General features: G+C 45.1%; 1 protein-coding gene across 1 annotated transcript; it reads left to right on the top strand.

Annotated features, from left to right (window-relative positions):
• Nucleotides 1–28,368: 28,368 nt before the first annotated feature.
• Nucleotides 28,369–71,300, top strand: AFG3L2 (AFG3 like matrix AAA peptidase subunit 2). The gene is made up of 17 exons (XM_040432305.1): nt 28,369–28,609; nt 30,393–30,483; nt 31,826–31,882; nt 35,164–35,279; nt 36,749–36,901; nt 38,375–38,449; nt 38,839–38,963; nt 42,914–43,184; nt 44,946–45,083; nt 50,470–50,623; nt 51,197–51,304; nt 51,384–51,509; nt 52,463–52,573; nt 59,562–59,677; nt 63,667–63,867; nt 69,700–69,894; nt 69,986–71,300. The coding sequence occupies exons 1-17, from the start codon at nt 28,502–28,504 to the stop codon at nt 70,226–70,228; spliced, it is 2,388 nt and encodes a 795-aa protein (XP_040288239.1). The 5' UTR covers nt 28,369–28,501; the 3' UTR covers nt 70,229–71,300.
• Nucleotides 71,301–72,089: the final 789 nt, after the last annotated feature.

Genomic DNA, 72,089 nt, shown 5'->3' with positions numbered 1-72,089 from the left:
TCTCTAAATTTATTGTTCTACATGTCTTTGATAAAAAAAAATGCAATAAGTGTATATTTATTGGTTTGGGTAAAAGTTATAGCGTTTACAAACTATGGTGCAAAAATGTGAATTTACGCACTTTGACTTTCTGAGCACCTGTCATGTTTCCTGAGGTTCTACAATGCCCAGAAAGTAGAAACACCCCACAAGTGACCCCATTTCGGAAAGTAGACACCCTAAGGCAGGGGTCTCAAACTCGTGGCCCGCGGGCCATTTGCGGCCCTCAGTACAATATTTTGTGGCCCGCACCAACCGGCCGGCCTGCGCAAAAATGAATAACGAGTGCCGTCATGGCAACACACGGTCACATGGGCTCAGGGCAGGCCACGGGGGTGTGACAGGGTGAGTGAGCAGCGCCGCGGCGGCGGGAAGCAGCCAGAGCAGAGGGACTGTCAGAGGCGAGCAGTCTGACACAGCCACAGCGGTCAGAAAAAGTTTGAATTGAAGAGTCGCAGGCAGCCGGCAGGAGAATCAGGACAGGTCAGGTTGTGTTATGTTAGGGTAGCGAGTGTGATGTGAGTGACAACACAACATGGATGGCATGGAGGGGGAGAAATATGATAACATGGATGGGGGGAGAAATGTGACAAGATGGAGGATGGAGGGAGCCAGAGGGGGAGAAATGTGACAACATGGATGGAGCCAGAGGGGGAGAAATGTGACAACATGGAGGGAGCCAGGGGGGGGAGAAATGTGACATTTAGGGGGTGAAATCTGACATGGGGGCATGATTGCTGACATGGGGGGCTGATGGCTGACATGGGGGGCTGATGGCTGACATGGGGGGTTGATGGCTGACATGGGGGCATGATGGCTGACATGGGGGCATGATGGCTGACATGGGGGCATGATGGCTGACATAGGGGGGCTGATGGCTGACATGGGGGGCTGATGGCTGACATGGGGGTTGATGGCTGACATGGGGGGTTGATGGCTGACATGGGGGGGCTGATGGCTGACATGGGGGCTGATCTGAGGCATTGGGGGTCTGATCTGAGGTCTGATTAACATTGGGGGTCTGATTGCTGGTCTGACCTGAGGTGTAATGGAAAATATTTTTTTCTTATTGTTCTCCTCTAAAACCTGCGTCTTATAGGGCGAAAAATACGGTTCTCAAGCCCCCAGACTCTGCCTCCTGCGGCCCCCAGGTAAATTGAGTTTGAGACCCCTGCCCTAAGGTATTCGCTTATGGGCATAGTGAGTTCATGGAAGTTTTTATTTTTTGTCACAAGTTAGCAGAAAATTATATATATTTTTTTTTTTCTTACAAAGTCTCATATTCCACTAATTTGGCAATTTTTTACATGAACTCACCATACCCCTCACGAAATACCTTGGGGTGTCTTCTTTCCAAAATGGGGTCACTTGTGGGGTATTTATACTGCCCTGGCATTTTAGGGGACCTAAAGCGTGAGAAGTAGTTTGGAATCCAAATGCTTAAAAAATGCCCTGTGAAATCGTAAAGATTCTCATTGAAATTTGGGCCCCTTTGCGCACCTAGGCTGCAAAAAAGTGTCACACATGTGGTATCGCCGTACTCAGGAGAAGTAGGGCAATGTGTTTTGGGGTGTATTTTTACATATACCCATGCTGGGTGAGAGAAATATCTCTGTAAATTGACAACTTTGTATAATTTTTTTTTAAAAGTTGTCATTTACAGAGATATTTCTCTCACCCAGCATGGGTATATGTAAAATGACACCCCAAAACACATTGCCCTACTTCTCCTGAGTACGGCGATACCACATGTGTGACACTTTTTTGCAGCCTAGGTGCGCACAGGGGCCCAAATTCCAATGAGTACTTTTAGGATTTCACAGGGCATTTTTTACGCATTTGGATTCCAAACTACTTCTCACGCTTTAGGGCCCCTAGAATGCCAGGGCAGTATAAATACCCCACAAGTGACCCCAGTTTGGAAAGAAGACACCCCAAGGTATTCCGTGAGGGGCATGGCGAGTTCCTAGAATATTTCTTTTTTGGCACAAGTTAGCGGAAAATGATTTTTAATTATTTTTTTTCTCTTACAAAGTCTCATATTCCACTAACTTGTGACAAAAAATAAAATTTTACATGAACTCGCCATGCCCCTCACGAAATACCTTGGGGTGTCTTCTTTCCAAAATGTGGTCACATGTGGGGTATTTATACTGCCCTGGCATATTAGGGGACCTAAAGCGTGAGAAGAAGTCTGGAATATAAATGTCTAAAAAATTTTACGCATTTGGATTCCGTGAGGGGTATGGTGAGTTCATGTGAGATTTTATTTTTTGACACAAGTTAGTGGAATATGAGACTTTGTAAGAAAAAACAAAAAAACAACCAAAAAAACAATTTCCGCTAACTTGTGCCCAAAAAAAAAATCTTATATGAACTCTCCATGCCCCTCAAAAGTGATCTTTATAGCGCCGCAGCGATTTTACGGTGTTTTTGCAGTGATCAGAAAAAAAAAAAATTCTGTCACTGCGGTGGGGCGGACTGAACGCAAGTGTGCGCACAAGATCAGGCCTGATCGGGCGAACACTGCGTTTTTTGTAGAGCCTATAGAACATGTTCTATTGTCCACAATTGCGGACAAGAAAAGGCATTTTCTATATAGTTCTGGCAATGTGCGGATCCGCAAAATGCGGAAAGCACATTGCCGGTGTCCGTGTTTTGCGGATCCGCGGTGTCTGTGTTTTGTGGATCCGCGGATCCGCAAATAACACATACGGACATCTGAATGGAGCCTTACAGGGGGGTGATCAATGACAGGAGGGTGATCAGGGGTTAATAAGGGGTTAATAAGTGACAGGGGGGGGGGTGTAGTGTAGTGTAGTGGTGTTTGGTGCTACTTGACAGAGCTACCTGTGTCCTCTGGTGGTCGATCCAAGCAAAAGGGACCACCAGAGGACCAGGTAGCAGGTATATCAGACGCTGTTAACAAAACAGCATCTGATATACCTTTCAGGGGTTAAAAAAATCGCATCTACAGCCTGCCAGCGAATGATCGCCGCTGGCAGGCTCTACAGCCTGCCAGCGGCGATCATTCGCTGGCAGGCTGTAGATGCGATTTTTTAGATCAGCTCGTTTACCTTCCGATCCTGTGAACGCGCGCTCTTGTGTGCGCGCGTTCACAGGAAATCTCGCGTCTCGTGAGATGACGCACCGATGCGTCCAAGAGGAACAAACAGACCGCCCGCAGGACGCATCCCTGCGTTAGGCGGTCGGGAGGAGGTTAAATATATATCTTTGGGAGAACAGAGAAAAAGAGGACAAGCTGTCCTAAACTCTGTTACTGTTAGATGTGTACTTGGTAGAGATGGGCCGGGGCTTTTTAATTACTGGTTACAGTTATGACACAGACCATGGATGTGTCCTTGTGGTGTTAAAGACCTGGAGATTCTTTTCATTTCATAGGAGACTTTTAAGGGGTATTCCTATCTCAGCTAGGATCGTTAGGAAATGCTATCAATGTCAGATAGGTGCAGGTTCCTCCTCTGTGACCCGCTCCTACCTCAAGAACAGCCCCCCCCCCCCTCCCAAGTCAAGGCGAATTCACCATACAAGCGCAGCCACCCTTCATTCACCACTATGGGAGATCCTAAAATAGCCAAGCGCTGGCTCTGCTATTTCTGGCAGTCCCATGGCAGTGAATGGAGAGGTGGCCGTGCATGGACCATGCTCGCTCAGCTATTTTTGTAACTCGCATAGAAATGAATTGTAAGCGTGCCATGCCTGCATAATGTGCTCTCCTACACTTCGGGTGCCCGTTCCGGACATACACTCACCTAAAGAATTATTAGGAACACCATTCTAATACGGTGTTGGACTCCCTTTTGTCTTCAGAACTGCCTTAATTCTACGTGGCATTGATTCAACAAGGTGCTGATAGCATTCTTTAGAAATGTTGGCCCATATTGATAGGATAGCATTTTGCAGTTGATGGAGATTTGAGGGATGCACATCCAGGGCACGAGCTCCCGTTCCACCACATCCCAAAGATGCTCTATTGGGTTGAGATCTGGTGACTGTGGGGGCCATTTTAGTACAGTGAACTCATTGTCATGTTCAAGAAACCAATTTGAAATGATTCGAGCTTTGTGACATGGTGCATTATCCTGCTGGAAGTAGCCATCAGAGGATGGATACATGTTCTCATTCTGTTTACGCCAAATTCGGACTCTACCATTTGAATGTCTCAACAGAAATCGAGACTCATCAGACCAGGCAACATTTTTCCAGTCTTCGGGTACTTTCACACTTGCGGCAGGACGGATCCGACATACTGTTTACCATGTCGGATCCGTCCTGCGGCTATTTCGCCATGCCCCCGGGCCGCCGCTCCGTCCCCATTGACTATAATGGGGACGTGGGCGGAGCTCCGGCGCAGCACGGCGGTGCACAGCGAAAGCCGCCGGACTAAAATTACTGCATGTCAGGTTTTTTAGTCCGGCGGCTTTCGCCGTGCACCGCCGTGCTGCGCCGGAGCTCCGCCCCCGTCCCCATTATAGTCAATGGGGACGGAGCGGCGGCCCGGGGGCACGGCGAAATAGCCGCAGGACGGATCCGACATGGTGAACAGCATGTCGGATCCGTCCTGCCGCAAGTGTGAAACTAGCCTTCAACAGTCCAATTTTGGTGAGCTCGTGCAAATTGTAGCCTCTTTTTCCTATTTGTAGTGGAGATGAGTGGTACCCGGTGGGGTCTTCTGCTGTTGTAGCCCATCCGCCTCAAGGTTGTGCGTGTTGTGGCTTCACAAATGCTTTGCTGCATACCTCGGTTGTAACGAGGGGTTATTTCAGTCAACGTTGCTCTTCTATCAGCTTGAATCAGTCGACCCATTCTCCTCTGACCTCTAGCATCCACAAGGCATTTTTGCCCACAGGACTGCCGCATACTGGATGTTTTTCCCTTTTCACACCATTCTTTGTAAACCCTAGAAATGGTTGTGCGTGAAAATCCCAGTAACTGAGCAGATTGTGAAATACTCAGACCGGCCCGTCTGGCACCAACAACCATGCCACGCTCAAAATTGCTTAAATCACCTTTCTTTCCCATTCTGACATTCAGTTTGGAGTTCAGGAGATTGTCTTGACCAGGACCACCCCCCTAAATGCATTGAAGCAACTGCCATGTGATTGGTTGACTAGATAATTGCATTAATGAGAAATAGAACCGGTGTTCCTAATAATTCTTTAGGTGAGTGTAAGTGCCACTCCTATCTGACATTGATTATATAGTTGAAACCAGAAGTTTACATACACTATATAAAAAGACACTTATGCATGTTTTTCTCAATATCTGACATGAAATCAGAATAAACCTTTCCTGTGTTTGGACAATTAGGATTACCATAATTATTATTATTTGCCAAATGCCAGAATAATGAGAGAGAGGATGTTTTAAGGCATTTTTAACTCTAAGACAGGCCAACCCAGCACTAAAAACAATGTAAGTCAATAGTGCTGGATCCGTAAGTCAATGGTGCCTGATCTGTCACCCAATGACTTACATTGTTTTTTTTTTAAACTCGTTTTATTGAAGTTTAACAACAGGCATGAATCATGACATCATGAAGTAGTTACAGCCCACGCAGGGGAGTTCCCGACTTCTTAACATATTGCATGGGTACATATTGTAGTAAACAGCTTCCGAAACAATATGACTTACATTGTTTTTAGTACCGGAGCCGGTTTGTTCAGTTTCGATTTAATACAACCGCATCGGAACGGATGCATCCTGATGTATTAAATCAAATGAAAGGGTTTGGCTGAATACAAAGCACAGATGGGAAAGCAGCCTAATACTAGTTTTGAGGTCCCTAGGGTGTCAATCTATAACAGTTAATCCAGAAGGACACAGGGGTAAGATTCTTTCTTGACTCTGGGAAAAGGCGATCAGTCCTAGAATCCTGGATCAATATCGCTGATGTCTATTACAATTTACCAACTGTAGAAGACAAGCCATGAAGTCCATCCACCTGTTATACATCATCTATTGCTGCAGAGCCAAAGTTATAATAAAGAGGTTCTTAGTATACATTTTCATCAAAATATGTAAGCCCACTTGCCACTTCATGGCGACCTCTTTCAAGTGGGTCCCTACACTAATATTACAATTACTATACTGTTATTAACTGTTAATAATACTATTATTATATTACTATTATCAGTATTATACCATTGCTACTATCAGTACATAGTTTTAATATTATATTATTTGTACTATTTCTAATATTCTAAATAGAGTTGAGCGAACACCTGGATGTTCGGGTTCGAGAAGTTCGGCCGAACTTCCCGGAAATGTTCGGGTTCGGGATCCGAACCCGACCCGAACTTCGTCCCGAACCCGAACCCCATTGAAGTCAATGGGGACCCGAACTTTTCGGCACTGAAAAGGCTGTAAAACAGCCCAGGAAAGGGCTAGAGGGCTGCAAAAGTCAGCAAAATGTAGTTAAATCCCCTGCAAACAAATGTGGATAGGGAAATGAATTAAAATAAAAATAAAATTAAAAAAAATTAACCAATATCAATTGGAGAGAGGTCCCATAACAGAGAATCTGGCTTCATGTCAGCAGAGAATCAGTCTTCATGTCATAGCAGAGAATCAGGCTTCACGTCACCCACCACTGGAACAGTCCATTGTCAGATATTTAGGCCCAGGCACCCAGGCAGAGGAGAGAGGTCCCATAGCAGAGAATCTGGCTTCATGTCAGCAGAGAATCAGTCTTCATGTCATAGCAGAGAATCAGGCTTCACGTCACCCACCACTGGAACAGTCCATTGTCAGATATTTAGGCCCAGGCAGAGGAAAGAGGTCCCATAGCAGAGAATCTGGCTTCATGTCAGCAGAGAATCAGTCTTCATGTCATAGCAGAGAATCAGGCTTCATGTCACCCACCACTGGAACAGGCCACTGTCAGATATTTTTAGGCCCCGGCACCCAGACAGAGGAGAGGTTCCTTCAACTTTGGGTTGCCCCGCAATATAATGGTAAAATGAAAATAAAAATAGGATTGAATGAGGAAGTGCCCTGGAGTACAATAATATATGGTTAAGGGGACGTAGTTAATGTCTAATCTGCACAAGGGATGGACAGGTCCTGTGGGATCCATGCCTGGTTCATTTTTATGAACGTCAGCTTGTCCACATTGGCTGTAGACAGGCGGCTGCATTTGTCTGTAATGACGCCCCCTGCCGTGCTGAATACACGTTCAGACAAAACGCTGGCCGCCGGGCAGGCCAGCACCTCCAAGGCATAAAAGGCTAGCTCTGGCCACGTGGACAATTTGGAGACCCAGAAGTTGAATGGGGCCGAACCATCAGTCAGTACATGGAGGGGTGTGCACACGTACTGTTCCACCATGTTAGTGAAATGTTGCCTCCTGCTAACACGTTCCGTATCAGGTGGTGGTGCAGTTAGCTGTGGCGTGGTGACAAAACTTTTCCACATCTCTGCCATGCTAACCCTGCCCTCAGAGGAGCTGGCCGTGACACAGCTGCGTTGGCGACCTCTTGCTCCTCCTCTGCCTTCGCCTTGGGCTTCCACTTGTTCCCCTGTGACATTTGGGAATGCTCTCAGTAGCGCTTCTACCAACGTGCGCTTCTACTCGCGCATCTTCCTATCACGCTCCAGTGTAGGAAGTAAGGTGGGCACATTGTCTTTGTACCGGGGATCCAGCAGGGTGGCAACCCAGTAGTCCGCACACGTTAAAATGTGGGCAACTCTTCTGTCGTTGCGCAGGCACTGCAGCATGTAGTCGCTCATGTCTGCCAGGCTGCCCAGAGGTAAGGACAAGCTGTCCTCTGTGGGAGGTGTATCGTCATCGTCCTGCGTTTCCCCCCAGCCACGCACCAGTGATGGGCCCGAGCTGCGTTGGGTGCCACCCCGCTGTGAACATGCTTCATCCTCCTCCTCCTCCACCTCCTCCTCATCATCGTCCTCCTCGTCCTCCAGTAGTGGGCCCTGTCTGGCCACATTTGTACCTGGCCTCTGCTGTTGCAAAAAAACTCCCTCTGAGTCACTTCGAAGAGACTGGCCTGAAAGTGCTAAAAATGACCCCTCTTCCTCCTCCTCCTCCTCCTCCTGGGCCACATCCTCTTCCATCATCGCCCTAAGTGTTTTCTCAAGGAGACATAGAAGTGATATTGTAGCGCTGATAACGGCGTCATCGCCACTGGCCATGTTGGTGGAGTACTCGAAACAGCGCAACAGGGCACACAGGTCTCGCATGGAGGCCCAGTCATTGGTGGTGAAGTGGTGCTGTTCCGCAGTGCGACTGACCCGTGCGTGCTGCAGCTGAAACTCCACTATGGCCTGCTGCTGCTCGCACAGTCTGTCCAGCATGTGCAAGGTGGAGTTCCACCTGGTGGGCACGTCGCATATGAGGCGGTGAGCGGGAAGGCCGAAGTTACGCTGTAGCGCAGACAGGCGAGCAGCGGCAGGATGTGAACGCCGGAAGCGCAAACTGACGGCCCGCACTTTATGCAGCAGCTCTGACATGTCGGGGTAGTTGTGAATGAACTTCTGCACCACCAAATTCAGCACATGCGCCAGGCAAGGGATGTGCGTCAAACCGGCTAGTCCCAGAGCTGCAACGAGATTTCGCCCATTATCGCACACCACCAGGCCGGGCTTGAGGCTCACCGGCAGCAACCACTCGTCGGTCTGTTGTTCTATACCCCCCCACAACTTCTGTGCGGTGTGGGGCCTGTCCCCCAAACATATGAGTTTCAGAATGGCCTGCTGACGTTTACCCCAGGCTGTGCTGAAGTTGGTGGTGAAGGTGTGTGGCTGACTGGATGAGCAGGTGGAAGAAGAGGAGGAGGAAGCTGAGTAGGAGGAGGAGGAGACAGGAGGCAAAGAATGTTGCCCTGCGATCCTTGGCGGCGGAAGGACGTGTGGCTGTGGCAGAACGGCCACGTCCTCTCCCAGCACCAGAGGGTCCACTAACACCACCACGACCATGTCCGCGTCCGCGTCCCTTACTAGATGTTTTCCTCATTGTTACCGTTCACCACAATAAGAAAAATATTATTTGGCCCAATGTATTGAATTCAAATTCAGGCCTTTTTTTACAGACACCTAACACTATCTGGCTATCTATTTAGGTACCGTATTACATTAATACAGGCACAGCAGTAATGACAGATTTAGCTGAATATAAATTTGAGGCCTATTATTTAGGCGCTGGGTGACAGGTATACGTTTACAGACAGAATTAGACTTGGATATGCACAGTAGCGTGTGTGTGAAGGTATTGAGAATGACCCTATCAGCACCTTGAATCTAATATACCCTTTTAGGGATAGATTTAAAGTAGGCCTGATACAGCAGAAAACACTAATTTAGGAAATTGCTAGGTTGGGAATTGTATTTCAAACCAGAACAAAAACTGTGCTTTGACAGACACAATATAACTTAACCAGCTACAGCAATAGCCAGAGATTTAGCTGAATATAAATTTAAAGCCTATTATTTAGGCGCTGGGTGACAGGTATACGTTTACGGACAGAATTAGACTTGGATCTGCACAGTAGCGTGTGTGTGTGAAGTTATTGAGAATGACCCTATCAGCACCTTGAATCTAATATACCCTTTTAGGGATAGATTTAAATAACCACACTATTGATGGTTAAATGGACTTGGTGGCAGCTTGCCCCTGATGTAGTATATGGCCAAAAAATAACCACACTATTGATGGTTAAATGGACTTGGTGGCAGCTTGCCCCTGATGTAGGATATAGCAAAAAATAACCACACTATTGATGGTTAAGTGGACTTGGTGGCAGCTTGTGCTGGCGCACCACAAGCCACAAAATGGCCGCCGATCACCCCAGAAAAAAGTGACTGAAAAACGCTCTGGGCAGCCTAAAAACAGTGAGCAATTGAATAGCAGCAGTTCAATGATCCACAGCTGTAGATCGATCACTGTCTTAAGTGTTTTGGAGGAGTTAATCACTGCCTAATCTCGCCCTAACATCGCAGCTGCAACCTCTCCCTACACTTGTAACAGCAGAGTGACGTGCAGCGCTACGTGACCCAAGCTTATATAGAGGCTGGGTCACATGCTGCACTGGCCAATCACAGCCATGCCAATAGTAGGCATGGCTGTGATGGCCTCTTGGGGCAAGTAGTATGACGCTTGTTGATTGGCTGCTTTGCAGCCTTTCAAAAAGCGCCAAGAAAGCGCCGAACACCGAACCCGAACCTGGACTTTTACGAAAATGTTCGGGTCCGTGTCACGGACACCCCAAAATTCGGTACGAACCCGAACTATACAGTTCGTGGTCGCTCATCCCTAATTCTAAATTCAGTTCCTGTTCATAAGGCTACATGCACATGACTGTGCTGTTTTTTGCGGGCCGCAAACCGCGGATCCGCAAAAAACGGAAGCCGCACGGAACGGAACGGGGCGGCCCATTGCAGAAATGCCTATTCTTGTCCACAAAACGGACAAGAATAGGACATGCTGTTTTTTTTTTGCGGGGCCACGGAACGGTGCAACGGATGCGGACAGCACACGGAACGCTGTCCGCATGTTTTGTGGCCCCATTGAAGTGAATGGGTCCGCACCCGAGCCGCAAAAAATGCTGCTCGGATGCGGACCACAAAAACGGCCTTAAACCTGTTGATCTAAAAGGGGGAAAAACCTCTGGACACATTCAGCCAATTTGTGCCACAGGGGAAAAATTCCTTCTTGACCCTGGGAAAAGGCGATCAGTCCTAGAACCTTGGATCAAACCTAATTATACAATTGACAGTTGTCTTATATTAGAGTACACATTTAGTTACTACTAATTCTCAATATTTTTTAGCATTCAGGTTTTTGTCCTTTTTATACTATTTTACTTTTATTTTTAACTATTGTACCTCTACAAGTATTATTCCTATCATACTACTTTGAATGGTATTGTTACTTTTATCTTTAACTGTTAATACTTTACTATGTGTACGCTGTTGATTATAGTTATTATGCTATTACGATACCATTGTTACTTTTGGCTCTAACGTTTAATATTGTACTATGCCTATGCTGTTGATTCAGAAGAAGGCGAAAAACTTTGGAGACATTCAGCCAATTTATGTCACAGGGGGAAAATTCCTTCTTAACACCAGGAAATGGCGATCAGTCCTAAAACCCTGGATTAAACTTAAAGAGGACCTTTCACTAGAATAAAAAATCTAAACTAACTATACAGACATGGAGAGCGGCGCCCAGGGATCCCCCTGCACTTACTGTTACACCTGGGCGCCGCTCCATTCTCCCGGTATAGGCTCCGGTATCTTCATAGTTAGGCTCCACCCAGGGGAACCTGACGGCGTCTCATTCTCCCATGCTGTAGCGCTGGCCAATCGCAGCGCTCAGCTCATAGCCTGAGAGGCTTTTTTTTCTCTCAGGCTATGAGCTGAGCTAAGAGGGAAACTTGCAACTACGTACATTGTGGAACTGATCAAACATCTCTTAGAGCGGTAAAATGGTAGACAAGAAGGTCACTGTACTTTTCTGTCTATTTAGGAGCTTAGAGGTACAATTTAGAGGGCTTCTGTCAGCAGATTTGTACCTATGACAATGGCTGACCTGTTACATGTGCGCTTGGCAGCTGAAGGTATCTGTGTTGGTCCCATGTTCATATGTGCCCACATTACTGAGAAAAATTATGTTTTAATCTATACAAATGAGCCTCTAGGAGCCACGAGGGCGTTACAGTTACACCCAGCGGCTCAGTTCTCTCTGCAACTTCCGCTCCCTCTCCATTTTCATTTACAGGCCTGGCAGTGTAAACGTAATTTCTTCTGATCCTGTCAATCATGCAGTTTTTTTTTGTATTATTGAGACATTTCCCCCCCTGGATATGTTTTACAATAAATATGTGATACTGATGGCAAGGGCAGAATTGTAAAGTTGCACCAGGAGTGTGAAAGAGTCCACACAGGACCCCCTTTTGTGAGCTGGCTATCCTGTCAGTAAGGTGATGGCCAAGTCCAGTTTCCAGCACTAGTGATGGCAGCTGTCCTTGCCCCATGTCACAGCATGTAATACACGGACAAGTCTTACAACGGTTACTCTTTGCAGTGGCTCTCCATTGTGGCTAATAGAAGGGGATACTGAGTGGACAATGGTTTTGCTGGGATTGATGATCTATCCCTAATATCTGATTTGTGGGGTCCAATTCCCATCACCTCTGCTGATTAGATGTAGAAAAGGACCACAGACATTGTGAACGGAATGAAGCTGCCAAACTAAGGCCTCTTTCACACGGGCGTTGCGGCAAAAGGTCCGGGTGCGTTGCGGTAACATGCACGATTTTTCCGCGCGAGTGCAAAACATTGTAATGCGTTTTGCAATCGCGTGATAAAAATCGTGCATGTTTGGTACCCAAACCCGAACTTCTTCCCAGAAGTTCGGGCTTGGGATCGGTGTTCTGTAGATTGTATTATTTTCCCTTATAACATGGTTATAAGGGAAAATAATAGCATTCTGAATACAGAATGCACAGTAAAATAGCGCTGGAGGGGTTAAAAAAAAATAAAAAAATAATTAAACTCACCTTAGTCCACTTGATCGCGCAGCCCGGCTTCTCTTCTGTCTTCTTCTTTGCTGATTGCAGGAAAAGGACCTGTGGTGACGTCACTCCGGTCATCACATGGTCCATCACATGATCCATCACCATGGTAAAAGATCATGTGATGGATCATGTGATGACCGGAGTGACGTCATCAAAGGTCCTTTTCCTGCACTCAGCTAAGATGAAGACAGAAGAGATGCCGGGCTGCGCAAGCAAGTGGATTAAGGTGAGTTAAATTATTTTTTTTTAACCCCTCCAGCACTACTTTACTATGCATTCTGTATTCAGAATGCTATTATTTTCCCTTATAACCATGTTATAAGGGAAAATAATAATGATAGGGTCCCCATCCCGATCGTCACCTAGCAACCATGTGTGAAAATCGCACCGCATCCGCACTTGCTTGCGGATGCTTGCGATTTTCACGCACCCCTATTCACTTCTATGGGGCCTGCGTTGAGTGAAAAACGCACAAAATAGAGCATGCTGCGATTTTCACGCAACGCACAAGTGATGCGTGAAAATCACCGCTCATGTGAGCAGCCCCATAGAAATGAATGGGTCATGATTCAGTGCGGGTGCAATGCGTTCAACTCACGCATCGCATCCGCGTGGAAAACTCGCCCATGTGAAAGGGGCCTAAGTACAACCACTATAAGGCGCTGTGCTTGGTATAGCATGAAGAAGCTGCAGCTCTGGTCCGAGCACCGCGCTTCCCTGCAATCTTCCTGGTCTATGTTCCACTTTAAAATAAAAGTTCTGAAAGGAGAGAAACCACCTAATCACGCTTGCATTTTTCTCGACCACTCCCCAATAGTGACAGCCACGCTTTCCCCACCTGCAAAGGCAGCTTTCACACAGCCAAGCCTAGTTCACAGTTCCGTGATTTGGTCAGTGTTGATCAGTGATTTCCATCAGTAATTGTGAGCCAAAACCAGGAGTGGAGCCTGCACACAGGTAAGGTATAATGGAGAGATTTTCAACAGTTTTGGGGTTTTGACCCACAGTTAGTTTTGGCTCACAATCACTGATGGAGATCACTGACCAAACACTGTGTCAGAATGCAGTTACAAGATATAGTTTCACAAGACTGTACATAGCTATATAACATTACAATATTCATTGCAATACAATAACTCAAACCAGTTATGAACAAGGTGGGGGGAATTACAGGAATGGGGGGAAAGTGAAAAAGGTCGTTCGGAGGCATGGGTGGTCAAAAGGCAAGTTTTGGTTGTAGGTAGAGTACTGCGACAGGTAAGGCACTACATGAGTCAATTCACATGGAAGAGAGGCATTGTATAAATGTCATTTAGTTAGTATAATGTGACTCGTATAATATTGTAATTGTAATCGAAGGGGAGATCTGCTTTACACAAATAGCAAGCAGAATACTGCAAACCGTCGTCACTTTATAATCCCTGCCATTTTAGGTGTTAGAGAAATTCCTGTATTGTCTCCAGGGTCCCCAAATTTCTTCAAACCTATGAGTGGTTCGGGAGTCCCAGTGTGCTATCTGTTCAAGGCGACATAACTGATAACACTTCTGTATCCAATGTGGCTTTGTGGGGGGTCAATAGACTTCCAATTTACCGCAATCAATAACCTAGCTGCCGCTAACAGAGTATTGCAGAGGGAATGAGTGTGTCTTGAGCACTGGATATCACTGTATATCCCCGAAAAGGCACAATTTCGGGGATACCGTAATTGAAACCTTACTGAGGTCTGAAATGGTTTTGCAGACAAGTTGCCAGTAGGGTTTTATTTTAGAGCAGGACCACCAAATGTGACCATGAGTGCCCACTTCATCCCGACACCTCCAGCACTCTGGGGCGCAATCTGGGAACATGCGGCTGAGATGATACGGTGTGTAATACCACTGCGATAGTATCTTGTAGCTGTTTTCCTGTAGTTTGGCACACCTGGAAACCCTGGATGGGTTTAATAATGCATTTTTTACTTCATTGGGGGTAAATGATATTTAGGTCTTTTTCCCATCGAGTAATGCAAGGTTGGGTGTCATAACCTATTAGAGATAATAGGAGATTATAAAGCTTTGATATTTTGCCTTTTGGTTCCTTGACTTGAAAAGCTAATTTTTCAAAAAGAGAATGTTCTGGGTAGTCGGATAGCCCTATTAGATGTTGTTTCATATATTGAGTAAAATGCATCAAATGAAAGGTAGACAAGCTAACCAATAAAGGATGTTCCCTCAGGGTCTCGAGTGACGGGACACCATTGTCTGGGCATAGGTCAAGAGCTGGGGATGAAATAATTTTCGCTCTCTCTGGAAGAGTTTCCTGAAAGTGAATAGAGTAATTGAGAAATACATCTCTTACTTGCAATAGTACTTGATAATTCGGAGCTAATTGTGTCAACCAATCAGACTCTTTCCACATATGTAGTGTGTATCCTGTGATGGGGCTGTGAGAGCGTATTGCTTTATTTATGTGGTGGCGGACTAGAAAGAGCAAGGAGCCGATCGGTAGAGGAGATATGCTTTTCTCAACTACTATGTCTAATCGTTTCTCGAATGGTCTCAACCAGTCCAGGCATCTAGAGCACACTATCGCCTTGTGCTACGTGTATAGATCTGGGACTCCCAGACCACCTGTTGCAGGACGCTGAATTATTTGTTTATACGGCAGTCTAGCTTTCTCCCCCCCCCCCCCCCCAAAAGACTCTCGAGATAACTTTTTGAAGTTTTGTAAAATATTCTTTAGGAATTGGTATAGGTAGAGCCAGGAGGTAATAAAGGATAGTGGGCATAAGAATGGACTTAATTAACACTCTTCGGCCAAACCATGAGATAAAGGGAATATCCAATGAGCCTATCATGTCCTCAAGTCGTTTGGGAAGTGCAAGGAAGTTTTCTTTAAACAGATGTGAGAATTCAGGTGTAAGTTTAACTCCTAAGAATGTTACTGAGTGTGAAGTCCACTGAAAGGAGGTGAGATTTTTTAACTCGTTTAAATCTGTTGCTGGGATGGACACATTTAAAACCGTAGATTTTGAAATATTCACCGAGAAATTGGAGAGTGCATGGAATGTCTGAAGGGTTGAGACAATGGCTGGAAACGCAGTCTTGGGATTTGTGATCAGTAGCAAAACATCATCTGCAAAAGCAGCAGTTTTATGGGTTGTGTCCCCCACCGACATACCCACAATGTCTATGTTTTGTCTAAATGACTGCAGGAGAGTTTCAATTACAAGTACAAGTAGCAATGGTGAAAGAGGACAACCTTGTCTCATGCCGTTTGTTATGGGGAACCTTGGGGAGAGGGTACCATTTACTAGGATGCGTGCTGTGGGTGCTTGGTACATAGCCATAACTCCTGCTATGAAGGTGTCCGGAATGCCGAATTTGACCATAGCCTGAGACATAAATATCCAGTCTACCCTATCGAAAGCCTTTTCAGCGTCCATACTGAGAATGGCCAACGGTATTCTTGTTTTATTTGCTAGATGCATGAGTTTTATAATTCTGATTATGTTGTTTTTTCCTTCTCTACCAGGTATGAATCCTACTTGCTCTGTTGATATAAGATCCGGTAAGTACACTTTTAACTTATTAGCCAGCAGTTTAGCGTATAATTTTAGGTCGTTGTTTAAAAGTGAGATTGGCCTATAATTTGAGCAGAGTGTACGGTCCTTATTAGGTTTAGGGATTACGGTAATCTGTGCTGATAGCATATCGCTGGAGAAGGCTGCGCCAACCCTTGCCTTATTGCAGACACGTAATAGTCTGGGAAGTAGTACTTCTTTGAAGGTGGAATAATAAATGATCGGCAGTCCATCGGGGCCTAGGCTTTTATTGAGAGGGGAGTTTTTTAAAGCTGTTTGCAGTTCTGACAACGTGAAAGTGGAGTTTAGCTTGGCTACTTGGGCTGCAGACAGGGAAGGCATATTAAACGTACTAAGCCATGATTGTATGTGTTGTTTCCTCACGTCTATCTGGTCGGGAGTTACATCACTTCGTAGATTATATAGCTGTTTATAGTAATTGCCAAAATTGTTCTGCTAAAAGATCTGTTTTGTGGACTAGCTGCGAGTCCTGAGATTTAATACAAGATATGTAGGATGCAACTTTTCTTTTTTTAAGTTGAGAAAACATTAGCTTTGAGGCTTTATTGCCATGGGCATAGTATTTATATTGGGTTGAGAGGAAGAGTTTGGCTGTATTAGCATTTATTATGTTTTTTAATTCGGATCTCAGGGTTTCCAGATGTGCCAAAGCAGCAGTATTCAGTGATCTTTTATGTTGCTTTTCCAGCCTGGAAATTTCTAAGGTAAGTTCTGTAATTTTTTTCTGTTTTTGTTTTTTTATATCAGCACCTAAAGCTATCAAGTGACCTCTAATGACTGTTTTAATGAGCGTCCCAAAGCGTCATTGGGGATATAGCTGTAGAATCGGAAGTATTCTTCTATCAGGCTGGCCAATTTTGCTATGTGAGGGTTACCTAAAAGAGTCTCATTGAGTCTCCATCTAAATTCTGCTTTAGACATATTTGGTATAATGAAGGAGATGATAACTGGAGCATGATCTGACAAGAGAACACTCCCGATTTTTGAGGAAACACAATTGCTAAAATATAGCGTGGGGAGGAATATATAATCCAATCTGTGGTATGACTGGTGGGCTGCTGAGTAAAAGGTATACCGTATTTTTCGCCTTATAAGACGCACCGGCCCATAAGACGCACTTAGGTTTTTGAGGAGGAAAATAAGAAAAAACAAATGGTGGTCTGTGCATAACACTACTATGGGGGTTCTGTGGATGGCACTGTTATGGGGGATCTGTGGGTGGCACTGTTATGGGGGGATCTGTGGATGGCACTGTTATGGGGGATCTGTGGATGGCACTGTTATGGGGGAATCTGTGGATGGCACTGTTATGGGGGGATCTGAGGGGGGCACTGTTATGGGGGGGGGGTGATCTGTGGATGGCACTGTTATGAGGGGGGTGATCTGTGGATGGCACTGTTATGGGGATGTGTGATCTGTGGATGGCACTGTTATGGGGGGGGGGGGGTAATCTGTGGATGGCACTGTTATGGGGGTGATCTGTGGATGGCACTGTTATGGGGGGGTGATCTGTGGATGGCACTGGTATGGAGGGGGATCTGTGGATGGCACTGTTATGGGGGGTGGATCTGTGGATGGCACTGCTATATATGTGTCACCCACAGATCCCCCGCCCCATAACAGTGCCATCCACATATCCCCCACCCCATAATAGTGGCATCCACAGATGCCCTAATATACCGGAGCTACGGTAAACCTGTGGGAGGGGCCCGTGTCATGCAAATGCGGCAGGGCCGGTGCAGTCACTGTACTCCGGCCCCACCGCTCACTCACTGCTTTATTGGCTAAACATTTTATAATAATAGCTTTTTTTGAAGTTCCGATCCCCAGCCCCATCTGTACTACTTACTAAATGTCCTGTAGAAGGCAGAGCAGGGCGGGCAGCCGGCCGGAACTCACTGACGTCACGTGCCTGCGCCGCCTACTTTATGAATGAAAGCTATTATTACAATGAAAGCTATTATTACAATGAAAGTTATTATTATAAAAGGTTTAGGCATTAAGGAAGTGAGTGAGCGGTGGGGCCGGAGTACAGTGACCGCAACGGCCCCGCCGCATTTGCATGACACCGGCCCCTCCTCCCTCCCCCGTCCAGCTGATACATCGCAGTCTGCGATGCTGCAGCAATGCAGACTGCGATGTAAAATGGCAGCATTCGCCCCATAAGATGCAGGGGCATTTCCCCCCCACTTTTGGGGGGAAAAAAGTGCGTCTTATGGGGCGAAAAATACGGTAATCCTTTTTAGTAGAGTGTATGGCCCTCCAGGTATCCACTAGCCCAAATTGGGACAAGGCGGTATTTATTCTATTCAAAGCTATTTTTGACAATGCCGATGCACCTGATGATGAGTCTAAATGGGGCACCAAAGTAACATTAAGGTCGCCACCAAGAAAGGCTAGGCCTTCTGCAAAGTCTCCAAATTTATTGATGGCATCCAAGAGCCATGTAGCTTGCCCAGTGTTGGGCGCATATACATTGCCAAAAGTAAACAGTTGTGGGCCTACTGTACCTTTCACAAAAAAGAATCTACCATTGTCGTCTCTTAGCGTATCATGATGTGAAAATAAGGTATTCTTATGAAAGGCAATACTAACCCCTTTAGAGGCAGTCGTGGGGGAAGGGTTGTGGAACCATTGATTATAAAGTAAATGAGACAACCTAGGAATGTGGTTTGCGTGAAAATGGGTCTCCTACAATAGAGCTACCTGAACTTTTAGCTTATGTAAATGCTGACAGATTTGACTTCTTTTGATAGGAGCATTCATCCCCTTAACATTAAACGTACAGACATGTAGATTAGCCATATTTGGTCAAATACTTGAGTAGTGCAGTTTTGGAATACCTGTTCTAGCAGTATATGGAGTAAATCAACATGAGATTGTGGGAGGGAAGGACCCTACAATAAAAAGTGGAGGGTATGGAAAACAATCGCAACAAATAGACATATTACAATTCTTAACAAAAAAGAATTAACCATTAGTGGGCATACGTGGATGGCGGAGGTGTCCATCTTGGATGACCACAAGCCCCCATGACATTGCTTTAAGGAACTCTGTATTAAGAAGAGTCTAAAGAACAGCTAAAGGACAGTTGAATCAGGGAGAGAAAGGTATAATCGAGAGAAGATATAGTCATAGGAGATTAAGGCCCCCTGCACACGGCCGGTTTTTTTTCCCGTTTACTGGCCGTTTTTTGCATTCCGTATACGGTCCGTATACAGAACCATTCATTTCAATGGTTCCGCAAAAAAAACGGAATGTACTCCGTATGCATTCTGTTTCCGTATTTCCGTTTTTCCGTTCCGTTCTAACATAGAACATGTCCTATTATTGCCCGCAAATCACGTTCCGTGGCTCCATTCAAGTCAATGGGTCCGCAAAAAAAACGGAACACATACGGAAATGCATCCGTATGTCTTCCGTTTCCGTTCCGTTTTTTGCGGAACCATCTATTGAAAATGTTATGCCCAGCCCAATTTCTTCTATGTAATTACTGTATACTGTATATGCCATACGGAAAAACGGAACGGAAAAACGGAACAGAAACAAAAAACGGAACAACGGATCCGTGAAAAACGGACCGCAAAACACTGAAAAAGCCATACGGTCGTGTGCAATAGGCCTAAGAGAGAGGAGCAGGCCGCCTTCTCTGTCACTGACACTAGATGGTGCTCTTTGACCACATAACTCTGTCTTAGCAATACATACATTTGAATATTACACACTACTATCCTGATCTTTAGTGGCCCAATACCTACAGCGGCAGAGAAGAAAAGTACAATAAGAAAATGACAAATGTTGGGAAAAGGTAATAAATAGATATTAGCGATGTAGAAACAGTGTAAACATAAAAATAAAGAAAAAGGTAAGAAAAAGGGATGAAACAGAGTACTAATTTGCATATGCTTGTCTCACATGGTTGACGGGGCCCCATAGTGAAGCGTCAAAAAGGCTCGGCAGCCTTGCATATCAGATGAGAATCAGCACCCATAAGTTCTCTTATCATGTGGCAGCATGGCGAGGGATCCTCCTAGATCTTCGTTGTTTAGTAGTAACGACCTGCCAGGTGTCCTTGTCAAGTAATGGTGTTAAGTTGGACACATTTTGCGCCGGGCACCAGTCCGGAATGTCCAGCTCTTGTATATCCAAGACTTCGCAAATTCTCACTAAGTCCGCGTGGCTTCTGACAACTTGTTTGCGAAGTGGCGTATTTATCAGAAGTCTGAACGGGTGCAGCCAGCGGTATGTTATCTTCTGATGTAGTACATCCAGGAGCGGTTTGAGGTGTCTTCTTTTCCTCAGGGTCATGGGTGATAAATCCTGAAACAGCGCTACTGTAGATCCCTCGATTTCTGCTGTCTTGTTCGCTCTTGCGGCGGTCATGATCCTCTCCTTCACCGCAAAGTTGGACTTGCGGCATATGACGCCCCTGGGGGGATCCTGCGGTCTTGGTAATGGTCGGAGGGCTCTGTGGATCCTGTCCATTTCAAAGAGGTCTGTTTGGCTATCCGGTATAAGGCGGATGAATAACTGAACGACCTCATGTTGCAAGGATTCCTGTGGCACCGACTCCGGTATACCTTTCAGCTGTATGTTGTAGCGGCGTCCCCTGTTGTCCTGGTCCTCTGCCAGGGAGTACAAATAGTTAATATGGGCTTGCGCATTGTCCAGGTTGTGGGACACTTGACCGCTGAATTCTGTGATGGTGTTCTGCGCGGCTTCTATATAGTCCACTCTGGAGTTTAATTGTCGCATGTCTTTCTTTATTTCAGAGAGGTCCTGCCGTATCGGAACCAGCGCATCATGTAGAAGATCTTTCATAAACGCCCTGGAGAGAGGTAAGTCATCAGCTGGATTAGGTTGTTCCTGCTCACTGTCTCCCTCACCCTCTGAGTCGGCGTCCTTGTCTTCTGCGGGGTTCGCGAGGCGCGCCGGCGCCATCTTGGATTCAGACCTCATGTCTGTCCTCTGGACAAATCTGTCCAAATCGCTCTGATTTGTGGCGGTTTTCAGCTTCCCCGGTGTTTCTTTAGGCCTTCCTTGCTGAGCTTTCCCATCTTGAAGCTATGATAATGGCTTAGAGCGCTCAGGAGGACTCGGTCAGCGACGGAGCTCTTCACACAGCCTGCATCCAGCTCGGCTGCTAGACTCCGCCCCCCACGTGTTATTTATAAAGTCTGATTGCTGGTCACATGACACAGCTGAGGATCAGGAGGGAGGTTATAACTCACAAATACAATCACTGGTAAGAAGATTACCTTCACCACCGTTTACTCATGTACCTTTCTCATATGTCAGAGAATAAACATTTTTATGGGAGTGTTACTTTAACTTTTAGCTGAGCAGTGTCTGTGGAATACAGATGACACACAGAGGGCAAAAAACGGCACACGGACCAAACACAGACATCTTCAAGGGTGAACCATGGATTGAATTTTTCACGGATGTCAAATGGACACAGAAATGTGAAAGAGGCCTGACTGTGTAACAGCGTCCTAACATGTAGAATTCTAGAATTCACCCTTTTCTCACTATGGAAACAACAAAAACTGTCATTGTAGCCCTGATCTATTCCCGCCTCGATTACTGTAACTCACTATCAATTGGCCCCCCCCCTCACTAAACGTTCCCCTCTCCAATCTATCCTTAATGCAGCAGCCAGACTCATCTATCTGTCCAGCCGCTACTCCGAAGCCTCCGCCCATACAGTACAGAATTCAATTTAAACTGCTTGTCCTCACCCACAAAGCTCTCCACAGTGCTGCACCCCTACATCTCTTCCCTAATCTCTGTCTACCACCCTTCCCGTGCTCTACACTCTGCAAACAATTTACGACTGACATCCGCCATAATCCGAACCTCTCACTCTCGTTTTCAAGACTTCTCCCGAGCTGCACCGGTTCTCTGGAATGCCCTACCACAAGAAATCAGGTTAAACCACAATATACACAGTTTTAGGCATTCCCTAAAAAAGTTTTTAGGGTGGCCTATCACCGGTGTTCCCTCTAAGCCTTGGCAGCTGCTGAGCGGGGTCGGCTCAGAGCTGGGCACAGCGCCATCAAAGGTGGGCGATAGGAAAACCTAAGATAATTGTGACATCAAAGAGCATACCGTGTAACCCCTGCACCATCCCGTACAATACAGTATAATCCCTGCACCATGCCGTACAATATATAGTATAGTTAATACACCATGCTGTACAGAATACATTATAATCCCTGCACCATGCTGTACAATATATAGTATAGTTAATACACCATGCTGTACAATATACAGTATAACCCCTACACCATGCTGTGTAATATACATTATAATCCATACACCATGCTGTACAATATACAGTATAACCCCTACACCATGCTGTGTAATATACAGTATAACCCCTACACCATGCTGTGTAATATACATTATAATCCATACACCATGCTGTACAATATACAGTATAACCCCTACACCATGCTGTGTAATATACATTATAATCCATACACCATGCTGTACAATATATAGTATAGTTAATACACCATGCTGTACAATATACACAATAACCCCTACACCATGCTGTGTAATATACATTATAATCCATACACCATGCTGTACAATATACAGTATAATCCCTGCACCATGCAGTACAGAATGCATTATAAAATCCCTGCCCCATGCCGTACAATATACAATATAGTTCATACACCAGTGGGCTTATGCCTTTTGATCAAAATGTACACTAATGCCTCTTGTACAGCATGCAGTATAGGGGGCTGTACACGTTAATATTGCGCTGAGTAGCCAGTTTAATTAGATCTAAGCATAGCATTGCGGATGTGCGATCCAGTTCTGTTTCTCCCTTGGTATATAGTTCATACACCATGCCGTACAATATACAGTATAATCCATAAACTATGCCGTACAATATACACAATAACCCCACAGTGTATGTGTTATACTGTATATTGTACAGCATGGTGTATGGATTCTAATGTATATTGTACAGCATGGTGCAGGGATTATACTGTATATTGTACAGCATGGTGTATGGATTATACTGTATATTGTACAGCATGGTGTATGGATTATACTGTATATTGAACAGCATGGTGTATGGATTATACTGTATATTGTACAGCATGGTGTATGGATTATACTGTATATTGTACAGCATGGTGCAGAGCTTATAATATATACTGTAGTCATCTATAGTGCCATTAGTTTTAGCACGGTAACGTATAGCGCCATCACACTGTTGTTCCTGGCAAGATTAAATTACACGGTAGATGGGGATGCTATAGGTGATGACACTGTGGATTAAGGTGCTATAGGTGATGGCACTGTAGATGGGGGTGCTATAGGTGATGGCACTGTAGATGAGGGTGCTATAGGTGATGACACTGTAGATGAGGGTGCTATAGGTGATGGCACTGTGGATGAAGGTGCTATAGGTGATGGCACTGTGGGTGAAGGTGCTATAGGTGATGGCACTGTAGGTGGGGGTGCTATAGGTGATGACACTGTAGATGAGGGTGCTATAGGTGATGGCGCTGTAGATGAGGGTGCTATAGGTGATGGCGCTGTAGATGAGGGTCCTATAGGTGATGGCACTGTAGATGAGGATCCTATAGGTGATGGCACTGTAGATGAGGGTGCTTTAGGTGATGGCACAGTATATGGGGGTGCTATAGGTGATGGCACAGTAGATGGGGTGCTATAGGTGATGGCACTGTAGATGAGGGTCCTATAGGTGATGGCACAGTAGATGGGGTGCTATAGGTGATGGCACTGTAGATGAGGGTGCCATAGGCGATGGAACTGTAGATGAGGGTGCTATAGGGGATGGCAGTGTAGATGCCCCTGGACCCCAAGCCTCAGATGGATACATTCTTGCGCAGTCTATTATGCCCTTGTGAAAACTCATGAGTTCAAATGATGTCTTTGCTGAGCTTTTACCACTCTAGCCTCAGGCTCTAAGATGACGCCGCCTCCACGTTACCTCGACTGGCTGCTGCGAGCTCAGTCCTCCTTTCCACTTCCGGTCAGAAAAAGAAAGAGGAGCCGCAGCAGTAGCGCGGCAATATGTGTAGGCGGCACCACGCTGAGCCGCACAGGTCGTATTGAAGACGTCATCTTGAGTGTGGGCATTTTGCCGGCGGCGTGGTGAGCGGGCGCTGAGCGGACATGAGCGGGGGCACAATAATTGCTGCGTGGCCACGCACACGCGCTGCTTAGAGGGAACACTGCCTATCACATCCCCTGATCTATCTCCTCTCCATATATAGACCATCTATCATTGCCTGAACCTGATCCTCCACCAAACTCTCCACCGCACCCAGAAGCACTTCATATATCAGCTGGTGACCGGCTCATGCACCTTTATACTCTGCCTGTCCCAAAAAAAAGTCGCCACCTGGATTTAACTAAGCAAATAGTTATGAGCCTCCTATTGGATAATTACTGCATGGGTGATTATCTTTCAGCTGGCAATAAGTTATTTAACCCCAACTGGTGCAATGAGTTGTTCTCATTTCTTAAACAACCATGTCGAAAGCCACATCTCGTGGTCGTGGAAAAAATGTTAGTCTGTTTGAGAAAGGTCAAATCATCGGCATGCATCATAGAAACATAGAATGTGTCAGCAGATAAGAACCATTGGGCCCATCTAGTCTGCCCAATATACTGAATACTATGCATAGCCCCTGGCCCTATCTTATATGAAGGATGGCCTTATGCCTATCCCATGCATGCTTAAACTCCTTCACTGTATTTGCAGCTACCACTTCTGCAGGAAGGCTATTCCATGCATCCACTACTCTCTCAGTAAAGTAATACTTCCTGATATTACTTTTAAACCTTTGCCCCTCAAATTTAAAACTATGTCCTCTTGTAGCAGTTTTTCTTCTTTTAAATATTCTCTCCTCTTTTACCTTGATGATTCCCTTTATGTATTTAAAAGTTTCTATCATATCCCCTCTGTCTCGTCTTTCTTCCAAGCTATACATATTAAGGTCCTTTAATCTTTCCTGGTAAGTTTTATCCTATCAAGCAGAGAAAACATCTAAGGAGATTGCAGAAACTACTAAAATTGGGTTAAGAACTTTCCAACGCATTATTAAAAACTAGAAGGATTACCGGGCTCAATATCATCTCAAAAGGGGTCCCTCCTTAGATTTTTTATTATGGCCGCTAGAACAGTGATTCCTAGATATTGGCGTTCGACACATGCCCCCACTATGAGGGAATGGTTCCAAGAAATGCAACAGATTGCTAGGATGGAAGAAATTTCGGCCGACGCAAATGATTTGTCTACTAAATACTGTAAGGTTTGGGCGTGTTGGATAAATGCTTTAGAATCTCCTGATTTTCTTGCTTTGATGGCTGTATAAAACTTTATTAAGTATACGGTGTACTTAACGGTATGGCTCTCTTCAAGTGCTAGAGACCCATAATGTACTCAACTCACCATCCTCCACCCTTTTTCCCCCTCCCCTTCCACTTTTGCCTTTCTCTCCTCCCTTTTCTTTCTTTTCTTTCCTTCTCCGCCTTTAGCTTTATAAACTATGGATCTAAGGCCAAGTGGGTTTATGGATTGTTTCTTGGATACATGAAAACTGACTTGTCATATGTTTTTTCTGTGAACCCATATTGTACCTTCATGTCTCAGAATTGTTATGATTCTATAAAGAGCGCCTAGTGTGTAGGCGTTTCTTTTGCTGTAACGTACTTCATATTTTTTTCAAAATAATAAAATATGATTAAACATAAAAACTGGAAGGATAGTGAGGACCCATCGTATTCCAGGAAGAAATGTGGCAGGAAAAAAATCCTGAATGATCGTGATCGGCGATCACTTAAACGTGTGATGAAATCAAATCGAAAAAAAAAACAACAGTAGAACTCAGGGCTATGTTTAATAGTGAAAGTAAGAGCATTTCCACACGCAGAATGCGAAAGGAACTCAAGGGATTGGGACTGAACAGCGGTGTAGCCGTAAGAAAACCACTAATCAGTGAGACAAACCAGAAAAAAAGGCTTCAATTTGCTAGGGAGCATAAAGATTGGACTCTGGAGCAATGGAAGAAGGTCATGTGGTCTGTGATGAGTCCAGATTTACCCTGTTCCAGAGTGATGGGGGCATCAGGGTAAGAAGAGAGGCAGATGAAGTGATGCACCCATCATGCCTACTGTACCAGCCTGTGGGGGCAGTGCTATGATCTGGGGTTGCTGCAGTTGGTCAGATCTAGGTTCAGGAACAGTATGTGCTCCAAGAATGAGGTCAGCTGACTACCTGAACATACTGAATGACCTGGTTATTCCATGAATGGATTTTTTCTTCCATGATGGCACAGGCATATTCCAAGATGACAATGCCAGGATTCATCAGGCTCAAATTGTGAAGGAGTGGTTCAGGGAGCATGAGACATCATTTTCACACGTGGATTGGCCACCATAGAGTCCAGACCTTAAGGCTCCTTGCAGACGAGCGTGTCCAGATAGGGTCCGGATGCGTTGCGGGTGCTTTGCGGCAAACCCGCGCGAGTAGATAACCAATTGCAGTCAGTTTTGACTGCGATTGCGTTCCGTTGTTCAGTTTTTATGGCGCGGGTGCAAAGCGTTTTGCACGCCCGTGATAAAAAACTGAATGTGGTACCCAGACCCGAACTTCTTCATTGAAGTTCAGGTTTGGGTTCAAGGTTGTGTAGATTGTATTATTTCCCCTTATAACATGGTTATAAGGGGAAATAATAGCATTCTGAATACAGAATGCATAGTACAATAGGGCTGGAGGGGTTAAAGAAAAATAAAAAAAAATTAACTCACCTTAATCCACTTGTTCGCGCAGCTGGCATCTCCTTCTGTCTTCTTCTTTGAGGAATATGACTTTTGATAACGTCACTATGCTCATCACATGGTCCATCACATGATCTTTTACCATGGTGATGCACAGCAAATATGAAGACAGAAGAGATGCCGGCTGCATGATCAAGTGGATTAAGGTGAGTTAAATTATTTTATTATTTTTTTTAACCCCTCCAACCCTATTGTACTATGCATTCTGTATTGGGAATGCTATTACATATTTTCCCTTATAACCATGTTATAAGGGAAAATAATAATGATCGGGTCCCCATCCCGATCGTCTCCTAGCAACCGTGCGTGAAAATCGCACCGCATCCGCACTTGCTTGCGGATGCTTGTGATTTTCACGCAGCCCCATTCACTTCTATGGGGCCTGCGTTGCGTGAAAAACACACAAAATAGAACATGCTGCGATTTTCACGCAACGCACAAGTGATGCGTGAAAATCACCGCTCATGTGCACAGCCCCATAGAAGTGAATGGGTCTGGATTCAGTGCGGGTGGAATGCGTTCACATCACGCATTGCACCCCCGCGGAAATCTCGCTTGTGTGAAAGGGGCCTAACCCCATTGAGAATCTTTGGGATGTGCTGGAGAAGGCTTTGCGTAGCCGTCAGACTCTACCATCATCAATGCAAGATCTTGGTGAAAAATGAATGCAACACTGGATGGAAATAAATCTTGTGACATTGCAGAAGCTTATCGAAACAATGCCACAGCGAATGCGTGCCGTAATCAAAGCTAGAGGCGTCCAATGAAATCTTCGAGTGTGTGACCTTTTTTGGCCAGGCAGTGTATCTGCTCCCCTATTTACCTTACATGGCCGGACCATCGTGCAAAACAAGCACTTCTACCTTTTATGTCACCCTATCCCCTCATAGATTGTAAGCTCTTGCGGGCAGAGCCCTCATTCCTCTTGTAATTGTTCACTTGTCTGTTGCTATGTTATTACTGTTTGTACATGAATTGTAAAGCGCTACGGAATATTTTGGCGCCATAGAAAGATGACCATTATTATTTAAGATGAGTTTGTATCTTCTACATTCATCCTTATGCAATCCCCCAGCTGAGGGGGCGGGGCTCAGAGACCTCGGTGTCACTCTGACACAGCACTGTGCGGTAGTGAGTGCTGCGCACAGTGTGCACGGTGGTCTATTCTACAGACCCCGCCAGAACGTTACTATAGGTGCCTGCTGAAGACCATGGCAGTAACTTATTCTCCCGCTAACTTCTACATCTGTTTACAGCAATCGTGACGTCACGCTCCATCACCTGGAGGGAGCTGTCACTGAAGGACACGCCCACGTTGCCAACGTCATCAAGCAGCGCCTTGTAGAGCAGGTTTCTCATTGGACGGCCGTAGTGACGTCAGTGGTTAGCTCCAGTAGATGCCTGTGGAGGTCGTGGTGGAAGTTCTGATGGGAGGTGTGATGCTGGTGACATAACTCTGCCCGGAGTCTACAGACAGGTCGTGCCTCATGGCTCACCGCTGCCTGCTGGTGCACGGGCTCTGCCGACCCCTCACTGGGGCGCTCCTTCCCGTACTGCCGCATAGCCGGCGCCTAGGGGCCTGCTGCCTGAGGAGGGTGAGCACCGCTACTACGCTCTCTCTTCTGCCATGACGTTTGTGGAGTCATTCCCATATCCCCACCATTCTCAACCACAGGCAGGCACATAGGAGGGAGGGTTGTGTCTTTACCTTTCTTAAAGGGGTTGGTCGGTTTCATCCTGGAACCACACAGCCCCTTTAAGTGTCGCCATAAGTGACCATCTGAGCCATCTACAAGCCAAAGGCAGTCTGGGATATCCCCCAATGTTTTAGAATGTCTTGTACAGGTTAGATTGCAGGTTTGTTTGTCACTTATCGGTCACAGAGTATCTGTAGGCTGTGGACTCGTTCGGCAGCTTTTTATGATTGTGTTTTGGGCTTAGAATTTTTTTTTTCTTCAATTGGTCTTTATTAAAAATGTTTAGCTGTTGCAAGCTGTCAATTTGGGGGAAGTTCATAAAAACTGATGTAAATGAAAATGGGTGTCGTTCCCCATAGCAACCATCAGATTCTACCTATGAATTTTCAGAGCTCCTTATGAAAATGAAAGATGGAATCTGATTGGTTGGGCAACTAAGCCAGTTTCTGACTGCAGCATCTGGGGAGTTAAAGGGCATCTGTCAGCAGATTTGTACCTATGAAACTGGCTGTTACATGTGCATTTGGCAGTTGAAGGCATCTGTGTTGGTCCCATGTTCTTATGTGCCCACGTTCCTGAGAAAAATGATGTTTTATTATAGGCAAATGAGCCTCTAGGAGCAATAGGCTCTGCTCTCTCTGCAATGACAACTCCCCCATTGCTCCTAGAGGCTCATTTGCCTATAATAAAACACAATTTTTCTCAGCAATGCGGGCACATATGAACACGGGACCAACACAGATGCCTTCAGCTGCCAAGCGCCCATGTAACAGGTCAGCCAGTTTCATAGGTACAAAACTGCTGACAGATTCCCTTTAAGCGGCTGGCAATGGAGTTTACTCCAGTGCCGACCGGTACAGCAGGAGCCCGGCTTCAGTACCACGAGAGTGCTGTGTCAGTGCAGCCTGTGAGGCCTGTTCAGTTCCTGCCCCCCGTACCAGAATTAAGGGTAGGTTCACATGGAGTTTGTTGGAGGAGGTTTTGAGACCGATGTTCCTGCAGGTTTTTCAGCCAAAGCCAGAAGTGGATTTGTAAGGAATTGGAAAATAAAGGGAAGGACTTGTCCTTCTCCTTCCTGCTGTATCCACTTCTGGCTTTGGCTGAAAAACCTACAGGAAAATCTACCTCAAAACCTCCTCTGAAAGAACTGTGTAAGCCTACCGTAATGGTGCTGGTGACAGGTATAGAACACACTACATGGGCTGTGCTGATACAATACTCCAAACCAAAGAGTCTCATGTATATAGATAGGTATGAGACTTTTCATAAAGAGTAAAATAGCCTGTGAAGGGGTCTATGGCGCTTGCACAGACATTACTGCGAACCCTGCATCCTGGGCAGATATGTTAAATTGGTTTTCTGAACCTGTAAGAAATTGAGATAAAGACATGAAATGTTCTCAATGAAGCCTTACTCACCTGTGTGGGTCCCCTGCGGTTCTAGCCCGGCCAGTCTTCATGTCTGTTGCAGCAAGGACCTCTGTGATCACACCACGTGGTCGCTGCAACCAGTCTCTGACCTCAGCAGTCACGTGAGGTTGTTGCTGCAGCATGGAGCACCAGAGCTGTGTGGTCGTACCCTTACAATGCAGACCTGATGAACGCCATGGATGGTTCTTACCTAGATCCTTCTGTCAGCTCTTTGAGGGTTAACATGAACTGTTTTTTTTTTTTCCTTTAAGATTCAGACACAAGCCGGTGATGTAGGCAAGAAGACCTTTCTGGCCAATGTAATTGCTGCATACCGCCGACTGTGCTCTCAACCCCCTAAAGGTAGGTATTAGGAGCACTGCAGTTATTACACTCTCCATAACTACATTCTCTGTTTGTGCAGTGTCAGGAAGTGGCTATGTACACAGCAAATTTAGGGGTTCTCCGGGCTTTTAATATTGATTCCCTATCCTCAGGATAGGTCATCAATATCAGATCTGCGGGGGTCTGACACTCGGCACCCCTGCCAATCAGCTGTATGAGGAGGCGGTGCGCAGTGTGCCCTTCTCTCTTCTTGCTGCTGTCTGCGGCAGAGCAGGACGGCAGATGGAACACTACACGCGCTGTCTCCTCATACAGCTGATCGGCGGGGGTGCTGAGTGTCAGACCCCCGCCGATCTGATATTGATGACCTATCCTGAGGATAGGGAATCAATATTAAAAGCCTGGAGAACCCCTAAATTTGCTGTGTACATAGCCACTTCCTGACACTGCACAAACAGAGAATGTAGTTATGGAGGGTGTAATAACTGTAAAAAATCAGATATTTATGACCTATCCCGAGGATAGGGCATCAATATTAAAAGCCCGGAGAACCCCTTTAATGTTTTTTTAGAAGCATCAACCCAATGGCATTAAAAACTGGAATTCAGCATGTTAAAGGGGATTTCTGGTTCCTTTAAAACTGATAGCTTGTCCCTTGGAGGTGGTCTACTTCTCAGCGCCCCTGCTATTCAGCTCTTTACTGATTACTGCATCTCCTAAACTGTTCACACCACTTTGTACTTTTACCAGCAACCGATATTACCATACACTACTGCTTCACCGCATTCAAGTCAATGGGACTAAGCTGTAATGCCAAAAACAGCCACTACAAAGCATAGCTATAGCCCCTTCAAACAGCTGATACAGGGGGTGTAAAGAATTGCCAATCCTACCAATCTAATATTGATGGTCTTCAGTTATAAAGAACCAGAGAACCCGTCACCCATCGTGACTACTTGCGTTCCTTGTGTAATAACAAATCTAAAGTATATATTATGACTCTGTGTTGTGCAGTTCCTCTATTATTCCTACCAGACGTTCATTATTGAATTGCCAAAGTCTGCAATAACATTCCAGATGGGAGTTACCAGTTTGAGCTGTGTCCACGATCTGACACTATCCAATCAATGCTGTTAGTGTCAGACAGTGCGGGAACCCCCCCAACTGGTAACATCTAGGTGGACAGTTATTGAAGACTGCTGGCAATTCATAAACTTCTAGTAGGAATAGTAGGAGGAGGCACAACACAGAAAAGATGCTACAGAATTGCTAGAACATGAGGAATGCAAGTATTTACTAAGTACTCTTTAGCTACATTATCTTGTAAATGCTTGACTCTGCTTTTACTTGTCTTTTTCAGGTTTTGAGAAATTTTTTCCAAATGGCAAAAATGGTAAAAAAGCAAATGATGCAAAAGGTAAGTGCTCCTGTATTATGGACTGTTCTGTAATCAGAAGGTAGATGATCAAGTGGACGATAAACCTCTGTCCCATCTCTATGTAAACGGAACTGCACCTAAGGCAGAATGCACACGGCCGTGTTCCGCGGCCATAAGCGCTCCGTGGTATGCCGGCCTGGATTCCTGCTGACAGCAGAGGACTCCAGATGGCGACCAAAATGGTCGCAAATGCGACCTAGAATTGCTAAATGGCGACAAGACTTTGTAGTCTTGTCGCCATTTGCGCCTAGACCCGCCGCTGCTCTGCCACTTTCACATTACTGAGATGGCACGCGCTGCTGTCAGCGCGGCCATGTTCTCAACAACACAGGGGAGAAGGAGGCAGTCCCTCCCCCCTGTACTGCTGCTGCCACCAATGGGCTGATAGCAGGGAGGAGGAGGGGAGGGGCTATGGCCACTGCGCCACCAATGAATATCGTTTAAGCTTAATACAAACGCAGGCTGCAGGTGCGGCACCTGGGGGGTTAATAGCGGCGGATTGCAGCGCGCAGTCATAGAGGCTCGGTGCCGGGTATGGGATATGGTCGGCACCCGCAGCCTGTGTTTGTATTAAGCATAAATGATATTCATTGGTGATGCACTGCACCCCCCAACCCCAGTATTATAAATCAGAATCATTGGTGGTGCAGTGAGCCCCCAACCCCCGAGTATTGTAATTATTGGTGGCAGTTCCGATCGGAGCCCCAGCAGTGTAATCCTGGGGCTCCGATCGGTTACCATGGCAGCCAGGATGCTACTCAAGCCCTGGCTGCCATGGTCGGCTGGCTCCCTGCTGCCGTGTGTACTATGTACAGGGCAGCAGGGACAGTGTGAGGTCCTATTCACCCTAATAGAGCTCTATCAGGGTGAATAGGACAAGGGATGAAAGATCCCAGGCTCTAGCCCCTAAGGCGGTAAATGGGTATTAAATAAAAAGTAAAAAAAAAAAAAACACCAAAATATTAAGTTTAAATCACTCCCTTGCCCAATTTTACATATAAAATATATAAACAATAAAAAAAAATACATATCGCCACGCCCGAAAAAGTGCGAACTATTAAAATATTTAAAAATATCTCCTATGCAGTGAACGCCGTAACAAAATAAAAAAAAAGTGCAATTTGCCATTTTTTTTTGTCACCTTGTCCTGACAAAAATTAGGATCGGACTGTTCTATTATGGTCCAGGCGTTCCATAAAATGTGGAATGCACGCAGCTTTTTTGGTGTTTTATTTTTTTCACGTGGTATCGAGTATCGCAATACTTTTTTATGGTATCGAAATCAATTCAAAATTTTGCTATCGTGTCAACCCTAGGTAAGACATGTGTTTTTTTATTTTTTATTATACTGTAATATTTATTTTAATTTGGCGACTAAAAATTTACATTTGGCTCCTAAATTTTTCAGTTTAGGAGCCAATTTTTTTTAGTCTGGAGCCCTGCAGCAAGAGCGCACGGCGTCATTGGTTGCTATGACACCGTGCGCTTCATGCCGCTGCTGCACTACAATAATACACTCGTATGATCTATTACTGTAGTGCAGCGGCGGCATGAAGCGCACGGCATCATAGCAACCAATGACGCCGTGCGCTCCTGCTGTCACCTGGAACAACGCCCTTTCACACGGGCGTTGCGGGAACACCCGCGATTTTTCCGCACGAGTGCAAAACATTGTAATGCGTTTTGCACTCGCGTGAGAAAAATCGCACATGTTTGGTACCCGAACTTCTGTTACCCGAACTTCTTCACAGAAGTTCGGGCTTGGGATCGGTGTTCTGTAGATTGTATTATTTTCCCTTATAACATGGTTATAAGGGAAAATAATAGCATTCTGAATACAGAATGCATAGTAAAACAGCGCTGGAGGGGTTAAAAAAATAAATAAATAATCATTTAACTCACCTTAATCCACTTGATCGCGGCCCGGCATCTCCTTCTGTCCCCTTTACTGAATAGGACCTGCGGTGAGCATTAATTATAGGTCAAGGACCTTTGATGACGTCACTCCGGTCATCACATGGTACGTCACATTATCTTTTACCATGGTGATTCACCATGGTAAAAGATCATGTGACGTACCATGTGATGAACGGAGTGACGTCATCAAAGGTCCTTGACCTATAATTAATGCTCACCACAGGTCCTATTCAGTAAAGGGGACAGAAGGAGATGCCGGCATCGCGATCAAGTGGATTAAGGTGAGTTAAATGATTTTTTATTTTTAACCCCCTCCAGCACTGTTTTACTATGCATTCTGTATTCAGAATGCTATTTTCCCTTTATAACCATGTTATAAGGGAAAATAATAATGATCGGGTCTCCATCCCGATCGTCTCCTAGCAACCATGCGTGAAAATCGCACCGCATCCGCACTTGCTTGCGGATGCTTGCGATTTTCACGCAACCCCATTCATTTCTATGGGGCTTGCGTTACGTGAAAAACGCACAAAGAGGAGCATGCTGCGATTTTCACGCAACGCACAAGTGATGCGTTAAAATCACCGCTCATGTGAACAGCCCCATAGAAATGAACGGGTCAGGATTCCGTGCGGATGCAATGCGTTCACCTCCCGCAACGCATCCGTGCGGAAAACTCGCTCGTGTGAAAGGGGCCTAAGGGCTGTTTCACACGAGCGGATGTCGTGCGTGACATCTGCTCCGTGAATGACAGCCAAGACCCGATGCAGACTGCACAGGCACGGAGCATTAACATGATTGATAATGCTCAGTGCCTCTGCAGTCTGCATCGGGTCTTGGCTGTCATTCACGGAGCGGATGTCACGCACGGCATCCGCTCGTGTGAAACAGCCCTAACAGTTACTTTGTCAGTGTTCCACTGACAGGTCATCATGATTGTTGTGGCACCAAGTGTATATATTTTTCTCTTTATGGTGACCTATTAAAAAAATAAAATTAAAATAGATATAGATAGATCTATATCTCTCCCTCTCCATATATCCCTCTGGCACCAAGCTGCCATGGTAACCCATTGACATCCCCACAATTGTGGGGTCGCCGAGCAACCCCCCTCCCACTGTTGAACATCCAGTCAGTACGGACACAGCCTTGCCTGATGCTGATTTTGTGGGTGCACTGACAACCTACATGAGATCACTACTATGAAAAATGTACATCATAAATCAGGAATAAGCACCTGACTGGGACGTGCATTTTCTTTACTGGACATTAAGGGATTAATTGATGCAGCAATAATTGATTTGTTCCGTTTTTCTAACAATTTTTTAAAAAATCTGCTATAGGTGCAAAACAAAATGAGAAGACTTCCTCCGGGGGAGGGGGTGCATCAGGCGGAGGTGGCAATAAAGGTGGAAAGAAAGGTGGGAAGTCGGACGAGTGGTGGTCAAGAGTGCAAAAGGTAAGGCAGTTACAAATGTAACAAAGCATTTTAAAGGGGTTGTCCAGTTTCAGTAAGAACGCAGCCTCTCTGGTTCTCCCAACTAGGCAGCGGTGATGTTGTCATTGTGACTTCAATACTGCAGCCAGGTAAATCGCACCCGACCGAGAGAACCCGCGCTAGATAAGTACCGCTCAAGTCTTTCTTTCAGGTTTATCTCCAGTGTTGTCTTCTTTCTTTCTGAAACGGTCAATATTTCAACCTTTAAAACAATAATAGTAAGACAGTCAGTGTGAAGATAAAGATGCCTTTGCTTTCTAATGTACTTTGCTAGCTTTCTTATATAGGGAACTGCTCCAAATGTCATCGGGGTACAGTTATTAAAACTAGTGCAAAGTAAAAATGGCACAGTTGCCCGTATTAACCATTCAATTTGCTGTCATAATTTTACAAAGCATCCCTGAAAAGCGCAAAAGACTGCAGTCCGCAAAATACAGATAATGTCAGTGTGACATCTGTGTTGCATCCGTGTGTTTTTTATTTTTATTTTTTTTTGTTTGTTTTTGTGGACTGTTTGACCTCAATGTGTCCATGATGCGTATTTCTGGCCAAGAATAGGACATGTTCGATCTTTTGCGGAACAGACATACAGGTACAGAAAGCACATGGATGATCCTACATGAACATGTCCTATACTTGACCTCAAAATGCAGTCCATGAACCCATTGAAGTCAACAGGTCTGCAGAAAAAGCTGATGCCACACGGAGGTGATCTGTATTTTGCACCCCACAAAATATATACGGTTGTGTGAATATACCCTTGTTGCTTGCTGTGGATGACCCCAGTTTGGATGCATTTCCTCCTGTAAAGCTTACACCACAACATACCACAACTTATTGTGAGTTTAGCCAAACGACATGATGTTCATAGATAAGACACTGTTCAAATCATCGAGTCTGTCACTACTGCATGCTGCTGTCACAAACCGCAGCATGAAAGGATGACGGGTTCGCTTAGCTGACTCTAAGGGCCTATTCATACTCCAAAAATCTCATCTGAGTTTTTGCTGACTTTGAGTTGCTCCAGTAACTGAACGAGCCCTTTGCTTTGTCTCCAATGCATCCATATCCAACAGCAAGCCTCGCTACGCTGCCCATATTGTTTATGGCTGTGGATGAGAATACAAAGTACCCCAAATTGGTGCGTAAAAGAAAGACCTCTCATGTTGCATAGAACAAGGCCTGTTAATGTAAAAATTAAAAAGATAGTTGATAGAATGTGGAAAGCCAAAAAAGCATGAATAGTGGTCAGCCCAATCTCCGATATTTTTTGACCACTAGTGAATTTACTTAAAAATGGGGCATCTTCAGAAGTAATATGACGCACTTTTCTTTCCTTTTTGATATTTTTACATATAAAGCTTTTATTAGATCTTTTGATTAGTAGTATAATGTTATCTTTGTGTGACCTCTTAATCTCTGATTTACAGGGAGAGTTCCCTTGGGATGATAACCAGTTCAGATACTACTTCCTAGCATGTACAGCATTTTGGGCGGCTGCAACTTACTACATTTTCTTCAGGAAGGTTCCTGTAGAAATCACGTGGAAAGACTTTGTGAACAACTACTTATCACAAGGCATGGTGAGTGGGAAGCGCTCCAGCGGTGCGTGCGTGTGTACCTACTGACTGTTTTATATTCCATGAGCCTGGAAAACATGGCCCCAAATCCGAAAGGACTGTATGTTTGCCAGAAATTGTATCATGAGAATATATACTTTTATTTACTGTGAAGTAAAATGATCTTTCATACAGATAATGCATCAGACAGGGTTCTGTAACCCCAGAACCAAAAAACTGAAATCAGTAGTCCTAATATTTTGGCACTCAGCGCTACACGTTATATTTTGAATCATTGGATGAAGAATCTACCTTAATATAGGTGTGTAAAAGCAAATATTCCGTTAAAAACAATCCTATACAAGAACACGTACAGTGATGCAATTAATTAGCAAATTTTTTTGCATTATTTTTATTGTGAGGACATTAGGACACCATATTTCCAACGCAGGGCCCATGAGTTGTATATCTTGACCACACTATCTGTGATCCGCAGCTTGATCTACTGTAAATTAGCACACATAATGTATTGGCGTCCATCACATCAGTCACTTAGTTTGCTGTAACTGTGGGAGAATTAATGCCACCAAGTTCTTCAACGACTATCTGAACTTACTAATTGCTAGAGGTTGTAAAAGTAACATGTAGTAATAGAATAATGAGCGAGCACTCATACACTTGGCAACCAGATTGACATATGCAGAAAATATTTATTAAATCCCCATAAAATACAAGTAATAAAATTTATAAGAACAATGTAGCAATAATATACAACATTACAGTCACATATATTGTGGTAGATATGATCGACACTATATTCATATGACTCAATAGTGTCGATAAATTCAATAATATATATCACACCAAAAAACTTCAAGTATATGCTGTTATTTGGGAAAGAGGGGGTATTATCTTCTAGCGCTCTATCCCAATTTGGGAAACTGAATGTCACTGAAAATGTTGTAGGTGTATTCACTGGGAGCGCAATATGTTCATAAAGTGTCCACAGGAATCCTGATAATATGAAAAGTCTCTTATAGCATATCCTGTCTTTCAACATTATTTTATACTTCTAATGTATCCGCATACTCCTGAACGTTATGCTCTGTGTCTATGGCACAGGCTGAGGTTAGGACAACCCTAGTGTGCCTTCACAGCAAGATTTGTGACCTTATAGTGCTGCCGTCTGTTACAGAACCTCAGGGCTGACTGCTTACCCAGTCTACGATCAGATCACTGGGACCCAATCCAAGAGGAAAATCCTCTTTGATCGTGCTGTGGTCACAGACTGTGGCAGTCAAAGGGTTAACAGTTAGAACTGCAGCTGCCCCGATCCTGGCTGTAGAGCAAAAAGCTGCGCTAAAACGGGAGCTTCCTTGAAAACAGGGACGACAGTGAGTGGTTAAGATTCCTGCTTCTTGGTGGTTAAAGATGGTGGAACCAATTCTATATCGTCTGTCATTTCTCTTACCAAATCAAACTTCCTGTCTCTCTTAGGTGGACCGGCTGCAGGTTGTAAATAAGCGTTTTGTAAAAGTTGTCCTTATTCCTGGAAAATCAAGTATGGAAGGGGTAAGGGTTTTTATTTTTTTTTCTAGATTTTGTATTATTGGGCACAGTTTCTTTATACTGTTCCCTGTTAACCTACTACTTCTTTCCTGATCATAGTGTATCTTAACTGGGGAGGGTATGACTTAAAGGGGTTGTCTGGTTTCATGATATTAGTTACCTATTCTCAGGATAGGTAATCAACATCAGATTGGAGGGGGTCTGACTCCAGGCACCCCACAGATCAGCTGTTTGTAGGGCCCATGAGCCCTCTTTATTGTTTACCTGCACACCGTCTACACTGTAGCGGCAGTGCAGGGTACTGACAGCTGTTCATCCCAGTCAAGTGAAATGTCATACAATTTCCTGAGCAGTTTGTGATCTGTTGTATTTTTTTCTGTTTTTACGTGTAGAAATATGTCTGGTTTAATATTGGCAGTGTGGACACTTTTGAGAGGAATTTGGAAACGGCACAGCAGGAGTATGGTATAGAGCCAGAGAATAGAGTGCCTGTGGTGTATACGGTTGAGGGTGATGGGTAAGTTTTTAATTCACTTGCCTGGTTTTGGAATTGTCATGCTAAGGCTACGTTCACATCAGCATTTTTCTTTCCGGTTTCGAGATCTGGCATAGGATCATTCATTGTCAATGGGGACAAAACTGAACAAAACGAAATGGACTGCACCAGAATGCTTTCTGTTCCGTTTTGTTGCGTTCCCGTGCCGGACACACAACCACTGCAAGCAGGATTTTGGCGTGCAGCATGGGAAACTGAACATACCGGATTCGGCATAAAAAAAAAAAACATGTAAGTCAATGGTGCCGTTCATTTTCGATATAATACAACCGGATCCTTTCTGGACGGATGCAGTCGGTTGTATTATTCAAACGGATGCATTTTCTTGCTGTTTTGAGATTCTCTGCCGGATCTCAAAATCGTAAGGGAAAACGCAGATGTGAAAGTAGCCTTAACGGGGTTTGCGAAGATAGGTCATCAGTATCCCACTGGTAGGGGTCCGCCACATGGGATTCCTGCCGATCAGCTGTTTGGGAAGGCACCAGTGCTCCTGTGAGCGCAATGGCCTTCGCCTAAGCGCAGCTCTGCCCCGTTCAAGTCAATGGGGCTGAGCTGTGACACAAAGCACAACCACTGCAATATACAGCACTGTGCTTAGTAAGCTGTGAGAAGGCTGGCAATGGTGCATTCTCAAACAGCTTATCGGCAGAATCCCAGGTATTGGATCCCCACCGATCAGATACTGATGGCCTACAGGATAGGCCATCAGTTAAAAAGTTTTGGAAAACCCTTTAAACTCTTTAATTGGCCTATTTTAGGAACAATATCACTATTGACCTAACTTTTAGCTGTACACATGGATCCGTTAAGATTCCTATTTTATTTATTTTTACCTGCGCAGGCCCAGTGTAGGGGGTCTCTGACAGATTTACTATAGTTTATGCCACAAACTGGTGTAAGTTATAGTTACGATCTGCACTAGGTCATAGCTGGCATATATTTGTTTTCTGGCACACAGACTGTCTGAAATTGTAGCAAATTAAGAAGTCTGTCCCTCTCTGGCACATCTTGCCCTGATGGACTTTTCTCTAGGACTGACATGTAAAACTCCAATCTTAGTTAAAGAGGAGCTTTCATCAGTCTTGACATTACAATATACAGTCAGGTCCATAAATATTGGGACATCGACACCACAATGGATTTGAAATGAAACGAACAAGATGTGCTTTAACTGCAGACAGTCAGCTTTAATTTAAGGGTATTTACATCCAAATCAGGTGAACGGTGTAGGAATTACAACAGTTTGCATATGTGCCTTCCACTTGTTAAGGGACCAAAAGTAATGGGACAATTGGCTTCTCGGCTGTTCCATGGCCAGGTGTGTGTTGTTCCCTCATTATCCCAATTACAATGAGAAGATAAAAGGTCCAGAGTTCATTCCCAGTGTGCTATTTGCATTTGGAATCTGTTGCTGTCTACTCTCAAGATGAGATCCAAAGAGCTGTTACGATCAGTGAAGGAAGCCATCATTAGGCTGAAAAAACACAACAAACCCATCAGAGAGATGGCAAAAACATTAGGCCTAGCCAAAACAACCGTTTGGAACAGTCTTAAAAAGAAGGAACGCGCCGGTGAGCTCAGCAACACCGGAAAACTGTGGTGGATGACCGAAGAATTCTTTCCCTGGTGAAGAAAACACCCTTTACAACAGTTGACCAGATCAAGAACACTCTCCAGGAGGTAGGTGTATGTGTGTCAAAGTCAACAATCAAGAGAAGACTTCACCAGAGTTAATACAGAGGGTTCACCACAAGATGTAAACCATTGGTGAGCCTCAAAAACAGGAAGGCCAGATTACAGTTTGCCAAACGACATCTAAAAAAGCCTTCACAGTTCTGGAACAACATCCTATGGACAGATGAGACCAAGATCAACTTGTACCAGAGTGATGGGAAGAGAAGAGTATGGAGAAGGAAAGGAACTGCTCATGATCCTAAGCATACCACCTCATCAGTGAAGCATGGTGGTGGTAGTGTCATGGCGTGGGCATGTATGGCTGCCAATGGAACTGGTTCTCTTGTATTTATTGATGATGTGACTGCTGACAAAAGCAGCAGGATGAATTCTGAAGTGTTTCGGGCAATATTATGTGCTCATATTCAGCCAAATGCTTCAGAACTCATTGGACGGCGCTTCACAGTGCAGATGGACAATGGCCCAAAGCATACTGCAAAAGCGACCAAAGAGTTTTTTTAAGGGAAAGTAGTGGAATGCTATGCAATGGCCCAGTCAATCACCTGACCTGAATCCGATTGAGAATGCATTTCACTTGCTGAAGACAAAACTGAAGGGAAAATGCACCAAGAACAAGCAGGAACTGAAGACAGTTGCAGTAGAGGCCTGGCAGAGCATCACCAGGGATGAAACCCAGCGTCTGGTGATGTCTATGCGTTCCAGACTTCAGGCTGTAATTGACTGCAAAGGATTTGCAACCAAGTATTAAAAAGTGAAGGTTTGATTTATGCTTATTATTCTGACCCATTACTTTTGGTACCTTAACAAGTGGGAGGCACATATACAAACTGTTGTAATTCCTACACCGTTCACCTGATTTGGATGTAAATACCCTCAAATTAAAGCTGACAGTCTGCAGTTAAAGCACATCTTCGTTTCATTTCAAATCCATTGTGGTGGTGTATAGAGCCAAAAATGTTAGAATTGTGTCCATGTCCCAATATTTATGGACCTGACTAAGTACTTGGCACTGTAGGGCATGTTGAGGAGATGTCCTCTCGCTTATTTTTATTTATTTTTTTCCCGATGGGCTGCTCTGTTCCTCCGCTGTACCCCCCGTTCTGGTTTCCTGCCCTGTATGCTAATCCATATCGGTACAGGGAGGAGGAGACTGCCATGTTTCTCAGGGGATATTTCCTTATCCCTGGCTGTGAGCTGTCCAGTCGCAGTGGTCCACGTCACAGCAGCAGAGCCACAGAAGGTGACTTCTTTGTTTCTCCCTGGCTCTGACGCGGTCCGCTGCGACTGGACAGCACTACAGCCAGGGGAGAAGGAGACGCCCCCTGAGAAACACAGCGTCTCCTCCTTCCTGTACCAACGGTAAAAATTGGCATACAGGGCGGGAAACCAGAATGGGGGAACAGAGCAGCCCATTGGGGAAAAAATAAGCATGAGGACATCTCCTCAAAATGTCAGCACCGGTGAAAGGTCCTCTTTAATCTGCTCAATGCAAATGCAAACTCTTTCACTTCTATTGCTAATCGGTACCTTAGCATGAGGCTCCCTGGAATACCGTATTGTTGGTCAGTTATGGCAGCTTAAGTATCTGAGGGAAACAAAATGCAATTGACCTTGATAACATTGCAAAGTATCCAATCACATTAGCTTTTTTGGGATGGTTACAAGGTTGCTAGTGGCTTTCTTTTTTCCCATAGGAAAACATTAAAGGGGTTGTCTCGCTTAATCAAAGGGCATTTACCATGTAGAGAAAGTTAATACAAGGCACTTACTAATGTATTGTGCTTGTCCATATTGCTTCCTTTGCAGGCTTGGTTAATTTTTCAGTCAAATGCGCTGGCAGCTTCAACAGCGGCTGTAACCCCTGGAAACAATCAGTGTATAATGTGATTTTATGATGAGGGTTTCCATTCTTTGCATTGTGTAGGTCGAAATCCGCGACGAGTGAAATCTGCATTTAAACTGCAGGTAGCTCAAGCAGATGTTGCCTCCTTCTGCATGGATTTTGCCTCTTCATGTAGACGTGACCTAAAGGTGACTGTGAAGCCAGTGTTTCTCCTGCTTAGAAGATATTTTTCTACTGAACTTTTAATGTATGCAAATATTTTACATTTGGACACATTTATCCATTATTCCCACAATATGATGTGATAAGTTCCTTAAAAAAAGGATTGTAGATTGTATTCATTCTAACCCGGATGTATTCCTCCTGCTTGTAGCTCCTTTTTTCTGAACATCCTTCCAACATTCCTAATTCTTGCCTTCCTCGTCTACACACTGAGGAGGGGTCCTGCTGGAGGACGAACAGGCCGTGGTATGGGAGGTCTCTTCAGCGTCGGAGAGACGACTGCGAAAGTACTCAAGGATGAAATTGATGTCAAGTTCAAGGATGTTGCAGGATGTGAGGAGGCTAAACTTGAGATTATGGAGTTTGTAAATTTCTTAAAGAATCCAAAGCAATACCAAGATTTAGGAGCAAAAATTCCAAAGGTGAGGTTGTTGTATGTGTGCTGCAATTTGGGGTTTATGAGATACAGCTAAATATGTACACTGCCCAAAAATAAATAAAGGGAACACAAAAATGAGTTAATTAAATATTCTTCTGAAATACTTTGTTCTTTACATAGTTGAATGTGCTGACAACAAAATCACACAAAAATAAAAAAATGGAAATCAAATTTTTCAACCCATGAGTCACACTCAAAATTAAAGTGGAAAAACACACTACAGGCTGATCCACCTTTGATGTAATGTCCATAAAACAAGTCAAAATGAGGCTCAGTAGTGTGTGTGGCCTCCACGTGCCTGTATGACCTCTCTACAAAGCCTGTGCATGCTCCTGATGAGGTGGCGGACGGTCTCCTGAGGGATCTCCTCCCAGACCTGGACTAAAGCATCTGCCAACTCCTGGACAGTCTGTGGTGCAACTTGACGTTGGTGGATAGAGCGAGACATGATGTCCCAATTGTGCTCAATTGGATTCAGGTCTGGGGAACGGGCGGGCCAGTCCATAGCATCAATGCCTTCGTCTTGCAGGAACTGCTGACACACTCCAGCCACATGAGGTCTAGCATTGTCTTGCCATAGGAGGAACCCAGGGTCAACCGCACCAGCATATGGTCTCACAAGGGGTCTGAGGATCTCATCTCGGTACCTAATGGCAGTCAGGCTACCTTTGGCGAGCACATGGAGGGCTGTGCGGCCCTCCAAAGAAATGCCACCCCACACCATTACAGACCCAATGCCAAACCTGTCATGCTGGAGGATGTTGCAGGCAGCAGAACGTTCTCCACGGCGTCTCCAGACTCTGTCACATGTGCTCAGTGTGAACCTGCTTTCATCTGTGAAGAGCACAGGGCGCCAGTGGCGAATTTGCCAAACTTAGTGTTCTCTGGCAAATGCCAAACGTCCTGCACTGTGTTGGGCTGTAAGCACAACCCCCACCTGTGGACGTCGGGCCCTCATATCACCCTCATGGAGTCTGTTTCTGACCGTTTGAGCAGACACATGCACATTTGTGGCCTGTTGGAGGTCATTTTGCGGGGCTCTGGCAGTGTTCCTCCTTGCACAAAGGCGGAGGTAGTGGTCCTGCTGCTGGGTTGTTGCCCTCCTACGGCCTCCTCCACGTCTCCTGATGTACTGGCCTGTCTCCTGGTAGCGCCTCCATGCTCTGGACACTACGCTGACAGACACAGCAAACCTTCTTGCCACAGCTCGCATTGATGTGCCATCCTGGATAAGCTGCACTACCTGAGCCACTTGTGTGGGTTGTAGACTCCGTCTCATGCTACCACTAGAGTGAAAGCACCGCCAGCATTCAAAAGTGACCAAAACATCAGCCAGGAAGCATAGGAACTGAGAAGTGGTCTGTGGTCACCACCTGCAGAACCACTCCTTTATCGGGGGTGTCTTGCTAATTGCCTATAATTTCCACCTGTTGTCTATCCCATTTGCACAACAGCATGTGAAATTGATTGTCACTCAGTGTTGCTTCCTAAGTGGACAGTTTGATTTCACAGAAGTGTGATTGACTTGGAGTTACATTGTGTTGTTTAAGTGTTCCCTTTATTTTTTTGAGCAGTGTATATATGAGCAAGAGCGGTATACCAGTATTTGGGCTTATAAATGTGTGTACAGCAGTCATATCAATGACCTTTTTCTGAATGGCCTTTTGCTCTTGGTATGATCCTAGTCCCCCTCCCCAATTACATGTTGTTTTGATTGTGGATTGACAGATGCATCTTTTTTCAGGGAGCTATTCTCACTGGTCCCCCTGGTACAGGAAAAACTTTGCTAGCAAAAGCCACCGCTGGAGAAGCCAGTGTACCTTTTATCACAGTCAATGGTTCGGAGTTCCTCGAGATGTTTGTTGGTGTCGGACCTGCCAGAGTAAGTTTTTTTTTTCCCATCACATTGAAGACCTTTTTAAAAAGAGGCCTGGACAGCCCCTTTAACCAGCTCAGGACCGAGTGGAAGCGCCAGCCGGCCAAAGTTAAGACAAGTTCGTCATCAGCCTGCCAGCCAATGATCGTCGCTGGCAGACTGATGATTTTCAAAAAAACGAATCAGAAGCCAGTTAACACATTATATTTATAAATATAATGTGTTAAATGGCTTCTGTGCTCCTCTGCTGGTCCTTTTCGTCGGTTGGTCCCAGCAGAGGAGCACACATCAGTGAGTACACCCAACACTACACTTAGCCCCCAGATCACCCTCCATCACCCCAATTAACCCCTTGATCGCCCCCTGTCAATCACCTAGTGAAAGGGAAAAAGGTGATCAGTGTAAACTGTCACTTTTTTTTTTTTTTTACTGGTATTGACTGTTAGGTTTTAGGATAGTTTAGGCCCCTTGGTTAGGTAGTTAGCGATCGTTTAGCATAACTACCCACCGCACCGCAGTCACTGATTCGCATATTACCGTATCGCTAATCAGCATTGGTACTTTTATAGTATCTGTAAGTGATCAGAACTGATCAGTCGGATCTATAATAGTATTAGTGTCACCTTAGCTCGCCCTCCACCCAAAACGCAGTGTTTGCCCGATCAGGCCTGATCGGTCGCCCACATGTGCGTTCACCCACGCCCGCCCCGCCGCAGTGACAAAATATTTTTTTTTTTGATCACTGCACAATCACTTTACAAGCGCTGCGGCGATAAAAAAAAATCTGTTTTGATATTTTTTATCAATCGCAGCGGCCTCCGGTACTTCGCTAGCCTCCCATTTGTAAGACAGGCTTGTTTTTTTTTCTTGGGTAGTCTCAGGGAATGCCCCCTAAATTTAGTTGACCAAATGTCAAACAAAGGGTATTCTTCTGAAGAGGCCTACAGGCTTCTGACCCAGTCGGATGAGGAATGGGAACCCTCATCTGACGAATCCAGCGGGTCAGAATATGAACCTGTAGAGAGCAGTGGCAGTCTGACCCAAAGTTCGGACGAGGAGGTTGAGGTCCCTGATACCACCAGGCGTACCCGGCCCCGTGTTGCTACACCACAGGTTGCGCAGGATCCGCTTCAAGGGCAGCAGAGTGGGGCTGGCGCTGTCTGATTACGTGGTGAGGTATACACCAGCAGCGCAGCCCATCCTGGACCTATTACCAGCACTGCCATACAACATGGTGAAGTGGCGAGCACCAGAAGAGCAGTTGAAGCTGGTACGGTGGCACATGCATTAGTTCCTTCGTCGCAGCCACCGCGCAGACAGGCCCGTAGAGCCCCTGGAGTCCCTGAGGTGCTGGCAAACCCTGATTGGCAGCCCCCAACTTTAGCCGCACCTGTAGTTCCCCCTTTCACCGCCCAGTCTGGAGTTCGGGTTGAGACAGCTCAGATTGGTTCGGCACTGGGGTTTTTTGAGCTGTTCTTGACTGCGGAGCTCTTGGACTTAGTTGTGGCAGAAACAAACCGATATGCCACTCAATTTATAGCCGCCAACCCGGGAAGCTATTATGCCCAGTCTTTCCGGTGGAAATCCGTCCAAGTTTCCGAATTTAAAAATCTTCTGGGCCTTCTCCTCAACATGGGCTTAACCAAAAAGCATGAATTGCGGTCATATTGGTCCACGAACCCAATTCATCACATGCCCATGTTCTCTGCTGCCATGTCCAGGACACGATTTGAGACCATCCTGCGTTTCCTGCACTTTAGCGACAACAGCACCTCTCATCCCAGAGGCCACCCAGCTTTTGACCGGCTCCACAAAATTTGGCCCCTCATAGACCACTTCAACACCAAATTTGCAGATTTGTATACCCCTGAGCAAAACATCTGCGTAGACGAGTCCCTTATACATTTTACCGGGCGCCTTGGCTTCAAACGATACATCCCAAGCAAGCGCGCCCGGTATAGGGTCAAATTGTATAAGCTCTGTGAAAGGGCCACAGGCTATACCCACAAATTTCGGATCTATGAGGGTAAAGATCAGACTGTTACCCTGACTACCTGGGGAGCAGTGGGAAGACAGTCTGGGACTTGGTGTCACCCTTATTTGGCAAGGGGTACCATCTTTATGTGGACAATTTCTACACAAGTGTGCCCCTCTTCAGGCATTTGTTCCTAGAACAGATTGGCTGCTGTGGCACCGCGCGAACTAGTCGCCGGGGCTTCCCCCAACGGCTCGTTACCACCCGTCTTGCAAGGGGGGTAGAGGGCTGCCTTATGTAACTAAGAACTGCTCGCGGTGAAATGGAGAGACAAGTGTGACGTTTACATGCTCTCCTCCATTCACGCAGACACGACAATCCAAATTGAACGAGCAACCAGTGTCATTGAAAAGCCCCTCTGTGTCCACGACTATAATTCGCTCATGGGAGGGGTGGACTTCAATGACCAAATGTTGGCTCCTTATTTACTTTCCCGCAGGACCAGACGCTGGTATAAGAAGGTGTCTGTATATTTAATTCAATTGGCTGTATATAATAGTTTTGTTCTCTACAGTAAGGCTGGGAGAACAAGATCCTTCCTCAAATTTCAGGAAGAGATCATCGAGAACCTCCTTTATCCAGGAGGTTCCGTGGCCCCATCCACCAGTGTAGTGAGCCGTCTACAGGAGCGACATTTCCCCAGTGTCGTTACTGATACCTCAAACCAACCGCCACCCTGAAAAAAATGTTGTGTCTGTAGCAGGAGTGGAATAAGGCGTGACGCCCGCTATTTCTGTCCTGACTGCCCTGACCACCCTGCTCTATGCTTAGGGGAGTGTTTCCGGAAGTACCACACACAGGTACACTTGGCATAGGGATTGCATTACACAGGACAGGCACACAGGGCTATTAGGGCCCTTTCACTCACAGCTGCTGCAAACCTCTCCTTTCACCTGGGACAAAGTGCATAATGTACTTCGCCACATCTTTGGGCGATTTGCGCTTTGCACATTGTCCCATGGGGAAGGAGAGGTTTGTCCTATAAAGGTAAAAAAAAATAAAAAATCACCGGTAAGCAAAAAAGTTAACGTTCTGTTCAAAAAGTTAAATAAAGTTTTTATATGTTCCGTTCAAATGTTATAAAGTTATATGTTCCGTTCAAATGTTATAAAGTTTTTTTTTTGTTTTTTTTTTGGGCAGAGATTTTTTTAATCCACATTGATCAATGCGAATGAAGAAATCTGTGCCGTTCATTTTTTTTCTTTCAGCCCAGAGGCTGAACGAAAAAAAAAAATCTCATTACCCGTATGCTCAATATAAGGAGAATAGCAGAAACTCCTAATGCTGGCCATACATGTAATGATTGCGGAGACCCTCAAATGCCAGGGCAGTACAAACACCCCACAAATGACCCCATTTTTGGAAAGAAGACACCCCAAGGTATTCGCTGAGGGGCATATTGAGTCCATGAAAGATTGAAATTTTTGTCCCAAGTTAGCGGAAAGGGAGACTTTGTGAGAAAAAAAATAAAATATCAATTTCCGCTAACTTGTGCAAAAAAAAAAAATCTTCTATGGACTCGCCATGCCCCTCATTGAATATCTTGGGGTGTCTTCTTTCCAAAATGGGGTCACATGTGGGGTATTTATACTGCCCTGGCATTTTAGGGGCCCTAAAGCGTGAGAAGAAGTCTGGGATCCAAATGTCTAAAAATGCCCTCCTAAAAGGAATTTGGGCCCCTTTGTGCATCTAGGCTGCAAAAAAGTGTCACATGTGGTATCGCCGTACCCAGTAGAAGTTGGGCAATGTGTTTTGGGGTGTCTTTTTTTTACATATACCCATGCTGGGTGAGAGAAATATCTTGGTCAAATGCCAACTTTGTATAAAAAAAATCGGAAAAGTTGTCTTTTGCCGAGATATTTCTCTCACCCAGCATGGGTATATGTAAAAAGACACCCCAAAACACATTGCTCAACTTCTCCTGAGTACGGCGATACCACATGTGTGACACTTTTTTGCAGCCTAGGTGGGCAAAGGGGCCCACATTCCAAAGAGCACCTTTAGGATTTCACAGGGCATTTTTTTACACATTTTGATTTCAAACTACTTCTCACGCATTAGGGCCCCTAAAATGCCAGGGCAGTATAACTACCCCACAAGTGACCCCATTTTGGAAAGAAGACACCCCAAGGTATTTCGTAATGGGCATAGTGAGTTCTTGGAAGTTTTTTTTTTTTTTTTTTTTTGTCACAAGTTAGTGGAATATGAGACTTTGTAAGGAAAAAATAAAATAAAAAAAATAATTTCCTGCTAACTTGTGACAAAAAATAAAAAGTTCTATGAACTCACTATGCCCATCAGCGAATACCTTAGGGTGTCTACTTTCCGAAATGGGGTCATTTGTGGGGGTTTTCTACTGTCTGGGCATTGTAGAACCTCAGGAAACATGACAGGTGCTCAGAAAGTCAGAGCTGCTTCAAAAAGCGGAAATTCACATTTTTGTACCATAGTTTGTAAACGCTAACTTTTACCCAAACATTTTTATTTATTTTTTCTCGAAGACATGTAGAACAATAAATTTAGAGAAAAATTTAAATAGAAATGTAGTTTTATTTGAAAAATTTTACAACTGAAAGTGAAAAATTGTCTTTTTTTTTTTTCGTTAAATTTCGATTAATAACAAAAAAAGTAAAAATGTCAGCAGCAATGAAATACCACCAAATGAAAGCTCTATTAGTGAGAAGAAAAGGAGGTAAAATTTAATTTGGGTGGTAAGTTGCATGACCGAGCAATAAACGGTGAAAGTAGTGTAGTGCAGAATTGTAAAAAGTGGTCTGGTCATTAAGGGTGTTTAAGCTAAGGGGGCTGAGGTGGTTAAACAATAAGAAATAGGCTCTAGTGACCACCAATTTTACAGGGGCTCTGGAGGCTATGCTGTCAGGGCATAGGCCCACCATACGATCCTTAAGTACTGTGGTGGGTCTGTCTTACATTGACATGTTTTCTGTTGTTCATATGTGAATTATGTCTTACTCTGCTGACATTAGATCATCTCTGCTCCTTTTTTTTTTTAAACTCGTTTTATTGAAGTTTAACAAGAAAGGCATGTTACATCATTTAGAATAGACAAGGATTAATACATCCAGGGAATATCTCACGCAGGAGATATAGTGTTGGCACTACTTTGCATGACATTTTACAGTAAAATCCGATACAGCATAAAATTTTTACATAGCCAAGTGGTTCCAGAAGGGTATACGATGAAGGAGGTATAGTTTCAATATACACACTGACATAGCATTATATATCGGTTGCAGAGTACATACAAGCATTATGCACAGTCAGGGGGGATGCACACCATTCGCCCCACACTTTATCAAACTTTTGCGGACACTATCTCTGCTCCTTTTATTCTAGGTACGAGACCTATTTAGTATGGCCAGGAAGCATGCTCCTTGCATTCTCTTCATCGATGAGATTGATGCTGTTGGACGGAAAAGGGGACGTGGCAACTTTGGAGGTCAAAATGAGCAAGAAAACACACTGAATCAACTCCTAGTAGAAATGGATGGTAATGGATTCATCATACATATTTGTATCTGTGCCTCTTGATTTCTCATTGGGAATGTTGGGACTAGGGATGAGCGAATAGACTTCAGATGAAACATCCGAAGTCTATTTGCATAATACTTCATTTGAATACTGTATGCTCCGTACAGTATTAGAATGTATTGGCTTCTATGAGCTGAAGTTATTACTTTGCAAAGTCTCTTTCTACTGTAAAAAAAAAAAATCATTTCCCAAACTCTGGTTTGGTTCAGTTCGGGAAATGTTTTTTTTATTTTTTTTTTACAGTATAAATCAATTTCTGAAGTTATTACGCAGAGTCTCGCGAGACTTTGCGAAGTAATAACTTAGGCTCATAGAAGGCAATACATTCTAATACTGTACGGAGCGTACAGTATTCAAATGAAGGATTATGCGAATCGACTTCGGATGTTTCATCCGAAGTCTATTCGCTCATCCCTAGTTGGGACAGACCAGCTTCCTGGGAGTGTGCCCTGACTATAGCCTATAGCAGTGTATCCCTAGCACCTACACATTGGCAGGTTAGACGGCTTCATATTGGTTTATGTCTTTACAGGCTTTAATACTACAACAAATGTGGTTGTATTGGCTGGGACAAACAGACCTGATATCTTGGATCCTGCTCTCTTGAGACCTGGTCGATTTGATCGGCAGATTTATATAGGTAAGACATTACCAAGCTCATGGCTGAAAACACCCACACATATATATATGTACTCTAATAATTACGATGTTCATTACAGGTCCTCCAGACATAAAAGGCAGAGCATCTATATTTAAAGTTCATCTTAGGCCGTTGAAATTAGATAGTACACTGGATAAAGATGCCCTGAGTAGAAAAATGGCAGCTTTAACTCCTGGATTTTCAGGTGAGGAGAGGTGTAAAAAAAAAAAAAATCTCTAGCAATAAAGTAATCCGTAAAAAATTGATTGTTTTTTTGCTTCACTTCATCTGATGTTTCTAATAGCTATGAAACTGCTCTTACACACTAGGTAAATGATCACGGCCGTCATTTTTACTTCTTTAGGGGAGAAGGGTGAGCAGCTACTGGACGCCTACAGTGCTTTTATACCATTCTAACATAAAGGGGGTTTGGCCAAAAAGAACTAACACTGCCCGACTGACAATGGAAAATAACAGTTTCTAGTGCCCATACGCATCATATTGGAAGAAGACTATCTGCATCGCTGTCCCCTGTTGTGCAGCACTAGGCTGTTATGCTGAGAGTCGGCTCCTGTGTATTAAATGGCCAATAAAGGAGGGGCGCATGACTAGACCCGTCCATTGAGTAATAGTGTTCCTGGTTCTGTGCATTCATTACTCATGCTGTGCACAGTTATACTCTATGGAGGACACTGATGGACGGGAATAGTCATGGGCCCTTCCATCAACAGGCATATGGGCAGCAGGATTGTTATATGTACAGCAGAGAAGGCACAAGGGGTTGGCGCTGCACAACAGAGGACAGCAATGCATATGCTCTTATTACAGACTACAGTGCAGTTTTCAGCACATTTCTAAAAGTTGGCATAAAGTGGCCAACCCACTGTAGTTTTGGCACCAGGCAAGTTCATAATTGCCCCAATAATTCTTCACATTAAGAATGCATTATTTCAAAAGGGGCAGTTTTGCTTTAGAAGCATTAACAAATATTGGAGCATATACTCCTCTGACGTTATATATACGTTATAATAAAGAGTTCTGATTACAGCTTGTGCTTGGTTAAGTCTTTGGTGCATATAGCCATTCATCAGAGTCTATTTAGCTCTAAGATTTTCTTCTCAAGTTTCCCTTTTGTAGATCTCTTATTTTTGTCTACAGGGGCAGATATAGCAAATGTGTGCAATGAAGCTGCTCTTATTGCTGCCAGACACCTCTCTGATTCCATAAACCAGAAGCACTTTGAACAAGCCATTGAGAGAGTAATAGGAGGTAAGAAACAGGGGAATGTGACCTTCTAGAAAGTCTAAGGTAGTCAGGATGTCTTCGATAAGTTCTATGATTTGGTGCCTCTGTTGACTTGTAACAGTATACTTCATAGAGTAACCAATTTCACTACATCAGTAACTCATTTGACTTGCCAGTACCATCAATGCACTATAGTAGCAGCAAGTCTACCTTGAATCCATAGCTTCAATGGGCTGTCTCACTTCAGCAAATGGCATTTATCACGTATACATAGAAACATAGAATGTGTCGGCAGATAATAACCATTTGGCCCATCTAGTCTGCCCAATATATCTGAATACTATGGATAGCCCCTGGCCCTATCTTATATGAAGGATGGCCTTCTGCCTATCCCATGCATGCTTAAACTCCTTCACTGTATTTGCAGCTACCACTTCTGCAGGAAGGCTATTCCATGCATCCACTACTCTCTCATTAAAGTAATACTTCCTGATATTACTTTTAAACCTTTGCCCCTCTAATTTAAAACTGTGTCCTCTTGTGGTAGTTTTTCTTCTTTTAAATATGCTCTCCTCCTTTACCGAGTTGATTCCCTTTATGTATTTAAAAGTTTCTATCATATCCCCTCTGTCTCGTCTTTCTTCCAAGCTATACATGTTAAGATCCTTTAACCTTTCCTGGTAAGTTTTATCCTGCAATCCATGTACCAGTTTAGTAGCTCTTCTCTGAACTCTCTCTAGAGTATCTATATCCTTCTGGAGATATGGTCTCCAGTACTGAGCACAATACTCCAAGTGAGGTCTCACCAGTGTTCTGTACAGCGGCATGAGCACCTCCCTCTTTCTACTGCTTATACCTCCAAGCATTCTGCTGGCATTTCGTGCTGCTCTATTACATTGTCTTCCCACCTTTAAGTCTTCTGAAATAATTACTCCTAAATCCCTTTCCTCAGATACTGAGGTCAGGACTGTGTCAAATATTCTATATTCTGCCCTTGGGTTTTTACGCCCCAGGTGCATTATCTTGCACTTATCCACATTAAATTTCAGTTGCCAGAGTTCTGACCATTCTTCTAGTTTTCCTAAATCCTTTTCCATTTGGCGTTTCCCTCCAGGAACATCAACCCTGTTACATATCTTTGTGTCATCAGCAAAAAGACACACCTTCCCATCGAGGCCTTTTGCAATATCACTTATGAAGATATTAAACAAAATTGGTCCCAGTACAGATCCCTGTGGAACCCCACTGGTAACATGACCTTGTTTTGAATGTTCTCCATTGACTACAACCCTCTGCTGTCTGTCACTCAGCCACTGCCTAATCCACTCAACAATATGGGAGTCCATGCTCAATGACTGCAGTTTATTGATAAGTCTTCTATGTGGGACAGTGTCAAAAGCCTTACTAAAATCTAGATATGCGATGTCTACTGCACCTCCACCGTCTATTATTTTAGTCACCCAGTCAAAAAAAATCTATAAGATTTGTTTGACATGATCTCCCTGAAGTAAACCCATGTTGTTTTTCATCTTGCAATCCATGGGATTTTAGATGTTCCACAATCCTATCCTTTAATAGGGTTTCCATTAATTTGCCTACTATTGATGTCAGACTCACTGGTCTATAGTTGCTCGATTCCTCCCTACTACCTTTCTTGTGAATGGGCACGACATTTGCCAATTTCCAATCTTCCGGGACGACTCCTGTTACTAATGATTGGTTAAATAAATCTGTTAGCGGTTTTGCCAGCTCACCACTAAGCTCTTTTAATAATTTTGGGTGTATCTCATCAGGCCCCTGTGACTTATTTATTATACAAAGTTAATACAAGGCACTTACTAATGTATTGTGATTGTCCATATTGCTTCCTTTGCTGGCATGTTTTATTTTCCCATCACATTATACACTGCTCGTTTCCAGCGATTATGACCACCCTGCAACCCATCAGCGGTGGTCGTGCTAGCACACTATAGGAAAATCCGCCGTCCTATGCGCACTTCTGGCCACCAGAGAGGCCAGTGCCTTTTCCTATAGTGTGTAAGCATGGCCACCGCCGCTAGATTGCTGGCTGGTCATCACCTGCGTTCCAACTAACACCCCGTCCTGTGCGTTCCACGGGATGGAGCTGCGCGTTCTGTCGCCCGGATGTTACGCTGTGCCAGGTTCGTTTCCGGTCTGTGGAACGCACTGTGGCATCAGCTTCCGGCCGGGCGCCATTTTGCGCAGGCGCATCTGCTTTTCCATCACGCCGGCTTGTCCGGCACATGCTGTAGCGCCCAGACCGTGCACCGGGGAGCATTGAGGCGGTGCACCTCGATGTGCCCACCTGCCCGCCTCTCCTTTTAATTGCCTCAACAGGTTTGACCTAGGGTTGAGCGATATACCGGTATCACGATATACCGCGGTATTAAAAAAACGGCGATATGGCGATATCGCAGTTTTGTAAATACCGCGGTATTTCGTGACGTCATAGGAGCGGTCATGTACGCTGACCGCTTCTAAATCTGCGGCCGCCCGCCCCAGCATGAACCGATACGGGACATTTGCAGAGTACTTCTACTCGTGCAAATGTCCCCGATACCTGCTGGCCGCTTGCGGCGGCGCTCTTAGCAGTTCGGCCGGCGTGGGGGAAGGGAAGGAATTCTGTCACTCGCATTTCCTGCACCCGACCTCTGAGAGGACGCTGTGATCCGCGCAATTAACCCCTCAGGTGATCACAGCGTCCTCTCAGAGGTCGGGTGCCGGGAATGTGGGCAGTGCCCCCCTCCTCCCTCCCTCCCCAGTATTAATCATTGAGGCCACAGGGTCGTCCCCCCATCATTGGTGGCAGTGGGCCCCCCCTCCTCTCTCCCTCCCCAGTATTAATCATTGGAGGCCACAGGATCCCTCTCCCCCCATCATTGGTGGCAGTTTGCAGTTCCGATCGGAGTCCCAGCAGTGTAATGCTGGGGCTCCGATCGGTTACCATGGTAGCCAGGACGCTACTGAAGCCCTGGCTGCCATGGTATGTTAGTGAGCAGCATTATACTCACGTGCGTCGTGGCCGCCGGGCGCTCCTTCTTCTCATAGGTCTGTGCGGCGCATTGCTAATGCTATAAGCCTTAGCAATGCGCCGCACAGACAGAAGAAGGAGCGACCGGCGGCCACGACGCACGTGAGTATAATGCTGCTCACTAACATACCATGGCAGCCAGGGCTTCAGTAGCGTCCTGGCTACCATGGTAACCGATCGGAGCCCCAGCATTACACTGCTGGGACTCCGATCGGAACTGCAAACTGGCACCAAAGATGGGGGGAGGAGGAGGACGACGACCCTGTGGCCTCCAATGATTAATACTGGGGAGGGAGGAGGGGGGGCCCACTGCCACCAATGATGGGGGGACGACCCTGTGGCCTCCAATGATTAATTCTGGGGAGGGAGGAGGGGGGGCCGACTGCCACCGATGATCGGGGGGAAGACCCTGTGGCTTCCAATGATTAATACTGGGGAAGGAAGGGGGGCCCACTGCCACCAATGATGGGGGGATGACCCTGTGGCCTCCAATGATTAATACTGGGGAGGGGGGGGGGGGGGGCCCACTGCCACCAATGATGGGAGGGGCACCCTGTGGCCACTGCCACCAATGATTAATACTGGGGGGGGGTGCACTGCCCACTGCCACCAATGATGGGGGGGGGGGGGGGAGACCCGGTGGCGACTGCCAGCAATGATTAATACTGGGGGGAAGGGGCACTGCCACCAATGATGGGGAGGGGGACCCTGTGGCCACTGCCACCAATGATTAATACTAGGGGGGGGGGGGTTACCAGAGGGGGCTGATAAGAGGGAGAGGCTGGGGGGGGCTGATCAGAGGCTGGGGAACTGCCCGTCTGCCCCCATACAGTATAACGTCTCCTTGTGGCTGCCCCCATACAGTGTAACGTCTCCTTGTGGCTGCCCCCATACAGTGTAACGTCTCCTTGTGGCTGCCCCCATACAGTGTAACGTCTCCTTGTGGCTGCCCCCATACAGTGTAACGTCTCCTTGTGGCTGCCCCCATACAGTGTAACGTCTCCTTGTGGCTGCCCCCATACAGTGTAACGTCTCCTTGTGGCTGCCCCCATACAGTGTAACGTCTCCTTGTGGCTGCCCGGCTGCCCCCATACAGTATAACGTCTCCTTGTGGCTGCCCCCATACAGTATAACGTCTCCTTGTGGCTGCCCCATACAGTGTACATCTCCTTGTGGCTGCCCCCATACAGTATTACGTCTCCTTGTGGCTGCCCCATACAGTATTACGTCTCCTTGTGGCTGCCCCCATACAGTGTAACGTCTCCTTGTGGCTGCCCCCATACAGTGTAACGTCTCCTTGTGGCTGCCCCCATACAGTGTAACGTCTCCTTGTGGCTGCCCCCATACAGTGTAACGTCTCCTTGTGGCTGCCCCCATACAGTGTAACGTCTCCTTGTGGCTGCCCCCATACAGTGTAACGTCTCCTTGTGGCTGCCCCATACAGTGTACATCTCCTTGTGGCTGCCCCCATACAGTATTACGTCTCCTTGTGGCTGCCCCATACAGTGTAACGTCTCCTTGTGGCTGCCCCCATACAGTGTAACGTCTCCTTGTGGCTGCCCCCATACAGTGTAACGTCTCCTTGTGGCTGCCCCCATACAGTGTAACGTCTCCTTGTGGCTGCCCCCATACAGTGTACATCTCCTTGTGGCTGCCCCCATACAGTGTAACGTCTCCTTGTGCCCCCCCCCATACAGTGTAACGTCTTCTTGTTGCCCCCCATACAGTGTAACGTCTCCTTGTGGCTACCCCATACAGTATAACGTCTCCTTGTGGCTGCCCCCATACAGTATAATGTCTCCTTGTGGCCCCAAGTGTTTTTTTCTTCTAAATGGGCATTTATCGCGATATATATCGTTATCGCGATAAATTTCTTAATATCGTTATCGTGGGAATATTTTTGATATCGTCCAACCCTAGTTTGACCACAGATGTATTTTATTATATGTTAATTACTGTTAGTACATAAACTCTGAAGCACTATTGCAGAGTTACATGGACCTCTGATGAAGCTAGTTGGAGACTAGCGATACGCGTGAGGAATTTTCTTTCCTGCTTGTCCTACTGAAGGGTTGTTCATTATTATCTCTCCTCCTGTTTTACCACTGTGCTACCGGATAAGTATATTATTTTGGTCCTATGGATGTATTCTGTTCATGTTAGATCCATATTACTCATGGTATCCTTGGATGATGTTTGTCCCATTTTCATCATTTTCTCCCTCCAGTGGGATTAGGTTGTATTTGTCCATGGTTTTAAATTTTGTGTCTTCAATAAATTATCATTGATTCTTGGAGGTGCGGCTGTTATTGGTATTTCTTTCTCTCAGTTTAGTTCATAACCATGGATATGAGCAGTGTATAATATGATGGAAAAATGAATGAAGCCAGCAAAGGAAGCAATATGGATCATAACGATACATTAGTCAGTGCCTTATATTAACTTTCTCTATGTAATAAATGCCATTTGCTGAAGTAAGATCCCCTTTAAAAGGAACCTGTCACCTCGATTTTGTGTATAGAGCTGAGGACATGAGCTGCTAGATCGCCTGTAGCACATCCGCAATATCCAGTCCCCATAGATTTCTGTGCTTTTATTGTGTCAAAAAAACGATTTTATATACAGTTGCATGCAGACTTTATATACAGAAAATGTATGTGAACCCTTTGGAATGAAATGGATTTCTGCACAAATTGGTCATAAAATGTGATCTGATCTTCATCTAAGTGACAACAATAGACAATCACGGTCTACTTAAACTAATAACACACAAAGAATTAAATGTTACCATGTTTTTATTGAACACACCATGTAAACATTCACAGTGCAGGTGGAAAAAGTATGTGAACCCCTAGACCAGTGGTGGCGAACCTATGGCACGGGTGCCAGAGGCGGCACTCAGAGCCCTCTCTGTGGGCACCCACACCCTGGAAAAAGTCCATGGTGTACCAATATGCCACCACTGGTCTAGGGGTTCACATACTTTTTCCACCTGCACTGTGAATGTTTACATGGTGTGTTCAATAAAAACATGGTAACATTTCATTCTTTGTGTGTTATTAGTTTAAGCAGACTGTGATGGTCTATTGTTGTTACTTAGATGAAGATCAGATCACATTTTATGATAAATTTGTGCAGAAATCCATATCATTCCAAAGGGTTCACATACTTTTTCTTGCAACTGTATGTAAATGAGGCTACTAGCGTTTCCGGGGCCCAGCCACGCCCACTGTGAAGGAGCCCAGCACCGCTTTGTATCCTCTGAATCTCCTCCTTGCTCCCCGACATCACAAAGCTAGAGCTCGGTAATCTCGTGATGCGTGAGTTGGCGCATTCACAGTGTTGGCATAGTGTTCCTTCCCTGTGCTGGCATCATCCTCGGGGGAACGAATTGCGCAGGCGCTAACTCGCGCATTGCAAGATTTCAGCGCTCTAGCTTTGTGATGTCCGGGAGCAAGGAGGAGATTTGGCGGATGCGGGGCGGTGCTGGGCTCCTTCATAGTGTGGGTGGCTGGGCTCAGAGTCGGAGAACGCTGGACTCGTCTCTGAAGCATGGAGGAGACATGTCTCATCTGAAGTTAATATACATATCTAGAAATTAGTTTTTTTTACACAATAAAAGCACACCGAACTATGGGGACTGGGTATTGCGGATGTGCTAGCGGCCATCTAGCAGCCCATGTCCTCAGCTCTATACTCAAAATCCAGGTGACAGGTTCCCTTTAACGGTATTTCGTTCAGACATTATTCATAATTTTTGGTCATATGAACATAGAATTTGTCTATAGTACTGGTCTCCTGCCACCATCTTGTTCTGTGTTCAGAGCCTTAGGCACAGTGAATACTGTGCTGTCTATTGTAGCAAAATAGTTAAACATTATTCCTCCTATTATATTAATACTATTGCTTTTTGTTCTTTCTTAATTTTATTCCTGCTCTTGGATACCATTCAATTTACAGGTTTGGAAAAGAGAACCCAGGTTCTCCATCCAGAGGAAAAAAAGACAGTGGCTTATCATGAGGCCGGGCATGCTGTGGCAGGGTGGTTCTTGGAACATGCAGATCCTCTTTTAAAGGTTAGATACATACCGAACTCCTGTGAGCCACTTGTGTGTGTATACCTGGCTCTTGTATACTTGTAAGCCACTTGTCTATATGTGTGTGTGTGTGTGTGTGTGTGTGTGTGTGTGTGTGTGTGTGTTTTCTTTTGTTTGTTTATTTTATTTTTTGTGTGGGAACAATGTGAAATTGCTTCTGATCTTATCCCAAATAATGTCATAAGATGTTATGTTACTTAAAGGGGTAATCCCATCTCAGACATTGATGGCATTGCTAGGATATGCCATTCATTTCAGATAGGTGTCTGTGCAGGTCCCACATCAATCTTCAGAACTGGACCGTTGATGTGAAGGAGAGCACACAGCACATTCATGGCCTAGTCTAGTTCTGACAAAGCCTCATGGAGTTTATCCAAGATTTTTATATCGATAGCCTATCCTCAGAATTCAACACCTACTGATCAGCTGTTCCCAAGTATATCCAGTGCTGGAGCTGCAGTAACCAGCTCCGTCCACTACACAATAGATAAAACCGTGTAGTTCCAGCACCTACTTTAAATTTTTTTTTTTATTAAGGAATAATATTTCCATAAAACATCAATATAATCACTTATTTCTTAAATCTTACCCCCCCTTTGCGAGGTGTCTCCCATCCCCACCAACAACAAGGCGGAACGGGGATATTGAGAAGGTTGAGGCAGGACTCATTAAAGGGGTTGTCCCACTTCATTAAATAGGGTTACATTAAATCATTGCCCCCCACTGAACATTTCTTATAATACATGTAATTAAAAAAAACATAGCATTCAGCCTAAAAACGCTCCTTTCACTCCCCTTTGTTTGTGCTGGTATCCTATGGATACGGCCACATCTCGCCAGCCGCATCCATGCAGCACCTGCGCACTGGTTTCTATTGCGATCCTGCAGCCGGCCTCTCACTCACACTGTGAGCGCGCACGTAGCATAGTTTTGCGCATGCGCGGGCGCCCGATCATAGCAATGTATTACTGTTTTCTGGCAGCAGGAGGGAGCGCACGGCGTCATAGCAACCGAGGACGCCGTGCGCTCCCTCCTGCCGCCGGAATAGAGTGATACTCGCTTATAGATCATAGCAGTGGTATGTATTACTGTTTTCCGGCAGCAGGAGGGAGCGCACGGCGTCATAGCAACCGAGGACGCCGTGCTCTCTGGTGCCCAGAAGGAGTCCAGCAATCCACAGATGCCCCCCCCCCCCATAAGCTGGGTAATAAGTCAGTGATAATGTCAGACACCGGGAAAGCTGGGTAATAAGTCAGTGATAATATCAGACATCGGGAAAGCTGGGTAATAAGTCAGTGAATATATCTATCTATATTTAGCACAGATCATATGGCTACTAGCTAACATGCATTTGGGCTGTAGTGATTTATTGTTTTTGCTGCACAGAATGGGTTTGTAACACAGGTTTTATGTGTAAAAGTGTATTAGAATGCAGGACAGCTACAAGTTACTACTACATTAGTTCACTAGCATTGGTCAGTGGTCACTGAGTGATTCCCCAGCAGGGGGATGGGCTTTACATACTCTGCAGGCTCCAGAAGGAGGGTGAGTCATGAGGAGGCGTGGCCGGCCTTCACTCAACTGCCGGAGCCAAACCAGGAAGTTATCAGGACATTTACTGCTGGTGAGATTGAAAAGGCAAAGTGGGACAACCCCTTTAAGATTTCGGTCTGCCCCATATCTTAAACCATTTATCCCCAGCGTTTCTTTGTTTATATAAGATTTTTTTTCATAACTTTTAATCTTGTTAACGAGATTTAGCCATACTTGGATCATTAGATGAAAACCAAGCCCGTGCAATCAACAGTCTTGGCAAAAACAAAAGAATCCCTTTATATTTATGGCACCCAACCTTGGATAGATCACTCAAAAACCAGGACTCTACCATAAATGGGATCGCCACTTTCAATTTTTGAATGGTATAATTGTGTATTGCCCTCCAGTATTCTTCTAATTTTATACAGGTCCAAAACATTTGAAAAAAAAAAAAAAAAAAAAAGTTTCACATGTAAAAAAAAAACAATCCCCAAGTAAGAAATAAAAAAAAAAAATAGAAAAAATAAAAGACATATTTGGTATTGCCGCGTCCGTAAAAACCAGCTCTATAAAAATATCACATGACCTAACCCCTCGTAAACAATGAAAAAAAACTGTCAAAACAAGCAATTTTTGTCACCTTACATCACAAAAAGTGCAACACAAAGTGATCAAAAACGCGCATGTCCCACAAAATGGTACCAATAAAACAGTCACCTCATCCCGCAAAAAATGAGCCCCTACATAAGAAAATCTCTCAAAAAAAAAAAAAATATATAGCTCTTAGAACATGGACACATTAAAACATAATTTTTTTGGTTTCAAAAATGCTATTGTGTAAAACTTTAATAAATAAGAAAAATTATACATATTAGGTATCGCCACATCCGTAACAATCTGCTCTATAAAAATGTCACTTGACTGAACCCCTCAGGTGAACGCTGTAAAAATAAATAGAATCTGTGCTAAAACAACCAATTTTTTTGGTCTCCTTGCCCCATAAAGTGTTATAATGAATGATCAAAAAATCATATGTACCCAAAAATAGTAGCAATTAAACTGGCACCTTATCCCCTAGTTTCCAAAATGGGGTCACTTGGGAGTTTCTACTGTAAGGGTGCATCAGGGGGCTTCAAATGGGACATGGCATCTAAAAACCATGTGGAGTTCCTTTTCTTCTGCGCCCTGCCGTGTGCCCATACAGCAGTTTATGACCACATGTGGGGTGTTTCTGTAAACTGCAGAATCTGGGTAATAAATATTGAGTTTTGTTTGGCTGTTAACCATCGATGTGTTAAAGAAATTTTTTTCTTAAAATGGAAAATCTGCCAAAGTGAAATTTAAAAATTTGATCTCCATTTTCCTTTAATTCTTGTGGAACGCCTAAAGGGTTAACAAAGTTTGTAAAATCGGTTTTAAGTAACTTGAGGGGTGTAGTTTCTACAATGGGGTCATTTATGGGGGTTTCCACTATGTAGGCCCCACAAAGTGACTTCAGACCTGAACTGGTCCTTAAAAAGTGGGTTTTTGCAATTTTCTTAAAAATTTTAAGAATTGCTTCTAAACTTCTAAGCCTTCTCACGTCCTAAAAAAATAAAATGACATTTCCAAAATGATGCCAACATAAAGTAAACATATGGGGAATGTTAAGTAATAAATATTTTATGAGGTATCACTTTGTTTTAAAAGCAGAGAAATAGAAATTTTGAAAATTGCGAATTTTTCTAAATTTTGGGTAAATTTGGGATTTTTTCATAAATAAAGGTGAAATATTTTGACTCAAATTTATGACTATCATGAAGTACAATGTGTCACGAGAAAACAATCTCTGAATGACTTGGATAAGTATAGGCGTTCCAAAGTAATTACCACATAAAGTGAGATATGTCAGTTTTGCAAAATTTGGCCTGGTCAGGAAGGGGGCAAATGGCCCGGATGGCAAGTGGTTAAAGCTCTGTGTAATGGATGTGTCTGGTCTCCTGGGTCTGCTATAGCTAAGGAAGTCCTAGTGATGGATCCCCCACCCCATTCATACCCATATGGCCTTTATAGGCGTATGTAAATAATACTAATTATGTGCAACAGATTGCTAGTGGTATGAAACACTAAGTAGGGGGGTGTGACCTTGAGTGGACCCATTGCTGTGTTTAGGAGAAGTTGGGACAATAAACCTTATTTGTAGCTTTCTGTTAATGAATATGTATGAACTGTAACATTTTTTCTTTTTTTTTTCTTTCATATACGTCTCAAAATAAATCCTTGACAGCTTTCAGATTCTACATCTTGACAGTATAACATCTAATCTAAACACACGTAGGATCACACTTCTGCTGGTGTGATTGTGGTTTTCCTGATTACAGAAATGTGTTGCTTTTTGCTTGATTTATTTCTTGCAGTGGACTTTAGCCTAAGAATTCTGAATTCTCTTCCAGGTTTCTATCATCCCGCGAGGAAAAGGTTTAGGATATGCTCAGTATTTGCCTAAAGAACAGTATCTATATACAAAGGAGCAGCTGCTGGATAGGATGTGCATGACGCTGGGCGGTCGCGTCTCTGAAGAAATCTTCTTTGGGAGAATTACAACTGGGGCTCAGGATGATTTAAAGAAAGTGACACAAAGTGCCTATGCGCAGGTATGTGATTTGAATCCAATAATTAATAAACAGTCTATGTGTTAATATATACCATATTTTTTGCTATAAAACAGGGGTCGGCACGCGTGCCAGAGGTGGCACGCAGACCGCTTTCTGGTGGCATGCCAACTGTCACCAAATGACGGCAAGACTTTTAAGTTTTGTCGCCATTTGTTGGATGCCCCGTTGCCGTGCTGTACCTCTGAACAGACGTGTCATGAACGACGCATCTGCTAGGCCCTCCCTGGACTCCACAGAGGAGCGATAGCAGAGAGTGGCACTCTGATACCCTACAGGCTAGCTGCTACTGTACCTCACCGCTGCGCATCTCCTCCTCCTCAGTTCTGCCAAAGGTATTTAAATGTATTGAGTGTTTGTGTGTGACCAGATTGGGGGTGGGGAGATGGGGAAACCAGCATGTGACCAGATTGGGATTGTGGGCAGAAAGGTGAGCTTGGGGAGATGAGCATGTCACCAGATTGGGGAGATGGGGGGGGGGGGAATAGGCATATGGCCAGATTTGCGTTGGGGGAAGGAAGGGGAAATTGGGGAACAAGCATGTGACCAGATTGGGATGGGGGGGGGGGGCAGGATTGTGAGCTTAGGGAGATGGGGGGGAATGAGCACTTTGACCAGATTGATGGTGGGGGGAGGGTGGTGAGCCTGAACAAGATTGCTGGGGGGGGAGCTGATTTATGAAGGGAAACTGACTACTTTCTGACTACTTTGGGGGATTGGGGGAAGGAGTAATGAGCCTGAAAATGTGATTAGTCTGTGGGGGGTTAGATCTAAGTCTCTGTGGGGGTCAGCAGTATATGGGGTACCAATGTATGTTGGACAGTGGTGGGGGGAGGGCAGCCCTCAGTCACTTAAAATGAGTGAGGGCTGCTCTTCCCCACTGTCAGTAAGTGTAGGGTTGGTGTGCAGGGGTCCCCCATATATTAGTCCCTTAGGAGGATTCCGAGGAGCAGTGACAATATTAACTTTTTTTTTCTGAAAAGTTGTAAGCCTCTTTAGGCCGTGCAGGTCAGGCAGTGTTGAGAATTTAGGGACGTAGCTAGGAAATACCTGGTTTATGTCACGTGTTTGTGTTCTATTACTATCCAGTATGGCTCGGCAAACCGAGCGCTTCAACTTCATCGGCACTCCATAAAAAAAAGGTTGCCGACCCCCTGCTCTATAAGATGCACCCCACCATAAGATGCACTTAGGATTTAGAGGACAAAAATAAGACCACTTTTTTTTTTTTTTTTATCAGACCTCAGATGAGACACCAACCCCCCCCCCCCCCCCCCCCCCCTATTTTCATCGAACCTCAGATCAGACCCCCAATCTTCATCAGAACTCAGAATAGAAAAATCTAAATAAAACAACTTGCCTCTTCTGCTCCGGACTGCACCACCCCTCGGGAGGCCCAGCGTGCTCTTCGTGCTGCACTGTGATCTGACATCGCACAGCATCAGGTCATAGTGCACTCTTGCGCTCATGACGTCTTAATGCTGTACACTGATATGCAAAATAACCGTGGAGCCCCAGTTATGGGTCTTCAACACAGTGAAAGCCAAATATCCCTCAAAGGAAGGAAAAATGAGAAAAGGGGTGTCCCCATTACAGAGATCACCAAAAAAAAAAATATATATATATATATATATATATAATAAAAAAATCCAATTTGAATGTGTATCATATTTTGGCCCCATGCGCATAACTGTATAAAATTACCGTACTTCATGCTTTGTACAGCTTGCCATATTAGTTTAATGTGAATGCTGCAAGTCCAGAAATACAGCTTTTTGGTTACTGGGGTGAAAAAAAACATCTGTTTCATATAGTGCACATCTGGGATTAGACGTGCATAAGTGAGTGTCACATTTAGGCCAGAAATACGGCTTTGTGCTTACTGGGTTGAAAAAACCCTCTGATATACTGCACATCTGGGATTAGACATGCATAAGTTACTGTGAAATTTAGGCCACAAATACCGCTGTCATATAGAGTTCAAAAAATAATAATTGAGTGAAATACCCTACATCAGGGTTTTTATTGGCGGTTAATTATTTTTAACAAACTTAACCACTTTTTACTTTGCTTTGTGAACGCTTACTATGAGGCAAACATCTAATAAGGGACGTGGTCGTGGTGTTGGTGGAGCCTCTGGTGCAGGGAGAGGACGTGGCCGTTCTGCCACAGTTACACATCCTACTGAACCTACTACCTCAGGTCCCAGTAGCCGCCAGAATCTACAGCGATATTTGGTCGGGCCTAATGCCGTTCTAAGGATGGTAAGGCCTGAGCAAGTACAGGCGCTAGTCAATTGGGTGGCCGACAGTGGATCCAGCACGTTCACATTATCTCCCACCCAGTCTTCTGCAGAAAGCGCACAGGTGGCGCCTGAAACCCATGCCCATCAGTCTGTCACATCACCCCCGTGCATATCGGGGAACCTGTCTGAGCCTGAAGTCATGCAGCAGTCTCTTATGCTGTTTGAAGACTCTGCTGGCAGGGTTTCCCAAGGGCATCCACCTAGCCCTTCCCCAGGGGTGGAAGACATAGAATGCACTGACGCACAACCACTCATGTTTCCTGATGAGGACATGGGAATACCACCTCAGCACGTCTCTGACGAAACACAGGTGCCAACTGCTGCGTCTTTCTGCAGTGTGCAGACTGAACAGGAGGTCAGGGAGGAAGACTGGGTGGAAGACGATGCAGGGGACAATGAGGTCCTAGACCCCACATGGAATGAAGGTCGTGCCACTGACTTTCAGAGTTCGGAGGAAGAGGCAGTGGTGAGACCGAGCCAACAGCGTAGCAAAAGCGGGAGCAGGGTGCAAAAGCGGAGCAGCCGTCGACCAAAACAGTTCGCCTGCTACTGGCCACCGTCACCAGGTACCGAGCACACCAAAAGCAGCTTCAAGAAGTTCCCTGGCATGGCACTTCTTCACACAATGTGCTGACGACAAGACCCGAGTGGTTTGCCCGCTGTGCCTGAAGCGCCTGAATCTCCATCAGAGCCTGAAGCGAGGCATTAACGTTCTGAACCTTAGCACAACCTGCATGACCAGGCACCTGCATGCAAGACACAGGCTGCAGTGGAGTAAGCACCTTCAAAACCAAGAAAGGGCTCAGGCCCCTCCTGCTCCCTCTTCTGCTGCCTCCTCGGCCTCTTCCTCCGCCTCTGTAGGAACGTTGGCACCTGCCTCCCAGCAAACAGAGGATGTGCCACCAACAAGACCACCTCCGTCACAAAGCATCTCCACCATGTCACACGGAAGCGTTCAGCTCTCCATCTCACAAACCTTTTGAGAGAAAGCGTAAATTCCCACCTAGCCACCCTCGATCCCTGGCCCTGAATGCCAGCATTTCTAAACTGCTGGCCTTTGAAATGCTGTCATTCAGGCTGGTGGAGACGGACAGCTTCAAACAGCTCATGTCGCTTGCTGTTCCACAGTACGTCGTTCCCAGCCGCCACTACTTCTTCAGGAGAGCCGTGCCCTCCCTGCACAACCAAGTATCGGATAAAATCAAGTGTGCACTGCGCAACGCCATCTGTGGCAAGGTCCACCTAACCAACGATACGTGGACCAGTAAGCACGGCCAGGGACGCTAGATCTCCCTAACTGCACACTGGGTAAATGTAGTGGCGGCTGGGCCCCAGGCGGAGAGCTGTTTGGCGCAAGTCCTTCCGCCGCCAAGGATCGCAGGGCATCATTCTTTGCCTCCTCGGCTTCCTCCTCATCTACCACCACCTCATCCGGTCAGCGACAGACCTTCATCACCAACTTCAGCACAGCCAGGGGTAAACATCAGCAGGCCGTTCTGAAACTGATGTCTTTGGGGGCCAGGCCCCACACTGCGCAGGAGTTGTGGCGGGGTATAGAACAACAGACCGACAAGTGGTTGCTGCCAATGAGCCTCAAGCCCGGCCTGGTGGTGTGCGATAATGGGAGAAATCTCATTGCAGCTCTGGGACTAGCCGGTTTGACGCACATCCCTTGCCTGGCGCATGTGCTGAATTTGGTGGTGCAGAAATTCATTCACAACTACCCTGACATGTCAGAGCTGCTGCGTAAAGTGCGGTCCGTCTGTGCGCGCTTCCAGCGTTCTCATCCTGCCGCCGCTCGGCTGTCTTCTCTACAGTGTAACTTCGGCCTTCCCGCTCACCGCTTCATGTGCGATGTGCCCACCAGGTGGAACTCCACCTTGCACATGCTGGAGAGACTGTGCGAGCAGCAGCAGGCCATAGTGGAGTTTCAGTTGCAGCAGCAGCACGCACGGGTGAGTCGCACAGCGGAACAGCACCACTTCACCACCAATGACTGGGCCTCCATGCGAGACCTCTGTGCCCCGTTGCGCTGTTTCAAGTACTCCACCAACATGGCCAGTGGCGATGACGCCGTTATCAGCCTTACAATACCACTTCTATGTCTCCTTGAGAAAACACTTAGGGCGATGATGGAAGGGGATGTGGCCTAGGACGAGGAAGAGGGGTCATCTTTAACACTTTCAGGCCAGTCTGTTAGAAGTGGCTCAGAAAGAGGATTTTTGTAACAGCAGAGGCCAGGTACAAATTTGGCCAGCCAGGGCCCACTACTGGAGGAGGATGGGGATGAAGCATGTTCACAGAGGGGTGGCATCCAACGCAGCTCGGGCCCATCACTGGTGCGTGGCTGGGGGGATACAGAGGATGCAGACGATACACCTCCCACAGAGGACAACTTGTCCTTACCTCTGGGCAGCCTGGCACACATGAGCGACTACATGCTGCAGTGCCTGCGCAACGACAGCCGAGTTGCCCACATTCAACTTCTGGGTCTCCAAATTGTCCACATGGCCAGAGCTTGCCCTGTATGCCTTGGAGGTGCTGGCCTGCCCTGCAGCCAGTGTACTCTCTGAACATGTATTTAGCACGGCAGGAGGAGTCATTACAGACAGACGCAGCCGCCTGTCCACAACCAACGTGGACAAGCTCACTTTCATTAAAATGAACCAGGCCTGGGTCCCACAAGACTTATGCAGAACTTGTGCAGAATAGACCGTTATAACAGCCTCAACCATCCATCCTTGTACTCAAGTGCACTTATTCCTTCTTTTTTTTTCTTTGTCTCAATATTTTGGGGGATTACCCCTATGTAAAAATGCAAAATAACACACATCTGTGTTGGCTACCTATTCCTCCTTCACCGCCGCTTCCACCTAGACCGCCCACGTGACCTACACGGCCACATCCACCCATTCACCGCCTCCTCAACCTCTTCCTCCTACATCATTCCTAATTTTTTTTTTTTTAAGGTCTTTTATGTTTTTTTTATTCATTTCCCTATCCACATTTGTTTGCAGAGCATTTGCCATGCTCTTAAGCACATTCTGCTCCCTTTTGCCCTCTAGCTCTTTCCATGACATTTTTACAGCCATTTTAGTGCTCAAAAATTCGGGTCCCCATTGAATTCAATTACCAGTACACTATTATTGCACTGCTGGGAACTCTGCTAATCACTAGTATGGGGGTTCCGAATCACCCATTTCTCCTCACCACATGTCATTGGTAAGGAGGAGTCTGAAAGCAGTGATGGCTATGTATGTGCTTTGATACTCCACTCAAGGTCTATGGGACTGATGGAGACATTAGGGGTACAGTGTTCATTTTGTTTCTGTAAGTCCATAGACATTAAAGTCTATGAACCTACTCTGTGAATAGGGCATAAATGAACTGTGGTGGAAAGAAGATGAAGCATCTACACAGATGTCTTACAGGATGGTTGGATAAGTCTCCACTGGCCTTCATGAGTTTCTCCAGCAATACACTGTAATTAGCATCTTTGTATTTCATAGGTTGTCCAGTTTGGCATGAGTGATAAAGTTGGCCAAGTTTCATTTGACCTTCCTCGTCAAGGGGAAATGGTGTTGGAGAAGCCGTACAGTGAGGCCACTGCAAGACTCATTGATGATGAAGTTCGGATACTGATAAACTCCGCCTATGAAAGGACTATGCAACTGCTTAAGGAGAAGAAATCTGATATGGAGAAGGTAAGTTACTACACTGTAAACAGTTTTTTGTTTTTTTTTCCATTAAGTTGAAGAGCAACTTGCAACAACCATGTGGTCTTCCATTTTGTAGGTCGCTCTCCGTCTTCTAGAAAAGGAGGTGTTGGATAAGAGTGATATGGTTGATCTTTTGGGGCCAAGACCATTTGCAGAAAAATCCACTTATGAGGAATTTGTAGAAGGTACTGGGAGTTTAGAAGAGGATACAACACTTCCTGAAGGTTTGAAAGACTGGAATAGGGATCGCGAAAAGGATAAGGAGGAATCGAATGATGGGCAGGTAGCCCGCCACATCGGTGGAGGAATGCCATTTTGATTGACTCTACAACACCTTAATTTTAAGAACGTGGACAGTATTTTTTTCTTTTAAACAGAATTTCAGGAATTAAAAAAAAAAAGAATGACTTTAAAAATTGTGATGTGAAGACTACACATTTGTCTACTATAGGAGTATATTTTGCCTAGCTAATGGCCAAGCAAAGATTTAGCAATGAAGTCATACCCTTATTTATTGGCTGGGAAGACACATTTAGAAACAAATCTACTTGCTAAAAAAAATCCTTATTGCAATATGTAATTTTTAGATTTTGCTGCTGTACAAAAGCAGCAAAGATTAAAGGGGTTGTGTCACTCCAGCAAATGGCATTTATCATGTAGAGAAAGTTAATATAGGCCACTTACTAATGTATTGTGATTGCCCATATTGCCTCCTTTGCTGGCTAGATTAGTTTTTCCATCACATTATACACATATCGTATCCAGGGGTTACGACCACCCTGCAATCCAGCAGTGGTCGCCGTCCTTGCACACTATAGGAAAAAGTACCGGCCTATGCACACTCCTGCGGTCCTAGCCACCAGAGAGCCTGGCACCTTTTCCTATAGTGTACAAGCACGACCCCTACTGCTGGATTGCATGGTGGTCTTAACCCCTGGAAACAAGAATTGTATAATGCAATGGAAAAATGAATCCAGCGAGCAAAGGAGGCAACATGGACAATCACAATACATTAGTAAGTGCTTTTGTATTAACTTTCTCTACATGATCAATGCCATTTGCTTAAGTGAGACAATCCCTTTAAATGAATACAAAGTAAGGGTTAACAGGGATTTTTATTAATTGGCATAAGCGGCAAATAACATATCTGTTTCACAGAAAGCTGTCAATTATATGATGGCCATGTATAGTGTAATTTTTATTGCACAGAGAAGTCGCTACAGATTTTGCTATGCAGTAGATAATTAACATTGCCCCTACCAAAAAAGAGCACTTAATTGGATAATAAAAAAAATGTAAACTTAAGAGTATGATTGCTTGTACATAGATGTGAAATGTATTTCCTGCTGTTTTACTTATTTCATGCATCAAGATATAAAATATAAAAATGACTAATGTCTTGATGCAGTTTTTCTTTTACCTGGGCAATATACATTTGAGTATTAGATGACTACGGTATCTTCTGCATAGAATTACTGTCCACTAAGCAGACTTGTAGAGATATAAAAAAAAAAAACACAGGAAATAAGCCACAGGGTATACAATTGAAATACAAGGGGGGATTCATCATGTCCTGCACTTTTGAAAAATCGCAAAAACAGGCTTTGGGGAGTTTTTGGTCGTTTGGAAAATTTTCCACCTTTTGCATTTTTACACCACTAACTCCAGTTTTGAAAAGTGGTTGGGAAATGGCTGTGATTAGCTATGTTAATTTTGTTCAGTCCAGGTTTATCAATGTGGCCTTAAAAAAATTAAAAATAAAGGTTTTCCAGTCTTTTTATACTGATAACCTGTCCTCAGACACCCAGGACCCCCGCTGATCATCTGTTTGAGAAAGCCCTGGCACTCCTGTGAGCGCAGCGACCTTCCCCGTGCTTACCAAGCTGGGCTGTACATATAGCGGCTGTGCTTGGTATCGCAGCTCAGCCCTTTTCACTTCTTGAGGATAGGTCATCAAATTTAACAATCCACGTACAACATTTGATAAATTTGGTATGCCATCAAATATTGCCCTCATGGGGGCGTGGCCTAACCGGCATGGAGTAAAGACGTGCGGCAGAGAGCTCTCCCGCAATCCTGATTAATCCTGAACTCCCCAACCTATAATTTGTCCTTCAAACTGCCGATACACTCACCGGAGAGCCTCCCGAGGATTATCCCTTGCTCTGCACTGACAATCG

The sequence above is a fragment of the Bufo bufo genome, chromosome 5 (assembly GCF_905171765.1).
Source record: "Bufo bufo chromosome 5, aBufBuf1.1, whole genome shotgun sequence".
Lineage (NCBI taxonomy): Eukaryota > Metazoa > Chordata > Amphibia > Anura > Bufonidae > Bufo > Bufo bufo.
This window is presented reverse-complemented; position numbering and strand designations above follow the sequence as displayed.

Excerpts from the sequence above, each read along its gene's own strand:
- AFG3L2 (XM_040432305.1), top strand. The coding sequence starts at position 28,502 with ATGGCTCACCGCTGCCTGCTGGTGCACGGGCTCTGCCGACCCCTCACT. Across the intron at positions 51,510-52,462 it reads TTTAACTCCTGGATTTTCAG|GGGCAGATATAGCAAATGTG; the intron begins GTGAGGAGAGGT and ends TTTTGTCTACAG. Across the intron at positions 69,895-69,985 it reads AGAAATCTGATATGGAGAAG|GTCGCTCTCCGTCTTCTAGA; the intron begins GTAAGTTACTAC and ends TCCATTTTGTAG.